General features: G+C 40.3%; 6 protein-coding genes across 6 annotated transcripts; 2 read left to right on the top strand and 4 right to left on the bottom strand.

Annotated features, from left to right (window-relative positions):
- Nucleotides 1–22,170: 22,170 nt before the first annotated feature.
- LOC110954320 (chymotrypsin-like elastase family member 2A) lies at nt 22,171–25,041 on the bottom strand. Its single transcript, XM_022198775.2, has 8 exons — nt 24,946–25,041; nt 24,743–24,831; nt 24,557–24,654; nt 23,782–23,904; nt 23,532–23,668; nt 22,976–23,121; nt 22,623–22,775; nt 22,171–22,255 (listed from the first exon to the last, which is right to left on the bottom strand). The coding sequence occupies exons 1-8, from the start codon at nt 24,980–24,982 to the stop codon at nt 22,238–22,240; spliced, it is 801 nt and encodes a 266-aa protein (XP_022054467.2). The 5' UTR covers nt 24,983–25,041; the 3' UTR covers nt 22,171–22,237.
- Nucleotides 25,042–28,963: 3,922 nt separating this feature from the next.
- Nucleotides 28,964–33,539, bottom strand: LOC110954351 (chymotrypsin-like elastase family member 2A). Its single transcript, XM_022198819.2, has 8 exons — nt 33,503–33,539; nt 32,620–32,708; nt 32,424–32,521; nt 31,297–31,416; nt 31,043–31,179; nt 30,623–30,768; nt 29,809–29,961; nt 28,964–29,050 (listed from the first exon to the last, which is right to left on the bottom strand). Exons 1-8 carry the CDS (start codon nt 33,537–33,539, stop codon nt 29,033–29,035), a joined length of 798 nt encoding a protein of 265 aa, XP_022054511.1. The 3' UTR covers nt 28,964–29,032.
- A 1,010-nt stretch (nt 33,540–34,549) lies between these two features.
- LOC110954350 (chymotrypsin-like elastase family member 2A) lies at nt 34,550–38,759 on the top strand. The gene is made up of 8 exons (XM_022198817.2): nt 34,550–34,654; nt 34,778–34,866; nt 35,383–35,480; nt 35,793–35,915; nt 36,008–36,144; nt 37,615–37,760; nt 38,383–38,535; nt 38,659–38,759. Exons 1-8 carry the CDS (start codon nt 34,585–34,587, stop codon nt 38,674–38,676), a joined length of 834 nt encoding a protein of 277 aa, XP_022054509.1. The 5' UTR covers nt 34,550–34,584; the 3' UTR covers nt 38,677–38,759.
- Nucleotides 38,760–38,867: 108 nt separating this feature from the next.
- Nucleotides 38,868–43,732, top strand: LOC110954327 (chymotrypsin-like elastase family member 2A). The gene is made up of 8 exons (XM_051949269.1): nt 38,868–39,158; nt 39,414–39,502; nt 39,732–39,829; nt 40,421–40,543; nt 40,704–40,840; nt 42,672–42,817; nt 43,297–43,449; nt 43,557–43,732. Exons 1-8 carry the CDS (start codon nt 39,119–39,121, stop codon nt 43,572–43,574), a joined length of 804 nt encoding a protein of 267 aa, XP_051805229.1. The 5' UTR covers nt 38,868–39,118; the 3' UTR covers nt 43,575–43,732.
- A 95-nt stretch (nt 43,733–43,827) lies between these two features.
- tmem51a (transmembrane protein 51a) lies at nt 43,828–52,644 on the bottom strand. Its single transcript, XM_022198815.2, has 3 exons — nt 52,253–52,644; nt 50,375–50,833; nt 43,828–48,534 (listed from the first exon to the last, which is right to left on the bottom strand). The coding sequence occupies exons 2-3, from the start codon at nt 50,782–50,784 to the stop codon at nt 48,090–48,092; spliced, it is 855 nt and encodes a 284-aa protein (XP_022054507.2). The 5' UTR covers nt 50,785–50,833; nt 52,253–52,644; the 3' UTR covers nt 43,828–48,089.
- Nucleotides 52,645–58,186: 5,542 nt separating this feature from the next.
- LOC110971001 (kazrin-A-like) lies at nt 58,187–67,284 on the bottom strand. The gene is made up of 7 exons (XM_022221325.2): nt 67,153–67,284; nt 66,959–67,077; nt 64,154–64,385; nt 62,820–62,921; nt 61,994–62,160; nt 60,764–60,905; nt 58,187–59,124 (listed from the first exon to the last, which is right to left on the bottom strand). The coding sequence occupies exons 1-7, from the start codon at nt 67,261–67,263 to the stop codon at nt 58,966–58,968; spliced, it is 1,032 nt and encodes a 343-aa protein (XP_022077017.2). The 5' UTR covers nt 67,264–67,284; the 3' UTR covers nt 58,187–58,965.
- Between the last annotated feature and the right edge of the window lie 3,216 nt (nt 67,285–70,500).

Here is a 70,500-nt window from a genome sequence, read left to right as displayed (position 1 = left end):
AAAAAATATATGCCCTTCTGCAAGGCACACTTTTTCACGTTTCCAAAACAATGACAAAATGTCTTGTTCTCCAGTGGAAGTAGTAAATATTGTCCGCGGTTGAGTCCCAGTCAAAAATGCAACAAATCTGTCCAGAACTTCAGAATGTTGGGGAATCGACATGCCTGGTTTAAAGCAGACCTGAGAGTGCCTATGGGTGCTTGGAGCTTCTCCAGGTGCTGCTCACCATCTAAATACCTCCAGCCTCTGACAAAAAAAAAAAAAAAACGCTGGAGGGAGTCTGATCCAAATGCTCCCTGCTTTTGGCGTAATCTTACTCCAGTTCCTGAGGAGACGTTTTTATGTAAAGCAACAACAAAAATTACTGGGCTTTCTCCCAGAGCTGTGTTGAAAAAGATTGCAGGAAACATATTTAAATTTGTGCAGCTGAAAGGTTTAAATTGTCTATAAAATCTGATTCTTCTCATTTTGAAATAACACACAGCAGTATCGTTTTCAGCCAGTGAGGTGCTGATGTGTCGTCCTACAGCAGACAGGGTTAGGTACAGCAAAGTAATGTAAGTTTTAAGTAACCTGACCAACTTGCCAAAAACGGTAATGATAAATGTGCGGTATTTATGCCAAAGAAACTCGCATGCTTTTTCATTTCTAATGTTATCAGTAATGAACTTATTACACTTTGGCAGGGTGCAATTACTTTATTAACATTAATTAACACCTGGATGACAGCAAGAAAGGAAAGAGTCCCACACCACTGTGCCATTCTTATAATTTTGCATATTTTTATCTTATTAATTTTCTTTCACAGGAGACAGTTCAGCTTGAGCGTATAGCTGTTTTGTGATTTGCCATTTCGACCATCATTTATTAAAAGAAAACTTCCAAAACACAAAGCGATTAGATCGATTCTAAAGTTTTCCAAAGTCAATATAGTTAGGAATAAAAGAAAGAAATGATAGTAATAGTTATACTAAAAGTGTGAACTTAGTGTGAATATTCATTATGTGTTGCAGAGATGAGCAGGTTAATCTTCAGACTTAATTAAAGTTAAAAAAAAATGTTGATAAAGTAGACATTTATTCACAGACTGATCATAAATCTGCTGGACATTTCAGTGAAGCTCGCAAAACAATGTGGTTCGATCCATCACGATGATTAAAATTCTGTCAGAACCAAAGTCGTAATAGATGAACATTTTTAAAATCAAACAACTAATGCATTCTGTATGACACTCAACATACAGGGCTAAGTTTAAATACTAGATCATGAGTCGGACACAAGACTTTGACCTCGGGAGCATTATTCTTAAATGTAGGTCTCCTTTTTCCTCGCTCTTCAAGTAGAGTTTGGCACTAAAACTGCCAAGTTCAGTCTAGGGCTGGCCCGAATAGTGGTTTCTGACCTCCGAATATTCGGGCCCTATTATTCAGATCCGTTCGTCTGGTCTCCCGATTCCAAATTTTGCCTTCGTTTTGTCTTCAGTTAAACTGAAGAATCTCCAAACAGCGGAGATCTTCCGCATCTTGTCTTGTGTTTATGCAACGAAGTGAAGCGTGACGTCAGAGTCGGCAGCAATCCGGTCATTCGGGTGGTGGTAAAAAACACGAATGGATGAGTTGAAGTGGGCCGAACGCGAAGGGAAGAGACGAGCTACGAATATTTTCGTCTGGGGGGAGGAGGGGGTGATCACATAGACATATGTGTATATGTTTATGTGATCACACGACGAGATGAGCCGATGTGGGGCGGAGGGAAGACAGTAACGCCGCATATTCTTTCCGTCCGGTAACGTCCGATCGGGGGTGGGAGAATATCCGGATACCAAAATTAACATCCGGATACCACCGTAGCAAACGAATATTCGGATATTCGGGTCCAGCCCTAGTTCAGTCTGTGAAAAATTTGGGATTAAATAAACCTTTCTACAACATAAACTACATGTTAAAAGCTTAACTAAGTTTAGGCATCACACTACCTGGTTAGGTTTAGGAAAATATCAAAAAAAATATCAAAATGTTTGAAACTTCTGTTGTATTTTCTGGGCTACCAGGATGACAAATCTGCACCATCTTATATATGTTTGGTGGGCTGAAAAGGAGTCAAAGATATGTTGATTAGAAACTTTTTTATACGTCACAAACAAATGGAATCCATGAGACCACACATTTCCCTCCAAACACAACTGCTAAAGCGATTTAGTTGTACAGGAGCAGAATTTTTAGTAGACAGGTCTCTACAGAAAAGCATGATTACAAATCTTTAAAATGAATCAAAAATTTTTTTTTAAAAAGGGGATTGTCTTAAAAATAACAGCATTGTAATCCATTGTTGTTTATAGCAAGCAAGAAGAAAAAATCCGTCTTTGCCTTTAAAAGTTCTCGTTCCAGCATCAACACCAAGTTGGTGAGGCTTGGCGTAGAACGGGTGGGGGCTGTTGGGGCTCCGCTCTTCTGTTTAAAAAACCCTGAGGTATTAGGGTAGACTAATCTTTAAAAGGTTAATTTATTCATAGAGATTTTGACAGAGATGTATGGCTGAACCAACATCTCAGGCACCTCTTCCCAGAGGGAGATGACTTGTGCAAAGAACAGAGAGGAAGAAAGGGAGAGGAGGGGGAGGAGGAGAGGGAGTCAGGCAGAAAGATGGAGTGCAGAAGAGAGACAGAGTGGGGAGTCAACGCGCTATAAACACAAACACATAATTACCTCATAGGGGCTGACAATGACTCTGGCCTTTAACCCGGTACACTCAGAGCTCAGTCTGTCCTTTGAGCTCAGGAAGGGAAATATAAACTCAGTGTAACTTACACTCCACATGTGATGTTTAAATGCTAAATACTAAAAACGTGTGTTTATATGGTGTGACAATTTGGTTCTTCACAGTCAGTGTTTTTCCTATTTTTGCTTTGGGCTGGTTAATATTTACAGAACAAAAATATAAGGGCACAGGGAGGTGGCTGGCACGTGTTGACTGAAGTTTTTTCTCCACATTACTGCCATTCTAAAAAGTCTGTTGTTGTGGCTAATCTGCTGATATTGTACAACAAACCTGCACAATTAATCTATTAATAATTGAAATCACAATTTGAAACAATACAATTCTCAGACTGAAAAGGCTACAATTCATGATATATATAAAAGGTGTGACTGTTAAATAATGAATAATTGTAGCAAATAGAAACTTTTATTGGTTGTTTATGTTTGCCTCGATGTACACCCCCTGTCAAAAGTTTTAGGACACTTTCTCATTCATTTGAATGGGAAAGCGTCCTAAAACTTTTGGCAGGGGGTGTATACTACAAGATTCAGGTGTGTGGCTTGACTGACATAAACCCAGTGTCATCATTAAACAGCCACACCTCATACATTCTGCAGCGTGTCTGACCAAAGGTTTGAACTGTCGGATCGATGCCCTCGTCTTTTTGTGACGGTCATGCTTCGGATGGTGTCTCATGGTAATACTCAGTCACGTGTTTTAGATCAGCGATACTGTGAATACTGAACTGAAGCTTGACTGTAAAAAATATATACATATTGCAAACCAAATCTCAATAGCAACACGTGCCAGAAAAACTGCAATTAGACATTTACTCCAACACAAAGAGGCGAGTCCATCTATTAGCAAGAAGACATCTTAAAGTAGAAATACAATAAGCCAATCAGATGAGGCCGCTGAAGCTGCACTGTCAAACTGCCACTGAGTAAAACAATGACTTATCCATTAGTTGTTAGTCAAAGTAACACACGTGGCTATTTTAAATGGGTAGCCCTTTAAGCTGCAGTCAATTCCAGCCATTTTCAGTACAAAAAAAAAAAAAAAAAAATCGCTAATATTTTATTTGTAAATAAAAATATGACGAGAAATACAGGGAATATTGGACGGGCATCGCGAGGTGCATTTCCTTGAAAATGACCGATTCGGGGATTTTATACCGACTTCAAGACATGTTTTGGACAAAATAGTTTACTGGCTTGTGTTGTCTGGATGTCCAAGGTTGGATTATGGCCGTTTTTTGCGGAATATTTTCATCTGTGTGTAATAATGAACCCGGAAATGTGAGTCGCGCTGTGTACGTTGAAGCCGTGTACAGAGAACGGATGGATGGATATTCGTTGTTTGTCGGACAAATGTGTTTTTCTCACCCGCTGTGGTAATCACATCTGAAAGTGGTTTATACCGGCGGATTCATGAGAATCTAAGCTTTCCATCGGCATATAATGTTTGTATAATCGCGTTTGCAGCTTCAGACATTTAAGGAAATGCTTATGCGGATCTCAAAGCGTCCCGGGGGCGGGACACTGAAGCTTAACGGACCAGGCTCGGGGACTTTGTCACATTATTCTGATTATACAGATGACGTTGGTAAAGAAACATAATTTAATAATTCAAACAGAAACACACAGTTCTATATTTAATAGCTAAAACCTCCAGGTGTCACCAACATCTTTTAAAGCAGTGATTCCAGCTATCTGAGCCTCTTAGTGTAGCAACACTTGGTCAAGCATAGTGAGAGTTTATGACCTTTGGAAAATTATATAGAAATGCCCAAAGGAGGCTGCTTTTAAATTAGACAGGAGGAATGAGACTGTATGCATATAAACCCCTCAGTCCCAGCTAAATGATGCTGAAAGCATAACATATAGATTCTGACCTGTCAGTCTTTTACGACGATGGGTTTTCTCTAAAACATTCAGACACTGTGAAAATAAACATCAGATTCTAAACAATCAGGGCTTTTCCATGGTTGGGCAAAAAAAAGGAGGGGCTGAAGTGGAATTTCATACAAAAACGCCAGAACTCTGGCAAGACATGGAAAAAAGTGATGCCTTGTAAGACTCCATTTACAACATATGTGGGGTTTTATACTCATTAACTAAATTTAGAGGACTTATATTATCTGATTTCAAATGCATTTATACTGTATGTATACTTTATGTATATGCATGCATTTGTTAACATTTTGTCATTTCATTAGCCAAGACTTCAGCAAAAGTTAAAGAAAAGCTAAATAAATCTCTCCCATCTCCCAGTATATACTTTTCCAAGTTGCTCACCAGTCATCGAGACGTAACTTAATTTGCACTGTGATGGATATTTTCTTCGAGGTGGCCACACATCATTCTACAGGCTCACATTTTTACTTTGCTTTCTGACCATCTTCAGTTGTGAACTGCTGAATTGTTCCAACTGCCTCAAGCATTTTGTTTTTAGTTCAGACACTAATCACATCTAATTTCTTTCACAATTTCCATGTACGACCTTTTTAATTCGACCTCCTCAGTTTGGTAATACGCTGTGAAAAACGTCAGTCAGCAGGGGCACTGAGCAAACCAGAGACAGACAAGGCATGTATGTTTGTAACATTCACAACACATCAGTACTGATGTATGGCAGCTATGATGTTAAAAAGGGCCAGCTCCAGGTCATTATGCAGACAATTTACGGCTGCAGAACACACTGAGGTTAAACCTTCGGTGTGTGCAGCGGGCAGCCAGCCCAGCGGTTGTCACACACGCAAGTGTCACGCCTTAAAAGTTGAAGTTGCCTGCAAGAGTTACATCTGTTCTGCTCCAGGTGTTCAAACTTGAAGCGACGTGATGAAACTGGCACTGAAAACCCGCCTCAGTGTGAGTGTGCCATCTCCGATTATCGCTGATGCCACCGTGACACCAGGCTTTGTATCCAGAATTCAAGCAAACACTGAAAGCTGCTCATTTGACGAGCCAGCTCCTCAAGCTTCACCCTACATTTGTGCTGCACATTGTGGGTTGCAATTCCTGTTTTGCAAAAAATAAAAAGTGAAAAGCATCAGGAACATTAGGGCAGGGGTGTGGAACATGCGGGCCGCGGGCCAAAACCAGACCTCCAGAGGGTCCAATCCGGCTCAGGGGACATTTCAGTGAAGAGCAAAAATGACAGAGAAGATATTAACTGCAGATTGTAAATTAGTGAAACTATAAATTTAAAATAATTTCTAAATCATGACAAGCTGTTTTGATCATAAAGTTAAATATTGTATTGCTCACTGTTCTTTTGTCATTTTGTATCTCATTTTTGTAATATTTTGTCTTGTTTTTGGTCTTATTTTGTCTGACTTTTGTCATTTGCCTCGTGTTTTTGTTGTTTTGTTTCTTGTTTTTGTTGTTTTGTGTTTACTTTTTGTCTTGCTTGTGTTGTTTGTCTATTTTTTGTCGCTTTGTTTCTTGTTTTCGTCATTTTTTTGTCCTGTTTTTGTCTTTTTGTCTCTTGCTTGTGTCGTTTGTCCGTTTGTTTCTCACTTTTGTTTTGTCTCATTTTGTAATATTTTGTCTTTTTTGTCGTTTTGATCATAATGTAAAATACAATATTGCTTGTTGTTTTTTTTTTGCCATTTCTGTGTCTCATTTTTGTAATATTTTTGTCCTGTTTTTTATTGTCTGACTTGTGTCGTTTTTATCATAAAGTAAAATACTGTATGGTTCAGTTCCAGATAGCTGTGACTAAATGTTGTGTTCCTTTGTAGACACTCTGATGTGGAAATGACAAATTGAGGCATAATATTGTTGAAATTGAATTGAATTTTCTTCAGCAATTTCTGGTTGTTCATAATGTTTTGTTTAAAAAAAACTATTCCTTTGATTTGAACATTTTCAGAGTGTTTTTTTTTTTTTTTTTTTTTTTGCACTAAAGCAAAGGGAAACATTTGGAGTGGTCGTTATTCACGGGTTACTATGCTCTGATTTCACTGGTCCGGCCCACTTGAGATCAAATTGGGCTGAATGTGGCCCCTGAACTAAGAAAAGCTTAACACTAGTGCATTATAGTAATTAAAATGTGCAATATTTTTGTGTGTATGTAATGAAACAAATGGATTTACTGACCAATATGACAAAAGTACACGTGTCAGCTGATGACTGCATTATGTGGTTTTAAGTGTACCTGTAGAAGGCGGCGTTTGGTTTAGCTAATATGAGGCCAGAATAGTCAGTAAACGCAATTATGAGAACGTACAGTTGAGGGCAGAGCATCACTGGAAAGGGAAAGCTACCTTATTCGACTTTCCCCTGATGAATGCCATGTAAAACAGGAAAATGAGGTTGGCAGTGATGCTGTCGTTCTGGTTCTTCTGCCCTGCGACACACAGACGTGACCCTTTGCAGCCCAGACTTTGGCAGTGACTTGCAGGAAGAGGAGGAAGTGGGAACACAACCCTAACTTCTCTTTCACCTTTCCTCCCTCCTTCACCCAGACGTTTTGGGCCACGCTGGTCTCTCACCCTCCCTGTCTCCTCGGTACCCTTGCTCTGGGCGCATCTAATTGAAAGCGATCTCGGGGCTAAGAGAGTTCCGTTTCTTCTCTAATCCCTCTACTGGGGGAGGCTCACATGGTCTCAATTACCCCCACCCCACCCCAGAACACTGGGTCCCCTCTCTCTGCTCTCCCTCTATCCGTCTCACTGGCCTGCTCCTCTGCCAATGCACCGGCCCGGGCCCTTTTTCAGCAGTTTATGTTATTAAGCACACACTGCTGAGTTCCTGTCCTTCACAGGGGCCTGGAGATGTTATCTCCCCCGCCGCCGTATACTGTTACCTCCAAAATATTCCATAAATTAGATTGGGATTGGCAATTCGGAATATAGAGGTGGAGGCTGAGGTGGTCAGGGATTGGCTGGGAACAGGAGGTTGTGGGGGGGGTAGATGTGGGGAGGGTCAGTAAAGCACAGTGTAAGTAATAGCATAGGAGAATCTCCACGTGTTTACACTGGATGGAGAACCGCTGGGAGGTATGTCACTGGCAACGTGAAGGTGAACAGAGAAGAAGTGAAGGGTGCTTAAGGGCTTTGGAGTAAGGAGGAGACGAGACCCAAATCCAGTTCCTATTTGGATAGAGATTCTTTTGGAGGTGGAGTTGAATATCTAGTCTGAAAGGAGTTAGACTGGGCATTTATGGGGCTTGAGGGGATTGTGTGCGATGATATGCATGCATCCCCCTGCTGTAATTAAACAAGGCTGTATTTGGACAAGTGACTTTTCAAGACCCGAACAGCTCTGTCAATCCCCAGAGCATGGAGAAAGGTCCTGAGCTGGGACATCCGTGGCCAATTAGATTAGTGGGAACCTGTGAGGTCTTCAAACAATGGGCTCTCAGAGGATCTGCAATAACACAAACATGGCCCCTGACACACAACGTCAGGACTTCAAAAGACCATTATGGGTCTTAGCTAAACGGTTAAAGACACAGATTACCAATCACAAACTAATCACACTGGACCCGGGCTGAGAAAGTTCATGGGCATTTTGACTGAAGAAATTATGTCGTCTACACATCTTGTCATACAGACCGAAATCACAATTAGTGACTTTTATTAGCCTACAAACTGCATGCATAGGTATAAAAGTAATCTTTCTCTTTCAATTAGTACTGTACCCTATTAACATCACCTCACACAAACCACACAATGACATAAAAATGCAAAAAACTACAGGTTTGAGAGAGACAAGAAGAGCAACACAAACAGAAAAAGACTAAATGAGACATCAAGTTCAGGTAAAAACGAGCCGACGTTCAGCTAAGCTACATAAAGTTTCAGCAAGCAATAGAAGGTAGAGGGAAGTTGGGGCACTGGGTCTGGGTCAAAGGTTCAGCCTTAACCTCGGGGGCTGACGGATCTAAGCGCTGTTACTGGCTTGACTCCACGCATGGCTAATGTGGTACACTGTCCCTTTAATTAGAGCTGACCTCCTAGGGAGCCGGCAGCAGTTTAAAGCATTTCAACATAGAGAGAACCACGATTTGCGAAGGTTAGCGGATCAAGTGAAAACTCCAGCCAATTTGCTAATTACCACAGCGTACATTCAGTAAGAGATCTGTGAGGGAACCGTAAAAGTTTGTTGGAAACACAACTCTGAACGGCAGTGAATCAGCAGCTCCCGCTTGCACATCAGTTTTATGAAGGAAAGCACCGCAACTGACAAATTTTCCAATAATTAGGGCAGCCACCATTAAGCTAACACTGTAGCTCTGTTAACACTCATCCGCTGGGGTTTTGGAGAGCAAAACAAAAGTTTAAACACGCACAGACGCTCTGGAAAAGTGTCACGGGAGTTTTGCGAGAATGTATTTGGTCACACTGGCTTTATGAAACTACTATTACCAACTTTAGTTTAGCTGAGGGGGAAATGTTCAGAAATTGCAAAAATGTCATCCAAACTCTACCTGCTCACTTGATCTGGTTCCAGATACGGTCAAGTGTTTTTGCCTACAAACTAGCAGAACCATTTTACCTAATAGGTGGATCAATAATGCCGTTCTTGATGCAGTATTTCCACGGCTAAGCGGCAATTTATGTTTGACATATTCTTAAAGTGTCTGCAAGCCACTGGCTGCTGGCAGGGAGACATTTTAAATCTACACGTGTCTACATGTTATACTGTAGGATAATCAAACCAGGAAAGGTGCACATTTTCTTAAACAGCTGCTGAATAAAGGAATACATCTTTAATTCAAAAAGTAAAACCTTTTCAGCAGCAAATGACATGTTCGCTTGTACTTAAAACGTGTCAAACCAAACCTAAGCCTTTGTTCTCCTCACTCACACATCCATCTGTTGCAGCATTTTTGTCAGGGGCAATCTGTTCTTGATTTTAGTTTCCTGATACATATAAAATGCACAATGTTGAACGAGAGTGTTGCACTGGAGTCAAAACGGAGCCCCTGAGCCCCTGATGATAGGGCACCAACTCCTGATGTGGAGCTGCAGAGGCTGCCTGTGTTTGTCTGTCGTACACTCTGGAACATGTGGTTTTAGTTACAGAATGTTTTACTGCTCGACAATGTTTCTGCCTTGGAGCTCGGCACACTGCATAAAGACTACTTTGTCCCCTGATGCCCACACGGGAAGAGCCTGCCTCATTGCACACACACACACACACACACACACACATACACACACATGCATGCTGGTGATGACATCAGCAAGCACCGCACACCTTCGATAAAGGTGCTATTTTCCCCCCAAAGACAGATAAACATGCACTAGCATACTGCACCCCGTCTCAAAAAGCACAACAAAAAGTGTAAATTCATATTTTCACTACTGTCTATTTCCACTGTGCTGTTATCTAGGTTTGATTTTCCTGCACGTCTGCTACTTACTGCTGCACAGTTTTTCCTAAAACAGCACGTGAAACTACAAAACTCCACTTCTATAATGGATCAGTGGATAAAAGCAAAACCAGACGTGCCACGGTGCCACGTGCACAGCGCTAGCCAATAAAGATTAAGCACACGGTGTAGCACATTTAATAAAAATAACAATGAAACAAGTGGAATCGCACATGTCCACATATGAACGCAAATAAAACCGCAATATTGAACTGTAAATTACTGAAATGTAACAATGAGATCTCCTCAGCCTATAATCCCGTTTGGAAAAAGTCGAGGGGGCGACAAGTGAACACGTTTAATGTCACGAACACGACTTCACACCTGCAGCTCTTTTCATTCGCAGTGGTCTTTTACAACAAGAAAATGTGATTGTGATCTCATGGCCCTATTTGAAGGAGGTGATTAGCACACCCAGGAGTGCAAAGTGAAAGGCTATGGGCAAGTTGGAGGATGTCTGGCATGAAGTCACTGTGGCTGTCACTTGGCACACCTAAATCATGTTCTTCAGAACCAAAGTGGTGCTAAACGCTGCTCATATGCATTGTCAGACCCGGTGCTGAGGGGCCACTTAACAGCTTCTACCCTGTGCTATGTTTAAACTCCATTTCCCAGCAGCAGAACCTGCCCCGGCCAGCAAAGCATTGACTAATACCAGGGTGGCATACAGCAACACTTAATAAATATCACCGTATTTCTTTCATTTTTTTTAACATTAGCCTGTCTGCTGAGCTAAGCCGTCAGCCGTCACTTTATTTAGAAACTGTTACTATACCGGGATTTGAAAGATTAATTCAAACATACAAGCAATTTTGCAAATACAGTTGTACAGAAAGCAGCCAGCGCGAGATGAAACGACTGCATCAGATCCACTGCGTATAAAGTCGGTTCAACTGTGCCTGAACTTGAAAGGTGCACGCGTTGGCCAAATGTCTACCCTCACAGTTCATCTCGGCATCTATCTCAAAATACTTTGCCCACACCCCGAGGCCAACAACATGTGCAGCATTCAGTAGCCTTCTAACCCCAGAGATGGTAACAGATGGTTGAGGGTCAGAGCTGAATCCGAGAGAGCCATCGAGGAATTCTACAGAGTGCCAAAAACATCTCATCGCAGCACAAAAGGGGCTGAAAGGTTACATTTGTTCAACATTACTGTTTGTTGGGTTCAGCGCATGGCCTGAAAACCTGACACATGCTGGGGTCTGAGGATCAGACAGACACTGGCTGCGACACACACTGTTTTTTTCCAAAGAGAATCTGTTGAATGACAGATTTTTGTTTGACTTGTTTCAGCATTGACATTATCACCCAGTCTGTACTGTATCTTAAATGCGTCTATATGTCGTGAAAAAGGAGCCCTCAACTTTGCTGGCACAAGCTTTTAATCCAACAATGTAACAATTGTTACAATTGTTACAATGTTATCCAATGTAACAAATGTGCCAAGAATTAACTTCAGAGGTTTATCATTTTGATAAATCTGGCTGTCCATTATATCACAGATAAATGATTGATACATGCTAATAAATAGATATAAAAATCAGCGGCAGCTACACTGTAGTCCAGTCTCTGCTTAGTCCAAGTTCACCTGTGTGATGTACTTCTCATTTTGTTACTACAATGGCAAAGCTGTTTTTTTTCTCTTTTTTAAAGGCTAAAAAGCAGTAATATGTCGCCATCTTGTGGCAAAAGAAAACACAAACCACCATTTAACTGTAAGTGCTCGATGTCATTTTTGATTTTCATAATTTAATGAAAAAATATATGAATATTTACTAAGGGGTATCCAAAATATCAACAAGAAGCCCGGTTTTACCTGTCTTGTAAAACTCCGCTGGCGTCTCCTCAGAACAGTCTCCTTCATGAAATTCCACATAGTGTAATCTGGACAGAAATAAAACAAAATTAGAGCCTTAAAGCTGTTGCTTGCATTATTTTTCACCTTTTAGAGACAAAATGCTTCATTGAACTCTCAACTAAAATCTGTAGTTTAATTACCTTTATGTTAAGATCCATTACATTGGGTTTATAATCCGTTTTGTAACAAGAGAAGCATGCTGTTCATTTTGTGTTTTTATTGTGATTTTTTTTTCTTTTTGTTTTTAGTGATAACTGGCAGCTAATCTATGAGAAATGACATGCAGCTATGGCTAGGCCATATATATCATGATTGTCAGTATTGTCACTATTTTATGTTACTGTAAAAGCTAAATAAAGATATTGTGGGAGAAAAAAAAATTGTAGTTTAATTCTCAGCAAGTACACCTGAACACCATTCAGGATAACAACATGAAACATTCCAAAAAGTACTGGAATTTAAAAAAAAATAAAAATTAACAAAATGGTAAAAAAAAAAAAAAAAGACATCATAACAGATTGCTTGTCAAGTTAATTCCCTGTATGCAGCTCAGGCTTGCATGCTTTGAAAACCTTCACATATCAATGTTCTGATTTCAAATTATTTATTACTGGACACAAAAATTAATCAAATACGACCCACCTTTGTTCAAGTGCCCACTTCTGAATAATAATAAACACAATGATAATAATTAGAATAACAATTTTCAAACATGACAAAAGAGCTATGATGACTTGTTTTCTTGCGTTAATGACAATTAATATGCAAATTAGCCCCTAGAGCAAAAATACAGGCCCTGTGGTTCTCTCTCAGTAATTACTGTGGAGCATCACGGTTACAAATGAGGTCACTCCTGGTGGAAGACAAGACAGTAATTGGGGTGCTGACTACAGAGTCTGTAAAGGAGAAAAATAGTATTGCAAAGCGGGAATAATAGCAGTTTCTGTTTGTTTTTACATGGCAATTCTCAGAGGAGGAGGGTTCATAATGGTTAAAGACAATTATACATGATACATTTGGTCTAGAGTAGCACCCTTTTACCCATCTCTGTATGCATTTATTTGCTGGAGTATTCATTGTGGCTTACAAACTGCTAAAAGGTCTAGTGGGATGTTTTCTTTTTGCTAAAATTCTTCAACCAATGCTTTACATTGTGGCCTTAATCTATATTTCTATGTATCTGTTCATTTTGCAAAATAATATCGGATTCAAAAACATATTTGAGTTCTTCTTCTTCTTCATGTTCCGTCCTTTGCAGGGTAGGACATGGTAGTTCTCCACATACTTCTATCACCGGCTGTTCTTACTGCCTCACTGTACTGCATTTCTGTCCACGCCTTTATATTGTCTGTCCACATTGCTCTTGGTCGTCCTCTTTGCCTTCTTCCATCTACTTGCCCCTCTAATAATATTCTTGATATGTTATTTTTTCTTGTGAGATGACCAAAGTACCCGAGTTTTCTGAGTCTTAATATGTGCTCTAATTGTGTGCTCTCATTTTTTATGTCGTTTAAGACTTCTTCATTTGTGATTTCATCTGTCCAGGATATTTTCAGCATTCTTCTATATGTCCGCATCTCAAATGCAATAATTCTTTTCATGATGTTATTTGTAATGGTCCAGGTTTCACATCCATACAACATGGTTGACCATACATAGCACTTCAAAATACTCCTTCTGGTTGTTAGTCCTAGACTTTTATTTGTCAGACTGCTTCTCGTTTTGTTAAACACACCCCTTGCTATTGAGATCCTCCTTATAATTTCATGATCATTCTTTCCATCTTCGGTTATCTGTTGTCCTCGGTATATGAATGTAATATTTGAGTTACAGGAGTGAAATTAAACAAACAAAAAAATGAGGCTTGGTGCCAAGCATAACTTCGACATAAACTGAGCTAACCTACATCGTCACAGATTAGGTTTAATTTCTGCATTTAAAATAACGTAGCAGCAATGGATTTTGTCCCAAGAAAAGACTTACTTCAGAAAAGCTCTGGAATCCTAAACCACACTGCATCTTTCTATCTCCACTATGTCTAGAAATCCTTTGCTCATTGGTAATGGGTGATGGTTAAAAAATAGCCACAAAAAAAAAAGTTACACATTAAGTCTGAATAGAAGATCAACAAATTCTGGTATTATGAGCAGAAGTCACAATGACAGAACAGAAATTCAGACACTTATTCAAAACTCCTAAAAGAACAGTACAGAATTCTAGAGGCTATTTTCTAAAGTCCGTTCTACTTACAGAATAACTGAAGCTTCGGTAGTTCGCACTTCATCTCGGCTGGACGCTGCAGCAGAAGCACGCCGGATCGACAATCCAAAGGTAAGTGGGATTAAAAACTGCCATCAGACCTATTGAGAAGAGTTGAAAAAACAGTTTCTAATTTCACACACAATCATCTACTTATCCAAACACACTTCTAACAGCATTAACTGAGCCTCAGTGCATCCGACTGTACCGCTGGTAGGGCAAAAGTTGCCTTTTAGACAAACTTAAATATAAACACTTCAACACTACGTCAACGAGTGTTTCAAGGAAGTTGTAATTAAGTCCTGTCAAGCAGGTGAAAAGCCGCGGAGCAGCAAGTGTTTTTTAGCAGGCTTACAGCTGAGATGCCACTTAGACGGTGGCTTGTTTACTTCCACCTTTGCTGAAGAGTATGGAGCAGGTAGCATGTTAGGGGAAAAAACACGTAAAATACAACAAAATGATGCATATCAACCAATTTCAGGCAACGAGATAGCAAGGTTCATTTAATGAATTTTGTCCTTCATTGACAGTGAGGTCGTCTTAAATTTTGTGCCATGAAAACCTTTTACCACATTTTTAGACAATGCATTTATTGATTAATTTACTGTAAATTATTATGCAATAACATCAACATTTAATGAGGCACACCTGAACACAAGACTTTTTTTTTCTTTTACCACTGCACACATTTCTTGGACATGTGAAACTATAGCGCATGACAAATTGTGTGTGATAACTGTGATAAAGCACGCTTTAAGGGCTGCTGTATGCTTTGTCAGCCACTAGATGTCATCCTTTACGCTGCATTTCAAGCCCCAACTTCTGTCCTCTAGTAAAATAAATGACATCGATCACCTTTATGGTCATTTTCATCTTTGATTCTAACACACTCTGATGCCTCCAGCACCAAAACAGGACACATGTGAGACAAAACTAAAAAAAAAAAAAAAAAAAAACAGACTGCACCACATCTGTAACTGAACAGAAAAAACTATTTTTGCCTCTTCGGGCAAGAGGAAAACAGTTTGTACTGAAAAGCGACTAAGATGACTCACTGCTTGATAAAGCTACAACCATTGTTGATGCTAAAAGAGAGTATTTTGCTTTTCAGGGGGCAGGCAAACTAAACACCAGTCAAATAAATCTGCATTTCTCTCACCCTGGACACAAACTTTTTGAACCCCTCCCCTCAGTCCGTCAGGACTAAAACCTCTCGCCACAAGAACAGCTTCTTCCCCTCTGCTGCATCGCTGTTGAACACTGCCCGTGACCCACCCCCACACTCTACCTGACACCAACTCCCACTGTAAACCCACTGCAAATCAGCTCTGTTGATCACATTAATTACTGCTGTGTAGTAACTGTGCATACCTTTGTCTATTTCTCTATTTTATTCTATTTTTATTCTACATTTTTCATGGCACCTTGACTTTTATTTTATTATTATTATTATTATCTCTATCTTTTTACTTACTATTCTATTTGTACCAAGAGCACCAGAGAAAATTCCTTGTAAGTGTAAAAACCTACTTGGCAATAAAACTGATTCTGATTTCGATGAGTGCGGCAACTGTTGCACAACCACTAAGATCTGTGCCATTTCCCCAGAAGTAGACGGTTGTTACGGCCCCAGGGCCTTGTTCTTCTACTGCTCTGCTTACAGGTCTCCAGCTGGGCAGCGCTACAATCATCTAACCAGCTACACCTGGGAAATGCACCAGGCTAGTTTAGCCAGCTGGCTGAGCCAGAGTGTGCTGCCGCTCTGCTGCACCCCTGCCTCTCCTTGCTGCACCACTCCACACCCCCAGCCAGCCATGCGGTCCTTGGTAGAATTTGGTTTGTTTTACACCAACAACACACACCCTCACAAACCACTGATTCTAACTAGCACACCCCATTATTATGTTTCTTTGTCAAATAAATAATCTTGTGATTCACGACAAACCCTCTGTGCATTTCCTCCTTTGTTGCGGCATCCAGAGCCAGTCGTACCAATGGTTAATAAGTTTTTTGTTTTTTTTAAAAAACAGCTACTAGATATGTGCATTACAGAGAAAGTTTAAGGTTCCACACCAGCAGTGAATCCAGTAGTTGTAGACCCAAAGTCACTAGAAGATCAATGGATAGAGGAAGGAAGTATCTGTAAATGAGCTGAACAAACAAAACTGTCATCCAAGGATTACAATGGCATGAATGAAACAGCCACATTGAGCGAATTAGATCTAAAGGGGGGCTACCACCAATACCACCAGACACAGCAATAAAAAAGTGGTGTTTGCATGATCAACAGCCAGTGGTCAATACCAAAATTAGAAAACAACTACTCTGTGTAGAAGATTCATGAACAAGCTGCACTAAATATATGATGCAATGTGGACTGTCTGTGAGGAAAAAACTGCAAAAATATGGACAAATTTGCATACATGGGATATCAGTCCAACAGCTAAATGTGGAGGCCGATGAGCCAAGAAAACACCTTAAAGGCACATAACTTAGCAAACTACCAACACTAGGTTGATACACCTGTTTACCACACTCTAATGTGCTGTATTTCTGAGTGCCACGTAATCAAAAAACAATCAATTTCCATTTGATTCTGAGCACAGAAAGCCAAGTCGGGCTGTTTTGTTAGAATTTTCTGACAAAAATGCTCCCACTTAGAGACCTTGGAGACAATTTTAGTTATCATGGACTCCACAGCTTATGTCCACCGAGCTAGAAAGGCTCTGCCAAGACAACAACATACCACACAGGTACTCGAAGAGGCGGCAGGACAAAACACCTCTAAGGACGGGCTTTACATTGCGCAGTCAGTAGGACAAGAAAACTATGGAAGTATGTCACCATCTGCAGCTCAATCACAGCACTGCAGGGTAGAACCTTTCTCTACTGTTCACCAGCAAAATAAGGGAGAAATAACTGGACATCATAACATCACACATGGATTAGCAAAGATAGCAAGACAGTTTGATGTACCTGCAGCAAACGGCTAAAACAGGACGGTAGCGAGCATTTAAAATCACCAACAGGAACCCCGTACTCCAGAAAGACAGCATGTATTAAGAAATGCCACAAATGGATGTAGAAACACCCTGACCAGGCAAAAACAATACAAGACAAATATTTTAAAAATTAGACAACTCAGTTTAACAAGCTAGGGTGTAACACTACTAGTTGACTGTATCGGTCACTGTGAATGTAAACAAATGTATAGTGAAAAAAGTGACAGCACAATATACCCATGCTGAGAAAATTGACGCTAGTACACACTGAAATAAACAATAAATTCTATTCAACATACTCAGATCTATACTAGGCAAATGTTAGGTCGTGAATTAAGTTGATTTGTATGATTAAAAACTGTAGCAACTGCATTGTTGGTGACGAGATACGTAAATATAATGATAGTTCAATAAAGTTAAACTTTTTTTTGAAAAAATCATAGTGAAAATGTGATAATTATGGCATCTAGCTTCAGACACAACCACCTCCTGTTAAACAACAAGTGCATCCTTAAGCCACGATCATTTTGAAAACTAAAGCATAGCTGATAATGTCAGTAAAACGGGAGGTTACTGTATCTAACTTTATAAAACTGCTCTGGAACGCTACATGTCCAGTCTTCTCGTGTTGTAAAATGTGCGATCATTTATTCAGCAAGACGTTTAGCCTTCAGGCTAGCCGAGCGCTAGCATGGGTTAGCTTCAGAGATGCTAGTGTGACTTAGTATATGGAACATCCTTCTTGGAATTAGTCAGCGTTGAATTTTCTTTAAATATGCCATCAGGCTAGCTTAATGAGATCAATTCATTTATTTTACAAGCGGAGAAGTTGTTGTAGCATGTAATACAGTAGCATTAGCTTAGTGAAATCCATACAAAAAGTCTGCCAACAGAAAATCTCATTGAAGATGAGAAATGCGTCATTTTCCTTGTGACTCGTTAATTTGCTTTCCAATATGAATAAAACAGTTTAAGGTACCTCAACGGTTTAGCTCCAGCTACCTTACTAAAGTATTCACAAATGGATGTTTATTGATACTTAAATGACAAACAGTAAACAAACAAACCTGCCGCACGTCAACTTGGCGAACTTGGCGAAAAAAGATGGCGGCGTTTCTTCTTTGCCTTTTGTCCTTTTCGTCTGTTTCTGGAGAACAGCGACAGCAGCTCAGTGGTAAATAGGGCGCAGTGGACACTCCTGAAATTACAAGTAGTTTAATTCCTCGAACATTATTTAATGATGAAGTCTTTGCGATGATTCTGATCAATGGTGAGTCACTAATGTTTTTTTTCTCAGGACGAGAGGAAGACGACTATGAAGCATAAACTGTTTATTAAAGGAGGGACACGTTGCGCTCTTTAATGGTGCATTCAGGTGCATCTCGTAAATCTGAGACATCTACACAAGAATGGAAGTTTTTTTGAAAGCCAGATTATCTATTTTTTTCTTTATTTTCCTTTGACAAAATACATGTATATTTGTCATTAAATTTGTGATCTTTCACTGCAGAATTTGCCTTTATGAAGATTTTCAAGTGATTTTATAGCCTCATTTTAAAATGATCATGATAAATGTATTTTTAAAAGTCATGCATCGCTATGAATGCATATTTTTCTTTTTAAACTCAGCAAACTCATCTATGTACTTGTCCAGTATTTCCTCAGGTACTGCTGTGATGATTTCCAACCTGTTTGACATTTTGGAATTCATTTAATACTAAAGTCCTGCCAAATAGGCATACATTGCTCCAGGGCAGATCCAGATTAATTTTAGTGGGGGGGCACACAGGGGTACAACAGATATTTTTTTTGGGGGGGGCACCAAAAAGTTGTAAGAAAAAATGAAAGCTGCTACCGACCTCTCGCATTTGCAAAGTATTTTTCATGTTTTTTTGTTTGTTTGTTTGTTTGGCTCTATACAGATCACAATAAACCTGAGAACAACAATAAACAGCAGCAATACTCCATGTTCTTAAGTCATTTAATAGTGCACAGCTCAGCAAACATCATAGTGTTCTGCATAGAAATCACTAAAAGCTGCTCTCAGTAATCTTTCACAGTGAGCAGATGTTCTTGTGCTGCAGGTCCATGGTCCAGATGTGGACATTGAACAGGCAGGGGGGGTCTGGCACCGTGGACTTCCTAGAGCACCTCCTCTTTTTGCATTCTTCATATGGGATGGAAATAAAGTAACGCTGGTTTAGCACGTCCATCAAAGGCCTGTAGGTGTGGAGCAGGAAGCCCTCCACAGTGAGGATGTGAGTCTCCTCCTCCTCCTCCTTGTGGTCGGACTTCGGGACCATCTCTGTGTCCAGGGTGTTATTAACGCCATGAGACTTCTCAAACTTCACCGGGTTCTCCAGTCACGCGTAGATCCTACTCATCATGGCGTCCATGTCCAGAGCAGTGATGACATCGTACCGCTTAAAGCCATCTTCACCAACTTCAATCTGATCTTGGGGCATCTACAAAAACCGGGTCGGGAGTGATCGGATGTGGAAGAAAGCTGAAAAAGAAAAGGCTGCAGCAGGAAGCATCAACTACTGGAGTCCTCCATGGCACTTGAGTTTAATGGGCACAGGGTGGCCAATCAGATCACCGGGGGGGGCACTATTATGGAAGATCCACCACTTGCTATACATGCAGCTTTTTGAACTCAAAAGTCAAATCAAATTGAGATTAAACACACCTAGACATACCCATGTAGCATTTTGCAAACTATTTAATACTAAAGTCCTACTCAATATGCATGCAGATTTTTAAAACTCAACAATAGATCAAATTGCTATCCCAGACTCCACCATATTTTTATTAAACATGTCCCAGGTACCTCTTTGATTATTTCCAACTTTTTTGACTGTAGCATTTAAAAAAGATAATTTAGCATTAAAGTCATACCCAGTAGGCATTCATGGCTATGTAGTCAAACTTTAAAAACAGTATGAAAAGTCAGATCAAATTGTTATCAGCAAACTCCACCATATGCTTGTTCAGTTTGTCATAAGGTACCTCTAAGACTATCCCCATGTTATTACTAATAACAATAATACTTAAATAGCACTTTTCAACACGCTTTGACTGTTCCACATTTTGTAAATAACTGAATACTGAAGTCATACCCAATATGCATGCACTACTATACGTGCAGATTTTTAAAACAGATTTTTGTAGCCTCTAATTTTAACCAAAACATCTGGAAGACCACACAGGGAAGTGTAATGTTGGTACCATCTAAGTTGGCATTTAATCAAAAGTCACCTTTCTCTCAGGCACAGCAACTTGAGGATTTTATTTAGCTATTGTGCACTGTTATCTATATCAAACTTTCTCTGTATGCATTTCAGGGTTGCACTGGCAGGGTAAACTGAGCGGAGCCAGGAAGAGGAACTGTAGCCACTGTTTCACCCATTCTATCCGCTTTGTTTGAGTTGTTATCAGTTATGCACAGGTGAGAAAAACGTATTGTATTCATGTTTACGTAGACACAGCTGCTGTTGCCAGATTTTAAAAGCTTAATGGCTTGTTAAGTTCAGCTCAGTTATAGAAGAGCCTGCCGCAAGGTGGCAAAAAATAATAGCTTCTTCTTCTGCCACATTTGGTTGTGAAATATCTGCTGAAATTATTTTTCTTGTCTGAGATGAATTGAGCTTTAAGGTCATCTGCTTTTGGTTTGCATGAAGGCCAAACATGGATTCATCATCAGATTGACTTCTCTATTTGGAGTGTTGTTTTTTTCCACTTCAGAGATCATCAGAGTTGAAGCCTGCTGCAGCATTTCAAGTCCAAGTCTGTGGATTGTCTCTGTTTTATTAACTCCCCTGAAATCTTGACAGAAACCTCAGACTCGATTTCACAAGCTGAAAGCCGGTTACATCTCGAACATCAAAACGCTAAGAAGCACCTCACTGGAGACTTACCATCCAGTGCGGTCTGCTTCTTATCAGATTGATTTGGAAGCTGTGGCTCCAGTGAGATTATGGCATCAAAGTCAGGATTTATTCGAAAGCCTGAACGAGGTGGGGTGGTTCCTGCTGATAGGAACTTTCTTGTAAGGGATGAGCGGAAAAGCCTTGGAGGGACATTAGAAATCCCAAGTTTGACAAAACTCCGGCTCTTCTCTGTTGTCAGGAATCTGATTTCCAGGTGGATCTCCCAGATGACGGTGAAAGAGTGTGTGCAGGTCTCACCAATACTTTAGAAATAAAGTGTGTCTGCTGATCAGTGTTGGGAGGAACACTGTGGTTAAAGAATCATCTCAGGAAAGACGAACTTAGTGTCTATTTTCAATCGCAAATATTTAGTTTTCTTCTCTTTACTCTAAGGTCTCAATACCGGGTACTTTTCAATGTATTCATAACTGTGAGGGTGTATTTGGTGGTTGTCACAATAGCAATCACAATAAACATGGATATAACTGAAAATGAGCCATGGAAAGGCCAGCATGTAACATCAATATGTAAGCAAAAATGTACATTGTAGGCTGGTCTTTTGCGACAGTGGTCTCACAAAGAGATTAAAGCTCAGCCGGTATTCTTTGGCACAATTACACAAAAAATCTACACCAACCTTCAAGTTTGTTGTCATTTAAGCAGTATCAGAGCAAACTAGACTTCTGCACTTCCTCCTGGTTTTTGAAAATCTATCCCATGACAGGAGATTTTATCCAAACACTGGGTTTTTCACTGACCAGATGAGGCTATGCAGTGAGTTAGATGGTGTCTGAATCCTGCAGGAAGTCATCAGTGAATGCTGATTTGGAGTGTTTGTGACTGAAGAGACGAGAATATGAAGGGGAGCTGGAAGAGCTGCAGGAGGAGGGCTGCATCTCTTTAACTTCTGTTTTTTTTTATTCCCTATAAATCTTTAATATCATTTTGATGACTGAGAAAGAAAACACAGAAGACGTTGTATTGCCCTTTTTTTATTTCATGGTGCAACTAACAACTACGTACGCTGAAGACCAATCTGCATCTTAGTGGATGGTCATCACCTGGAAAAAGAAAAGCATTAGGAGAATATTTTAAACTGCTGCGGTACAAGGCAAGAGAGCATCTGTGTCCAGATCCTGCTCACAAAATAAGGACAGGTAGATTATAGTATTTCAAAATATTGTAGGATTCTATTTAGAACTTTCTGTACAATCATTTAACTTTAACAAAGTTAGAAATGGAATTCTTTAATTTAATAGAATAGAAATATTTTATTGATCCCCTTGGGGAAATTATGCTGAGGTATTTTTTGTTCTGTGCTTTGTCTGTAAATCTGTTCATTCTCCATAGAAGGAAGAACTTTATTGCAGTCAGCTTGAGCCAAAAATAAGCAAAAATGCAACCTGTGTATCACGCATTTCCACTTACATTGTTGATCCAGGAAATGTAGGCGCTGACTCTGGTGAAGACAGAGGGCTTCTTGTAGTAGTTGCAGCCCAGGCTGGAACCGAAGCTCACCACTCCGTGGACATCCCAGGAACCATCGGTGTTACGGCAGTTCAGGGGACCGCCAGAGTCTCCCTAAGGACAAAGGAGACAAATGTGATTTTAGGTAAAACTGAACAGAAAAATGCAAGCATCTTTATAAAAAGAAGTTTGTAGAACAGCATTGCAATGACACAACATTGAGATATGTTTAAGCTCAAGGCCGGGTTTTGTTTTGTTGGAAATGAACTGAAAAGTGGCATAGGTTTGGTAAATAAAGTCTGAATGTGACTCACGTTGCAGCTAGCCAGCTCTCCATCTCCTCCAGCACAGATCATGCTGTTGGTGACCAGATTGCCCCACCAGTCGGACCTGGTGCAGGTAGAGTGGCCGATAACGGGCAGAAGGGCCTGCTGCAGGACGTCAGCAATGGGACCTCCGGCTTTGTAAGAGAACACAAAACACTCAGATTCAGCGCTGAAGTCAAGGTCGTCATATTAACAGCTGAGTTAGTTCATAAAGTAGGTCCACAGGACACTACTTCAATTCAGACACAGGTAAAAACAGAAATAAAAATGGCTGTAAAGGATCAACATATCTTTTTGGCAGAGTTTCATCTGTTTAACACGTAGTCAACTTGGATAATTGCTGAGAAATACTACACCTGTGTTAGCACCACAAGAACACTGATTAAACATAAAAATGGGACAAGGAGGTTATTCTAGCAGCCTTTACAGGTACTTGAAATCATTTTAACGGGTCTTTCTTGAGAATGAGACCTCGTCTCTCAATGACATTACCTGTATCAATAAAGGTTAAATTAAAAAAGTGTATTTAGCTAAAAGAGCTTACTATAGAGACGTCCCCAGCCGGTAACGTAGCAGGGGGCACCATCAGGCAGGATTTCACCAGAATTGGGCAGACAGGCAGCCGCGATGGAGTCAGAGAATTGGACAGGAGTTGACAGCTTGATCAGGGCAATGTCGTTACTGGAGTTTGAATAGAAATGGCACAGCAGAAAACAGAGTGAGCAACATGCTTATAATAGTGACAGCAGCAAATTCAGGCCACTACATATAGCGGGTTACATGTTCTGGCCCACCGGATTCTGTAGGAGTCCCAGTTCTCGTGGACAATGATCTTCTCAGGGGTGTAGGCGATGGAACCAGACTCATTGTCGGTTTCCAGACTGTGCTTTCCCAGGTAGACCCTGTAGGTGCGATTGCTGCTTGGCCACAAAAAAGCAAAGAAGCAAACATCTAAGTCACTAATAAGAAGTTACACTTAACTCTATTTGAACACAGCAGTACCAAAACAATTACCTCTGCTACCATTACATTAGTAGAGGACGACTGCTGCAAACATAAAGTGTTCATTTAACTGTGAATTTGTTTACCAATTATTAATATTCTGATATCTATTCAGGGCTGCACAGTGCATCAGTGATTAGCACCATCACCTTGCAGCTAGTTTTGCATCCCGGCCTGAGCCTGGGAGCGTACTGGGTGGAGTTTGCATGTTCTTCCTGTGCATGTTTTCTGCATGTAGTCCGGCTTCCTTCATAGTCCAAAAACATACTGATAATTCTAAAATTGCCCGTAGGTGTGAATGTGAGTGTCATTGTTTGCCTCTCTTGACTGATTAAAAGTAAGAATTGTAACCATAACCACAGCTCATTTAAGTCAGCTTTTACAGACTGATTTACATTGTCGTTCCAATTCTGTGTATTGCACTTAATAGGCTTATAACTCCATTATTTTTCCCACCATACTGCCTCTATAAGCCCACTTGAAGTAGTACCCAGTCTACCATATGTCTAGTATGTCTTTGTCCTCTGTGTATTCACACCTGATTTCTGCATAAATGTTAAGTCATACCCGATGCAGTGAGCGGCAGTCAGGACCCACTGACTGGAGATGACGGTGGCACCGCATGTGTGGTAGAAGTTGGAGCCACTCTTGTACTGCAGAGAGGCCTGAAGAGAACACACAATGACACCACATCAATGTTTTACCATCTGAGGAAGACGCTGAAGTTTAAAGAAAATTCTGAAGGAAGCATACCTGCCAGGGCCAGCTGCTGCGACGGACGTCTTCTCCACCGACCACTCTGCTGACGATGGGGGGGTAGGTGGGGAGGCCGCACCCGTAGGCTGGGAGACAACAGCAGAAAACATTGTCAAATAATGTTTAAGAAAATTAAATTCTCAGGTTTGTCTCATAATTTTGCAGTAACATTTCTAGACAGAGAAGTGTCATTAGCTTACCGCCAGCAACAAACAAAGCCAAGATCACGAACTTCATGGTGACTGTCTTCTGCAGAAGCTCAATGACTTGCTCCTCCTTATATAGTGCTTTATCAGGTGCATTTACAACAGCAATACTCAGCACTTCAACAGAGCAAGGTAAAGTTGGACGGAAAAATAAATCAACCTTGGAGATAAGTAAACACATGCATCCCAAAATATACTTTATCTCCACACCTCTACCCCTGTGTGAACCACACAGATGCCTCCTGAGCTGGTCGAGTGTTATCACCTTATAGCGAGATAAGATGAGAAGTTAAGAGAAGAAATAGGAGTATTTTCCTATTTTATATGTGCAACCATACAATACTCTCTTTAACCCAAACTACATTTTTGGTTTGGTACATAATAAAGTCTGCACATCAATCATTTTTTAAAAATTCTTCTAAATATGTTACGCCCTATAGAGTCAAGAAATGCATTTTAGCTGCAAATTGTGATACATGTTAGTTTTATTGGCATGATTATCATAAGTAAGGTGAATGGAAACTGTAGCATACAAAAATGTAAGTCAACATTTGGACAGTCAGCTTTCTCTTTCAGAGGCTCTAAACTCCAACCGATATCAAATTAATCACAGATTTAAAACCCTTCTCTACGAAGGTCAAGTGCTGGCTAAAAGCAAATCAGAGCTGTAATCATTCTTAGTTTGCCATGGTTTTTTTATTTTATTTTTTTAAACTTATTTTGAACTGGTTTGTGTAATTATTTGTTTTTATGTGAACATGTATTTTATTGTTCTTTTGTAAACTTTTCTGTTATTTTATGATGTTATATATTCTGACTTTTATATTTAAAGGCCCATCTAGGGACAAGAGTTGGAAATTAGCATTTGCTATAGACTCTCTGTGCAGCACATCAGATTCATGCTCAGTGATGGAACTATGTTAAACTGCATCGTCCCTATCAAATAAATAAATTCAATTCAATTCAATTCTATAAGAGAAACTTAGTATGTTTGTGTTCTTTATATTTTTGCAAGGTTGGGAATAGATAGAAATAAATCACTGAGTTTTTATGGCTTCCATAAGGTCATAACACAGGTACTGTATTGGCAGTACAGTAGCATCTCTTGGTGGTTAAACAGCAATGGAAAGCATTCATTTTTTACATTGTTCTTTAAAATCAAAGCCAAAAATGGACATTTATGGAAAATGAACATTTCCACTGTGAATCCAATTGTGATTGCATTATTTTTGATGTAACGAGAAAATAACAGTGGATAGATGCAAATGATTTGCACTTCATATACAGCCCCTGTCAAAAGTTTTGAGACACTTTCTCATTCAAATAAACTAGAACCCGTCTTAAAACTTTTGACAGGGGGTGTATGAAACAAACACCCCCAGCACATTTTGCAAACTTCCTGAGCTGATCTATGTTTGTGTGGCATGACAAAGTGCATGGAGTTTTCTGTATTCTACTAATAACTGAGTGCTGGTTAACTGCATTGAACAAACAGTACAGTCAGCTGTGCCATTCTGTGCTGAAATAGAAACCCTTATTTGCTGAAGAAGGCAATAAAAGGTAATCAGTGTTGGGATTGTTACATTTGATATGGAATATATTAATTTGTTTGAACTTTTGATATTCTCTAAAAGTGAATAAAAGTTCAAACATGTCAGAAAACTGTGGAGATACAGACAAGATGACGTTTGTGATTCTCTGTGTGTCTGTTGCTGGTGGTAAGGATCTTTTTCTTGCTAAAAACATCACACACAACACTGCTACAGCCACATGTCTTTGTTAAGTTGGTATTTCAGCTTTATTACAAAGTGCTACAGATACACCTGCATAATGCAATCTGTGGCTTTGAAAGAATCTTTTACTTTGGTCCTCTCAGCCATGTGGTTGGAGGAGCAGATGTCCAACCTCCCAGCTGGTCCTGGCAGGTAAAAAAAAAACATGCAGCGCACGTGTGTGACAAAAAAAACGTACACACTTTGATAGTATGAAAGCAAATGAAGCTCATTCCAAGTGCTTTACAAAAAGCAAGTCACTGTATTAGAACTTTCACAATAAGAATGAAAATAAGTCAGTAAGATAAGAGAATACAAATGAAGGACAAATCTCAACCTACAAGCCCATTTATTTTAATGCTTCAGACAAACTTTCAGGCCTTAACAGTGGATTAAAATGCTTGTTGCTCTGCATAAAATGTACCATGATTGGTTGATGATTGTGTTTTAAAGATAGCTGCAGTTTTTTCAATCCACGGCAAAGCACAACCTGAAAGAGACAGAGGAGTGTGCTGTGTTCACGGGCAACGCTGACATGACATCATGGTGCATTATTACCTCTTTTAAATCAACCTCAGGCTGCCAAGGTGAGCACTAAGTCAAACATTGCCACAAGTTACTCTATGAAATACACTGGTTAGCTAAAAAAAAAAAAAGGTCACACAATCCAATAATTTGCTGGACTGCCTTTAGCTTTGACACTTATTCGCTGTGGTATCGTTTCGAAAAGCGACCACATCGAAGATGATGGTTCTCCGCTGTCCTTACAGGTTTTAATAATTCATTAGATGGTTCTTAACCTGATTTTAGTAGTTTCAGAAATGTCCTTACTTGTTTTGTTTGCTTGCAGGTCAGTAATTTCACTCTTCTGAGACTGAATAACATCCTTTCCATGACCATAGGAAATGTCTTCCAACACGGTTGTTCAGGAAATGAGAAGTCCTCACTGCATCAGCCAGGGTTTAAGAAGTTGTTGCAGGTGAAACACATTCATCACTGCAGTAATTATCCAATGGAAGGCTCTTACCTATTTGCTCAATTAAATCCAGGTCCTCACACTCTTCTACATTGGTTATAATCACATGGTAGTTTAAGTCGGACACTTCATTCCCACCTTTTAGCTGCATTACTGTGATGACTGACATGTCTGCCAATTACATATTTCTGTCTGGCAGTGTGCATGCAGATCATGTACACTCCTGCTACCATAACTGATGAATTTTGTATGCACAGTACATCCGGCACATCATTTATTTACTTTAAAAAGTCAAAAGTGGGAATGTGTGCTTCACTGTCTCCACCTTAACTCTGACTTTAGCCTGAGTATCCACCACCTAGCTACACCTAGTGCACCCGCAAACGGCAGGATGACTAAATTAATTTTAATAACGTCAGAAAGCTGCTCTTTAACCTGCATGTCCGCTCTTTTTGTGTTGTAAAATGTGCGGCACCTATCCAGGAGGTGATGTTTTGCCTTCAGACTAGCCGACAGCTAGCATACTGGCTAATAAATCTCTCTCCGATGCATTGAAGACTCAAATTCTTAAACACGATGAGGAGAAACGACCAAATTGAAGCATAAACAGTGTCTTAAAGAAGACGCGCCATGGTGCATTCAAGTGCATCTTGTAAAAGAGAGGAAGTTATTTTTTGCCCCCTAAAAATAAAATAAAATGTAAAACGTTAATCTAAAAAAATCTAATCAGTATCTACTAATCAGTAGACTTAAATACTTCCCTGAGTACCTGCGTGATATTTCCAACCTGTTAAACTGTTTGACGTTTTGTAATTAATACACTAATAAAGCCATGCCCGATTTGCATGCATTTGTATACATGCAGATTTTTAAAAGCTGTATCAATAGTTTTCAGTTAATTCCTTCATATACTTGGTAAATATCTCCCCATGTAACTCTGTGTTCATTTCCAACCTGTTTGACTATTAGACATTATAATTTGCATTGCTTTATATACGCATCATTTTAGAACTCTATAAAACATCTAGTTGTTATCAGCAAGTCCACAGCAAGAAGAGGATGGGGTGGTTCAATGAGTTAGACGTTGAACTTTGGCTTTGGAAGCTGGTGTCTGAATCCTGCATGAAACCATAAAGTGTGTGTGGTGGAAAAGACTGGAGCATGGAGGGGAGAGGAGGGCTGCATCTTTTTAGATATTGTTTGTTTTATTCTTAAATCTCTAATATCACTTTGATGTCTGATTTAGAAAGCTCAGGAGACGCCGTATTAACCACTCCATTCTTTATTTCATGGTGCAACCCTCCACAATGTTCTCCAAAGATGAATCCACATCTTAGTTCTTGGTCATCACCTGGAAAAAAAGAAAACATTAAGAGGACAGTTTAAACTGGTTAATTGAAGTACAGCATCTATCTGCAGCTCCAGATCACATTTCCACTCTCATTATTTCCGAGCTACTGAGCTGCTGAAGTTAAAAAAAAAAAAAAATTAGGGCAGGTAGACTACAGCGTTTCATAAGTTTTAGAATTCTATTTAGTAATTTCTGTACGATCATTGATTTTGCCAAACTTAATGTAATTCCTCCCTTTAAATGCAACCATTTCTGTGATTAGTGACAAGATGTTCTTTGCTTTGTCTGTAAATCTGGTGACCAGTGGAACTTTTATTGCAGTGTATCCTGTGTATCATGCAATCTTTCTGACAAACATTTTAGAATTAAATGTTTTTCCACTAAGGCTGCACAGTGGGCTAGTGGTTAGCACTTTCTCCTTGCAGCAAGACGATCCCCGGTTCAAATCCCGGCCTGGGCCTATGATCTTTCTGCATGGAGTTTGCATGTTCTCCCTGTGCATGCGTGGGTTTTCTCCGGGTACTCCGGCTTCCTCCCACAGTCCAAAAATATGCTGAGGTTAATTGGTTACTCTAAATTGTCCGTAGGTGTGAATGTGAGTGTGATTGTGTGTCTGTATATGTAGCCCTGTGACAGACTGGTGACCTGTCCAGGGTGTCCCCTGCCTTCGCCCGAGTCAGCTGGGATAGACTCCAGCGACCCTAGTGAGGATAAAGTGGTGTATAGAGGATGGATGGGATGGATGATTTTCCACTAACATTGTTGATCCAGGACATGTAGGCGCTGACTCTGGTGAAGACGGAGGGCAACTGCTCGTAGTTGCAGCTCAAACTTGAACCAAAGCTCACCACTCCATGGACACCCCAGGAGCCATCAGCGTTCTGACAGTTCAGGGGACCGCCAGAGTCTCCCTAAGGACAAAGGAAACGAATGTGACATTAGATAAAAAGTGGATCAGAAGATGGCCTTTATGACGTAAATGTCCGTAGCACAAAAATGCAATGTTTACGTGCCAGGCTGGGTTTGTTTTGTTGGAACTGGATTGGAAAGTGGAGCGTACTGAGGACCACGACAGCAGTTTATTGCCAGACACATTCCAAAGCAACTCACAGATATAAATTTGGTGGGAGACCATTTAAGAAGACAGCTGATCTAAAACTTTTACCCAAATGGAACGCATAAGTTGTATGTTTACGTCAAAATGACCACTCACTGCTCTTTTAGACACAACAGGAGGGAATCCTGAAGATAACCAAACCTCTGGAGAAGTGGTGAAGGCATTCTTTACTGTGACCTCCTGACCTTTCTTTCTCCTTAACACCCAGAACTTTCTATACAGGAATGATCTCAACAGTTTTAAATCCTTAAGTTTTCATTTATTCACTGTGTATCGCTTATTATGTCATTGTCTTATTGTTTGTTTGTGTTATGAAGCGGTCGTAAATAAAGGTTTTATCATCAGTTCGACTGCATATTTCTTTGTTTGGGACTGGTAACGAGTGAGCCAGTAGGTGCAGTTACGCTACATCTACAAGTGGCATAACGTTGATATATTCAGTTAATGTGGCTCACATTGCAGCTCGCCACCAGTCCATCTCCTCCAGCACAGAGCATGTCGGTGGTGACCACACTGCCCCACCAGTCGGACCTGGAGCAGGTGGAGTGGTCGACCACAGGGAGGAGGGCCTGCTGCAGGGTGTTGGAAAGAGGACCTCCAGCTGTAAAAGAAAACATAAGGCACACAATTAGAATCAATAAAGTGCACGGTGTACTTTTGAAATTGCTAAATAAAGGTAAATAAAGACAAGTTAAAGTAAAAAAAACAAAAAAAACAAGACAAATGTATAGAGATCTTGATTGCAGATTCAACCGCTTGATTCTTTTTGAAATTAATTTCACAATAAAGTTGATCACACATTAAAGACATGACGTCAGATCACTTTGGCAGCCCTCATAAGTAGTGGATCACTTTATTTAGCTAAAAGAACTTACTCCACATCCGTCCCCAGCCGGTGACGTAGCAGGGGGCACCATGAGGCAGGATTTCACCAGAACTGGGAAGACAGGCTGGCATGATTGTGTTGGAAAATTTGACGGGAGTTGAAAGCTTGATCAGGGCGATGTCATTACTGGAGTTTGAATAGAAGCGGCACATGAAGAAACAGAGTGCCGGTGAGCATTATTAACATGAGTAAAGTGTACAGCAGCTTCTCATTGTATATTGTGGGTTACATATTATGGCCCACCGGATCTTTTTGGAGTCGTAGTTTTCGTGGATAATGATTTTCTCAGGGCTGATGGCGATGGAACCGTCCTCATTCAACTTTATGTTGTGTTTTCCCAAGTGGACCCTATAGGTGCGACTGCTGCTTGGCACAAAAAGTAGAGAAACAAACATCCAAGTCACGTAGAACAAATAACGTGTTACACTTAACTCTGTTAGAAAACTAGTATACAAACAATTGCCACTGCTACCATTACATGAGTAGGGGACGACTGCTGTAACCATAAAGTGTTCATTTAACACCGAAAGTTACTAAATATTCTAATACACCCCCTGTCAAAAGTTTTAGGACACTCTCTCATTCAAATAAAGTAGAACCTGTACTACAACTTTTGACAGGGGGTGTATCTACCAAATTTCATCAATCTGAACAAAAAAGTCAGTGACAGCCACATTCCAAACCCAACAGGAAGTGAGCGATTTTGCGTTGAATGTCAGATTTTGCCCATTTTTCACTTTTTTCTAGAGTGAACTCCTCCTAGGGGGAAACTCCAATTCACCTCAAATTGGGCCAGTACATACAGGAGGCCTTAATGATCCAAAGTTATTAAAATCTTTTTCCAAAGTCAAAGGGCGTGTCCGTGGCGGCCTCTGGAATTTTGATCCTTCGCCATGAAATTTCAAATGCTGTATAAATGCCCTGAACATGCTCCAATCTGCCTGAAACTTTACATGTATGATCAGAGTCCTGCCCTGATCACATCCATGTGATGAAATACACCCCCTGTCAAAAGTTGTAGGACAGGTTCTACTTTATTTGAATGAGACAGTGTCCTAAAACTTTTGACAGAGGGTGTATATGCTCAATAGCTTTTAAAAATGTGTCCTAACAGTGTCCACAGCTCATTTAAGTCGACTTCATTTTACAAACTGATTTACATTGTTGTTCCAATTTTGTGGATTGTACTTATTCGTCCATTAAAAATGAAGTTTTAGCATGTATACCAACTGCTACTCCATTAATTTTCCCACCATATTGCCTCTGCAAGGCTGCTTGAAGTAGTATCCAGTCTACCATATGTCTACTCTGTGTGTGTCTTCAGCAAGTATTATTACAACTTTCTGATGTCTTTAAATTTGAAGTCATACCCGATGCAGTGAGCAGCAGTCAGGACCCACTGATCAGAGATCAGAGTTCCACCGCATGAGTGGTAGAAGTAGCTGCCGCTCTGGTACTGCAGAGAGGCCTGAGGAGAACGAACAGCGACAGCGCACCACAGTTCTATGATCTGAGAAAGACGCTTAAAGACGCTGAATTGTAAAGAAAAGTTTGAAAGAAGTAGACCTGCCAGGGCCAGCTGTGCCAGCGGGCTTGATCTCCACCAACCACTCTGCTGAGGATGGGGGGGAAGGTGGGGAGGCCACACCCGTAGGCTGGGAGACGACAACAGGAGTCAGAAAATGTCACAAGAAATTTATATTGCCAGTTAATATGTTTTCCTATAACTACACATAAGGTACAGTTTATGTCAGAGTCCCTGGTAAACCTTTAACTTTTCAGAACTTTAATTTTGATAGTGTAGTTGATGCATCCTGTTAACTTTATTTTTCAGCTAACTAGGGGCTTTAGCTTTGAAAAGCCCACAAACTTCCTTCCCCTAGCCTTCCTTTTAAACAAAGAGCTCCACTACACCCAGAAACCACCGTTACCTCGGAGAGACTCTTTACAATCTAGACGTTAAACCCAACAAATACGAAGCCACTAAAGACTCTGGAACAGCTGGCCGTAATTAGACAAATAACACCCAAAGCCTCGTGACTCGTTTAAACTTGGAATAACATTTCTATCGTAAAATATGGTACAGCTACAGGGTTCCAAAGATGGCGGGGTTTGCAGTTGTCCGGTTGACTTCACATTTGTTCCAATGGGGATTTTTAGCACAGTTTTGATTTTCGGATAAAACGTTTAATGAATCACTACCGAAGGACGTACCACAACATTTCCATTTTAACATATAATTTCTGTAGGTTTTCCCAAAGCTGAGACGAGTTAGCCACCAAAATTCTAGCCGGAAGAATCAATAAGAAGAACAGAAATATGTGTGCTTCAGTGCTTATAATAAATATGATGATTTATACTGGGATCCTCACACTAGCTGTAACATAAAATGCCCAGGTTTTGCAGAAGCATATGTAATTTTCTAGACAGAGAAGTGTCATTAGCTTACCGCCAGCAACAAACAAAGCCAAGACCACGAACTTCATGGTGACTGTCTTCTGCAGAAACTCAGAGGGATTTTCTTCTCTTTATATGGCGCTTTATCGTATGTATATGTTCAACAAATGTGCTGATCAGCATTTACTTCAACAGGACATGGTAAAGATGATAGGAAACATATAAATCAACCTTGGAGATAAGTAACCACAGACTTCCCCGAACAGGCCTTATCTCCCCGCTGTGTGAACCACACAGATGCCTCCTGAGCCGCTCGGGTCTTTTAACTTTATAGTAAGAGTTGATGTTTTATGCCTTTGCATTCATTAAAATATAATCAGTCCATCTGTATTAATAAAACAGGAGCATTTTCCCATTTTATATGTGAAACTACACAATATTCACTCAGATAAAAAGGCTTGGTATGTTCTAAAGTGTGCACATTTATACATTTATGTAGATTCTTGTAAACATGTAAAACAAATAAATATCTTCATTTCATATTGGGCTTTACATCACATGCATAAAAATACTTAAATGGCAAATGAGAAGGAAATCAAAGTGGGGGAGTGGTATATTTGATAAGGAATGAGGTTATTTATCTGAACACTATGGAGTCACAGGAGTGCCACATTAAAATATAAATAAATAAATAAATAAATAAATAAATGTGGAAATATAAAAAGAAATAAATAAAAAATAAAAAAATAAAAGGAAAAAACAGAAAAGGTAAAAGCAAAGACAAAATTTTCCTTTTTATTTATTTCTCTTTATATTTCCACATTTATTTATTTATTTCTCTTTATATTTCCACATTTATTTATTTATTTATTTATATTTTGATGTGGCACTCCTGTGACTCCACAGACACCAGGTCCTGGTTATATTAAAATAAAAACCTTTAATTCCTCTGATGTGTTCAGCAAACAAGTTTAAAAGTAATAAAGTAAGTCTGGCCTTGGCCTTATATTCCTGCCACTCCTGATGCTCACTAAGCTCCACCCCACCAGCTTAATTTGTAAAAGGGCAAATTCCCAACTATTTGAAGCAGTTTTTCTAGGTTACATAAGGCTGTGAATGGTATAAATATGGCAGATGTTGACTGCAAACCGTGACGATACAGACAAGATGAAGCTGGTGGTTCTCGCTCTGTTTGTTGCCGGCGGTAAGGATCTTTTTCTTGCTAAAAAAAAGTTGCTATTTTAGCTTTCTTAAAAACTGCATGCAGATTAACAGCTGTGTGAACCCAGCTGTGGTTTTGAAGAGTCTTTATTATGTGTCTCATCAGCCTGTGGGTGCGGTGTGCCCACCTTCCAACCTTTGGTGAGCCGTGTGGTTGGAGGAGTGGATGCCAGACCTCACAGCTGGCCCTGGCAGGTAAAGAACACGCTGGGACGTCTGATGTGTGAGGAGGGCACTGTGTGATAAATAAACCAGCGACTAAAGCGCTCAGAATTTTAAGCAACGTGGAAGGACAGAAAATGTTCAAAAATGGGAATTTTGAAAGCGTTAAGGGAAGGCAAGCTCATTTAAATAGCACCTTTTATACACAGTAGCATTTCAAAGTGCTTTACAAATATTAGACAAATAGGTAAAAACTGAATAAAATGATGCAAATAAAATGAGATTATTTGAATGGAAAAAGGCCCAAAAAAATACAGGTTAGTTTGATTCTAATGCAGTAACAATCTGCCTCAAATTCAGTAAATGGAATAAAAAAATGCTGCAAAGGATTTTAAAATTTGGACAGATGGCTAAAGCTGAGGTGCATTTAGAAAACAGCATCCCATCAGAGCAGCACTCTGCAAACAGCCTGAACAGCAACACCACTCCATAAACAAAACAAAAACCAGATTTTGACATTATTCACTGTATTTTCCGTGCATGTTTTAGATTTCTCTGCAGTACAACAATGCGGGCGAGTGGAGACACACCTGTGGAGGTACTCTGATCTCCAACCAGTGGGTCCTCACTGCCGCTCACTGCATCAGGTATGAAACAGTGAGTGCACCACTGACACAAATCTCTATATTAGTAAGCATAAATTGCCTCTAATACATTTTGGTTTGATTCAGTAAAGCTTCAGTGAGGTGACAGAGGAATAGCTGGTGGGTGAATCTCAACCCACTTACACATTTGTTTGCTTGTCTTAAGATAAACTTTTAGGCTGGATTAAAAAGCTCGCTGATCTACATAAAATCATGCGTAATTGGTTAATGATTGTGGTTTAAGGATAGCTAGAGATTTTCAGATGGATCTTTGAGCTGATACTGAACTGCTTGATGTTCTGCTCTGTCCTGCAGCTCCAGCAGGGAGTACAGAGTGGCCTTGGGAAAGCAGAACCTGAGGGAGACAGAGGATGGCGAAGCATTGCTGGGCACCGCCAACATCATTGTGCATGAGAAGTGGAACGCCCTGTTCATTCGGTAAGGTATCGCCTCTCACTGCCTATCTAACGATGAACCGTGACACTGAGACAGTTTACCCCAGCATTACACCTGATGTGCTTCTTCTCCAGGAATGACATTGCCCTGATCAAACTGCAGTCCCCCGTTGCCTTCTCTGACACTGTTACGGCTTCTTGTCTTCCCACCGACGGCGCCATCCTCCCCCACAACGAAGCCTGCTACGTCACTGGGTGGGGTCGCGTCTCCAGTGAGTGTCCAGTTTGTTTAATTGATTTGAGACAAACTCAGTTTAATTTAACTGGATTGAATTATTAAAAAAATCTTCAGATAAAAGTTCCAATGCTGATTGTGTGTTACAACCTGATTTGTATTCTCTCAAAAGATGTGGAATTAAGGTTGAATTTTTCAGTTTGGTTTGATTTTATTGTCATTACACAGACTGCAAGCACGAGAACAACAAAATGCCGTTTAGCATCTAACCAGAAGTAAAAACAGAGCAGTAAAATGCACTAAAAACAATAATAATAACTAACAAAAATAAATGTTTAATAATGAACTAAAATTACTAATTATTATTATTATAAAATTATTATAAATTAAATAATTAGATAATAATTATTCAATAATATCAAAATAATTATTGCAAATTAATTAAAAATGATGAAACTATTGTACTTATTATTGTTTTTACATAAATTTATGACAATAATAGTAATAATAATAATAATCACAATTATAATAATGATGATCATTATTATATAAAAAGTCTAATAACAATAACAATATATTATTATTTCTTTTTTATTTTATTCATAATAATGACAACAATATATTATTATTATTGCTATTATTATTGCTATTATTATTATTATTATTATTAGAGCATCTTTTTATTATTTAGAGTATTAACTATTATTGTCATATTTTTATCTATACTTTGCAATTTTAAAGACATACTACATATTTTACATTATAATATTCATCATCATAACTATTTTTATGATGATGATGATTATTATATAAAAAGCCTAATAATAGCAATAACGACAATAATATATTATTATTTTATTTATAATAATATTAATAATGATACATTATTATTATTATTATTATTATTACTACTACTACTAATACATCTTACTATTTAGGGTATTAAATATTATTGTCATTTTTTTATTTATACATTGCAGTTATAAAGGCATACTGTATGTATTGCAAAAGTAAATCTATTCAGTGCATTTTATATTGCTCACTGGGCTCTTATTCTGAATTAAAACACTATTTTTTAGTCGGGATTTGAATAGCACCTTAACAACACGATTAATTTATTATGTTGCTGCTTGTTTTTTTTTTAAACTATGTGTATTACAGGTTATTTAATTATTTACCATAGGTCTATTTTAGCCATTATTCTGCATTATGTTATTTATTTGTACACTGCTGGACCTGGGCAACACATTGAGGTCCTTCCTGTTTTCAGCACGTTTGAATGACAATAATCTGACCAGAACTGAATGACACGAGAGACACAGTGTCTGACGGAAATGTGGCGATTCATGTTAGGCATCTGAACATCTGGGGCAGCTGGGTGGATGGACAGAGTTTGTTATGCCTCATTTAACACACAGAGTTCTACTTAGTGCTGTACGTTACTGGGTTTCACACCAGTCCTTACCTGAGCTGAACTTGAGGTTTCACACGTCTCTCCTCCACACAGCTGGAGGTCCCATTGCAGACATCCTGCAGCAGGCTCTGCTGCCCGTGGTGGACTTCGCTACCTGCTCCAGATATGACTGGTGGGGCTCTCAGGTGACGGAGAGCATGGTCTGCGCCGGTGGAGATGGAGTCGTGTCTGGTTGCAACGTGAGTCTAGAATAAAGAATGACACCAAGATATTAGCGTAAAACTCCACCACACTGTTGCACCAGTTCTTCCTTGCAGTAGCAGACTGGATCCTTTGTGCTTCCTCAATCATTGCATTAATTTTCAATACAGAGTACGAGGTTTACTTGTTTGTTTTGGGAAGCTTTTCTTCTGTGCTTACTGAGGAGAAAAGACCACAGATACTTTCTATGATAGCAGCTAGAAACTATTTTAATGAATAATTCATTTTTTAAGCAAACTGCAGTGTCTGGTGGGTTCTGCTTCTCAAATGTGGACACTGGCCCTTTATTTCCTGATCTTAACATTAAACTAAAAGTCTGTTTTGGAAAGTTGGCGACACAGAGCAATCAGTTTGAACAATAAAAATAACAGTCATCACTCTGTCCGATTGCATTTTAACCCTTTAACTGAGCTTTGCTGTCTAAAATTGCGATGAGTTTTCTCCAAAAATGTGACAGCTACCTCCCTTGTCTGTAAGGTATCATGAGTAATATCAGATGTGAGCACTGGGCAGACTCACTGTGCATCTTTCCAGGTAAACAAGTTACTGTTTCATGTAGAATTTGCACACTCATCATGTGTTTCCTCTCACCTGACTCAGGGAGACTCTGGCGGTCCTCTGAACTGTCAGAGCAGTAGCGGTGCCTGGGAGGTTCATGGTATCGTCAGCTTTGGCTCCGGCCTCAGCTGCAACTTCCCCAGGAAGCCCACCGTGTTCACCAGAGTCAGCGCCTACGGAGACTGGATCAGCGCTGTAAGCTCCTCAACCTGAAACTCAACCAACGCTAGGAAAACTGCAACTTCTTTTTATGTGTGTAAAGCATGTGGAACAAAATACGCTGCCGTAACTCACGTGTCCGTTTCTTCTCTTTTACAGACCATGGTTGCCTCCTAAGAGAAGAGCCTTTTGGGACCAAAGCAGCTGTGTGCGCATATAAAACAATGAAACTTTGAAAAATAAATGTGTAAAATGGTAAAGACTGTGTGTTAGTTTGTTTCAATTATAGGGTTTTTCCAAAAATATGAAAAACAATGAAGTATAAGTGCATCTTAAGCCTGGGGACTCTGTGTGAATATCATCAATGAGTGAATATTATCAATGACACTTAAATAGGAAAAAGGGGCCAGTTTCCGCCAGTGGAAACGCTCATGGGAACTTCCTATCACCAGCCACCCGCTGTGTCCTCAGGCCGCCACATTTGTTTGACTTTCTGTCCGTGTTGACCGGGGTTCCCAGGACAGTCTGTGTGTTGGACAGAAGTGCCTCACATGCAGTATAAATACAAGATGGGTTTCAGTTCAAGCTTAAGCATACAATTACAGATTCCTCATCGGTCATGAGGAGGCTGCTGGTTCTTGCTTTCGTGGTAGCTAGAGGTAAGAAGGTTTAAATCTTCTCACATAAATAAAACTCAGTAGCTGCAGCATGAGCCAGACAGTTAGTTATGAATCACATAGAGATTTAATGAATATTGTGCGGGTGTTGAAGCATTTCTTCGGTTTTATTCTTAATCTGCATTCTGGTTTGAAATTCACGCCATGCGTCTTATAAACTCTGATTATTCTGTACTGCATTGAATTGTATACCTCAAGCAATAGAAGAGTTTTCTGACATTACTGCCCTTGTCCCAGTCTATGGGTGTGGTCGTCCCACCTTCCCTCCGGTGCTGAACAGGGTGGTGGCCGGAGAGGACGTCAGGCCTCACAGCTGGCCCTGGCAGGTAACATCTGGCTCAAATAAGTTCCATCTGACAACCATAGAATTCTCCATTTTCAATTTACAACTCCAGATAGAAAAAGTGACGCCTATTTTTAAACATCTCTGAAGCTTACTGTGTTAATTTTTATTATTAAAATGTTGAAATTGTCTTTTCTAGCAGATATAAGAAGATGGAAGGGATCTATTTCTAGGATGAAGCTTCAGTGCCATTCACTGTTTATTTTTCTCAGGTCTCCCTCCAGTCAGACAGCAGTGGGCGCTGGAGTCACGTCTGTGGGGGAACCCTCATCTCCTCTGAGTGGGTTCTCTCTGCTGCACACTGCATCAAGTAAGCTTAGCTCAACACCAGAGGGAATGTTGTGAGAATAACTCAAATTACAAACGAGGGGTGCTTTTCTTGAAAAGGTAGCAAATCTAAGGAGGGTAATTTCAAGTTTTTGGTTACAAATGAGCATATTAGTGGCTCTTTTGAATTGACAATCCATGGCTGCTTTATGCAACTAAGAAATATAGTGTTCGGAATTGATTAACACTCAGTAGTGATGAAATAATCTACATTTAGAGCCAAAATTGCACTGCCCAACTGAATAAGCTGCTTATTGCTTTTTCTGTTTTTGCAAGAGCAGCTTAACACATTAACAGTTCTTCTAGCATCAGCAGTAATGTCTGCCAAGAAAAAAGTTCTATGCAGAGAAGTTCATACTGCATAGTGAAGTTATACAGTCAAAAAAAGGCTCACGATAAGCACGTGATGTCACAGTCAGTTCAGGTCATCTGGCCACCCAAACAACCGTATATTACCTCCACACAGCTGCAGTCCACCTTAAGCTTAATCACAGTTTTGTACACACAAGGAGAACAATCAACAGCGCTATCTAAAAGCCCCTAGCTAACGCCACGTCACCTGCCAATCCCTTAGTGACCGCTACAACTACAGAGTGGAGCTGGGCAAACACAGCCTGAAGGTGACTGAGGAGGACTCGATAGCTTCGGAGGCGGCTACAGTCATCAGTCATGAGGACTACAATGTTCTCCTGAGCAGGTAACAGCAACTCGCAGAGCTCAGAATGATCTCATGAGTCCAAGAAAGGATGCAACCGATGGGTCCATCATGTGTGAGAAGAGTTTAGTGATGTATGAAATATTAACGTATGCATCAGATTTTGTATACCTTGACTTCTGAATTGTTTTGTCTTTTGCAGAAACGACATCGCCCTGATTAAGCTGTCTTCCTCCGTCACCTTTTCCAACACAATCATGGCCGCCTGCCTTCCAGAGCAGGACGTCATCCTGCCCCACGGTGCCCAGTGCTACGTCACCGGCTGGGGTCGACTCTCCAGTGAGTGAATGCATCTCCTATCACTCCACAATTACAAATATTCTGCTTATCGTTCAAGCATCCTTCACAGCTTGTGCTTTTTTAGTCGGTTTCTGTGGACACCAGTCAATATACACTATATTGCCAAAAGCATTGGGACGTCTGTCTTCACACGCACATGAACTTTACTGACATCCCATCCTTAATCTGTAGAGTTTAATATGGAGTTGGTGCACCACTTACAGCTATAACGGCCTCAGCTCTTCTGGGAAGGCTGTCCACTAGGTTCAGGAGTGTGTTTATGGGAAGTTTTGACCATTCTTACAGAAGCGCATTTGTGAGGTCAGGCTCTCAGTCTCCTCGAATTCATCCCAAAGGTGTTCTATGGGGTTGGGGTCAAGACAGTCAAATTCTTCCACAGCAAACTCAGTCATCCATGTCTTTATGGACCTTTCCTTGTGCACTGGTGCACAGTCATGTTGGAAGAGGAAGGGGCCAGCTCCAAACTGTTCCCACAAAGTTGGGAGCATGGAATTGTCCAAAATGTCTTGGCATCCCTTGGTATCCATTAAGAGTTCCTTTCACTGGAACTAAGGGGCCAAGCCCAGCTCCTGAAAAGCAAGCCCACACCATAATCCCCCCTCCACCAAACCTTACACTTGGCACAATGCAGTCAGGCAAGTACTGTTCTCCTCGTAATCACCAAACCCAGACTTGTCCTTGGAATTGCCAGACAGACAAGTGTGATTTTTCACACTTGTGCTTTCCACCACTGCATCCAGCGCTTTGCATTGTCCTTGGTGATGGAAACTCATTCCATGACGCTCTCTACATACTGTTCCTGAGCTAATCTGAAGGCCACATGAAGTTTGGTGGTCTGTAGCTGTTGACTCTGCAGAAAACGGGTGGCCAACCACTTCAGGGCTGAGTTGCTGTTGTTTCCAGTTGCTTGTATTTTGTTGTGATACAACCAACAGCTGACCATGGAATATTTAGTACTGAGGAAATTTCATGAATGGACTTAATGTGCAGGTGGTAACCTATTACATACCATGTTTGAATTCACTGAGCTCCTGAGCGATCCATTCTTTCACAAATGTTTGTGGAAGCAGTCTGCATGCCTAGGTGCTTGGTTTTATACACCCGATTGGAACACCTAAATCCTATATTTGGAAATGCGTCCCAATACTTTTGTCAATGTCGTGTAAGTCAGTTTAGCGAGGTGAGCATTTCTCAACCAATAGATGGTCAAAAAATGAGAAATATTCATTAAACTGCTCTCTCTCTATATATATATATATAAAAGTTGTATAAAAAAGGTAGTTCTGTAGATAAAGTGCTTTCACAGTTCAACAAAGAATCTAACAATAATATTCTACAATATAGATCATCTCCTGTCAGTCCACAGCTGCCTTTATATGCACACATTTAACAATCAGGATGCTTTTAAAGAAATGACCCTGATCCTTTTCAACAAATGCTTAAGCCTTGCAGAATGTGCTCCACTGCTGCACACGTTCAAATGACTGAATAGAAGCACCATGAGGTCATAGTTGTTGCTTTAGTAACCAGTGTGAATCTCGCTCACGACAACAGGAAACTCACAGTTTACTCAGATGTGTATCCTGTCGACAGCAAACAAAGCACAAACCGCATTTCATTATTAGATAGAACAGTTTAATTTAACTCGCTTTGGCTCTGCTTTCTGCCTCTGGCACAGAAGTATAAAAATCTTTTGGATGTGTGAGTGGAAATTCTCATATCAGTCAAACATACGGACACGGCGATCCTCCCCTGAGGGTAAAGTCTTATTTGTATCTCACCTCAGTTAACCATGTTTGTTCCCCCCCAGCAAGTGGTGCTCCGGCTGACATCCTGCAGCAGGCTCTCCTGCCTGTAGTCGGACACGATATCTGCTCGCAGTCCGACTGGTGGAGCGTCCTGGCGACAGAAAAGATGGTGTGTGCTGGAGGGGATGGCATCACTGCTGGCTGTAATGTAAGTTTATACAAGGAAAGGTCAGCTGAAGGAGCAGTGATCTGACGGTCGGTTTCAGCAAACAGTTACGGAGTCCGTTAAACCATCCATCCATCATCAACACACCACGTAATCCTCATGAGGGTTGTGTCAGGGCTGGAGTCTATCCCAGCTGACTTAGGGTGAAGGCAGAGGTCGCCAGTCTATCACAAGTCTATAGAGACAATCACACCTACAGACAATTTAGGATCACCAATTAACCTCAGCATGTTTTTGGACAAGCTGGAGAACCTGGAGAAAACCCACACTTGCACAGGGAGAACATGCAAACTCCATGCAGAGTTTACACCAGGGATCTTCTAGCCCCAAGGCATCAGTTGAACTACCATTGCCAAAATAAAATATGGAGATTCATGGAAAGAATACTCTGAATGAAGGCAAAATTCTGCATAGTCCTACCTTTGAAGCTGCCAACCAGCAGTCCGTGTGTTGGCCCACAGGGAGACTCCGGTGGCCCGCTGAACTGCCAGAACCCTGATGGCTCCTGGGACGTCCATGGCGTGGTGAGTTTTGGCTCTGGTCAGGGCTGCAATGTGTTCCAGAAGCCCACCGTCTTCACAAAAGTCAGCTCCTACATCAACTGGATCAACTGGGTGAGCAGCAGTTTCATTTTGTTATCACAAAGTCACCTGAAGCTAACAAAGGCCTTAAGAAAAGAGGAACTTTAATGTAATTATCGTCTCTGTTATTCACTCTACAGGTCATGACCAACAACTGAAACGGCTATTCAAGTGACTTTATCAGCAATTAGAAAAACTGTGCTTTAAAAGTAAACATGTCTATCAGTTGTCAACATAAAAGCATCCAGCAGTTTCTCTTACCTTCAAATTTCAAAAAACATGAGTGACTTTTTGACCAAGAACTGGTAACAAAGTTAGAAAACAGCAGCAGATTATGGCAGTGAAGTCAAACCAGAATTACACTCAGAACAAGTCAGCAACCACAACAGAATGCACTTTTAAAATGCTGCATTATTTAACAAATACTTCCTTTTATTTCTCATAAAATATTCATGAGACAAAAACTTATTTTCCAACACAAACATTAGAATCATAGAAACGCATATATTCACAGTACAGAGATTTAAGTGATAAAAAATGCAACAATAAATGAAACCGACAACAAACAGCATCGGTTTGGGAACTCATCTGCATAAAAATGACTGAATCCAAACATCATCATTCATCAATGTAAAACAGTTTGACAACACAGCTAAAAAAAAAATCATGTAGTTAACTGGTCCTTTGCAAATGAGGTACAATGCCGATGTGTGCAGTACGGAGCATGATGAACAACAAAGAACATCGTGCGACAAGCTTCGATAACAAGTTAAAGAAATGTGTTGAACTCCAAAGAGAACACTGAAGAGACACTATGACTCTGCTCCTCTGTGCTGAGGCTAACTTTAAATCAACGGAGAGAAACTTGGCAATAACATAATCTGTTGACGATGATAAAGTAGCTTTAATGGATTTAATTCTACTCCAGCAGAAGGTAGGAGTGAAGACATGAATGAAAGGTGCCATTTATCTCACAAAACAAAAGAGGAGAAGCTGTGCAACTTTAAAACATTAGTAACAATGAAAGGAGTGACTCATAAGTCATTCATCTGGCTTCAGCTGTTCATTTCTAAATGAGCAAAGAGGAAAAAAAGGCGCGCTGACAGGTATTGATAGAATAGTGTCTACTGATGCAACTCAAAGCGTTTCACTGAAAAAAAAAAGCCTGGAGCGGCTTCTATTCTCTTTCTGCTCATTCTCTGCATAGTTTCATCTAAAAACATGGCTACACGTCAAGCTGTGGTGGAAGGAGTGAGCAACAGTTGCTGTAATTATCACACAGCTGCACAGTCAAAGAGTCTTTCTGTTGGTCGCATCAAATAAGAACAAAAAGAAGCCCAGAGAGGCAGAAACAGCCCTCACAACTCCACAGTGTTTTCCACAAATGCAGGGCAAAGGCTTTCAGCTACTCACCAGTTCCTCCTTCCTTCTGTCAGAGGAGCAACAGTGGACTTAACACAGCTTCAGTCGTACAGTGTCTTTTGAAATGTTTTAGGAAGTGTTGCTCTGAGCACAAAGGCACTTTAGTGTGTAAAACAGGAGAACAAACTTATTACGGCTGCATAACGACTCCAGAAAATGGGGCCTTGAACACCCTGTAAAGTAATTTCTTCCTAGAAAGTGGTTTCTCAGGAAGAGTTACTGAATCCTGGCTTTAATGGTGGAAATGCAGAAATGTTTGTCACTTGCTAAGTTGCTTACCCCGGCAAAGTGACCAACTGATGGCACATCGGGTTTGATTTGGCAACTTTGGTCCCTCTGCTGGTCAAAACTGGTTACTACAGCTTCACGCATCTCATACAGTGAAAATCTTTATATGTATTTTTTCATTTTTATTGCATTTTGTGGTTGTTATGAAGCTACAGGTGCAACATAAAAGCTGCTCAGATGTGAAAACATTTACTTGGGATGATCCTGAAATCTTTTTACAACTAGATAACCTCCCAGCTTTGACAGCCAGCAGGCATTTTACTGACATTCCAACTGACCAATGGTTACGTAGCTTTGAATAATTTGTGTATAAAAAAATAAACTTTAGGATGAGTTATTCCAAAAGAGCATCTGTCTTAAATTGTGCTAGGTTTCTTTACTCTGCATAGCTATTTCTGCTAACTCTAAAATGTCTAAACTGTGAGAAAAACACAATATACGTTGACTGAAAGAGTGAATAATCTTCATGCATCTGAGGTGCTGAAGGCCCAGTTAATCACTTATTAATAAAGGTCATGTCACCACAACGATAGAAAAATCCTTAGTGCTAGCATATTGTGCGGCTAATGTAAATAACACCATTTGCTCTGTATATCCACAAGTTAGAACTCTGTAGACATTCAGAGATCGTGCTAACTTCAAGGACTAAGCGGATTACTCAGTTCAGCCACTGTTAAAATCTGTTTGCTTCTCTCCTGCTCTCTGTGCTCACAACATACAGTATTTTAATACAGCCTAAGTCTCCATAAATCTGCTCTTATTTGCATTATTTTTCTGTTTCTGTAGTCAGATAATGGATCAAGTAGAGTACGTGTTGATGGGGCGGTCACTTTAGAACCACGTCCGAGCTGCTGACTGTCTCACAAACTAACCCTAAAAAATGAGTTAAAAACAATATCTGTGCTAGAAACTCAACGTAAAATGATCACTCAGAGAGAAAGTTAGAAGTGCTAGAAAGGCCTTGCCTCACACACTCATTAATAAATGAAGACGTGTTCTGGGGAAGTGTGAGACTTTCAACAGCACAGTATGAGACCTTTAAAGAAGCAATGATAACAGTTCATGCCACACTCAATTAAACTACTGACACTAAATGCAGCAATCAGGGAGAGTTGTTTTTTTTTGCATAGGCAGCCTCAGGCACCACCAACGAAGAGGAATAAATATTTAGTAATTGCATCTGATCTACTTTTAAAAGTCTGTCATTGACATTTAATAAAACTCTTATTGTGCTAACATAACAAACACTGATACTGATGAGAAACTACACACAGAGTTTAGCAGGAAATCGAGTTTTCCAAGCCTGTAATTCATTCAGTCACACCACTGTGAAACAAAGAGCTAAAACTAAACATGCTATTTATGCTCCAAATTGGGGGATATTCTAATATGATCCTGTCTATCCTGAATATAACAAAAAGCAGGATAAGACAGAACAGGGCCCAGTGTGCAGTCAAATATAACTGAAACATGATTTTTATAACACAATGCAGAAGTTAACTAAGTTTGAAATACTAATTATAAAATTAGAATAATTTTCAGAACATATTCCATGAATAAAAAAAGCAGTCCTCTAATGGGCAGCGGGGAAAGCATCGCTTCCCTGCCAGCAACTTACTCATTTTGGATTATTTCTGACACAGTGAAGCGTCTGAAATAAAACAAAACCCACAAGTTTTACATCTTTTTTTAGCCTCGGTTCGATCACGCCTGTAGAGAGTTTCTTTCCAAAGAGAAACATAAACCAGGGTTGTCAAAAATACTGCTGCTTTGGATGGGAACACAAGTGGTTTGATACGAAACCCAAACACAACAGGGGATATTTTGTTAGCCCTGACTCAAATAACATTCACTTTAGGCTAGAGTAGTGTTCCACAGACCGCCTATGGCTGAGAGTCACAGGAGGCTGGGCTGATAAATGATAACAAAGCTTCGTTTTATACGAGTTACAGAGAGAAGAGTCTCAAAATAGCGCTGATAAGTGGGACGCTGGTGTGTAAAGAAAACCAGATGTTCCAGGTTTGCAGGCAGGGAGACAAAGAAAACTCAAAATCAAAGTCCAGTGAAACCAAAGCTGCTATTAAGGGACCAGCGAGTAGCATTTAGTGGCATCTAAACAGGGAGGCTGCAGATTACAGCTGACCTGTCCAAGCATGTAGGAGAACTACACCTTCTGTACGTCCCTCTGTGGAGCCAGCGTTTGCTCCATCTATTCTGGGCACTTGTAGGAACATAGTGGGCTCTGTGGAGGAGAACTCACTTCCTACACAGGTGTAAAAAAAAAAAAAAACTCAGCCACAATGATTCAGAACTACACACAAATAGACACTAAGGAAAACATAATTATGAAAAGTACATTCTACTTCAGCTGACCGATGCCCCAACATCCAACAGACTGGCCCGTGTGCACAACGTTTTAAACAAATCCAATTTGTCTCTCGTTCTCTGGTGAGGTCAAGAGGACATGCAGAGAGAGAACTGTGGACGGTGAGGAAGAGTTTCTGTGCAGCGTGACACCGAGTACTTACAGCACTCACTATGGAGCCCACATTAAACCGCTGAACAGCCTTCCACTGTTAAACACTGCTCTTATCTATTTAAATAATAATTCTTACTGTAACCTCTCGCTGATGTGTTGTGATTTTTGTCACAATCAGTGCACGGTGGAGGTCGTGTACTAACAGGAGCCCACTATCACAGAATGCAGTAAATCCAGTACGTTTGACAAATTCTGCCACAGTAAGGATCCGGCGATTATCTGTATCCGATTCCCATGTCCAGTGAGATCCAAAATAAAATAAAGCTTTCTTCTGTTCTGGCTTTAGAGTTCTGTGGCGCAAGGATGTATTTTACAACAAAGTGCCACCGAGTGTGTTCTGCAAGGCGCCATAGTCAAGTCTTGGCGAAACAAAGCAGATCCAAATCCAGACCAAGCGATCATGAGGGATTCCAGGAGCTTGATTTTAGATGGGAGGTACTTTATCGTCATACTGCGGCGGTGGGGTGAGCGGTTCGATGCTGATTCCAGCGGCTGGCTGAGCGTTATCAACGTTTTTCATGTGCAGCTTCTCTGATTTAATCCTGCGGATCTTGATAGGGAGGAGCTTGCGGTTGTTTTTCGCAGGTCTACGATTCGACGCAGAAGCAGCAGCAGCAGCAGGAGGAGGGGGAGCATTGGGAGCGTTGGGAGCGTTGGGAGCGTCAGACGATGGAGCAGGCTGTGGTCCAGCAGTCGTGACCTCTGATCCCTCGTTCTCATACTGTACGCCATCCACTTGGACCAGGTCGTCGTAGGAAGGGAGCTGGGAGGCGCTTGGGCGAAGGTTGCTCTGACGGACGGGATACTGACCGCTGCCTACTGCCTCTTCATAGGTGGGTACGGCATAACGCTGGGCTTGCTCCTCAGCACTGCAGAGATATATGGAAATATACAGATATGAATGACACATGAATCACTCATAGCACAGCAGAGGAACTTTCCTAGGGCAAGTCAGTGTTGTGCAATATTATCCTCAAATGTTTTATGTAGGACTGGGACTTTAATGCGTTAAGTTCAATTAATTGATTACAGAAAAAATAACGCATTTAATTGCACTTTTCTCAGTAATGAATGGCACAATGAACACTCCAGCCCAGTAGGCGGCGCAAATGAACCTAAAGGCTGTTTGCCAGCTGTGAAGAAGATGCACAGGATGCACTGTAGTGGGCCACTAGCTCAGCTCAACTCTCAAACTTTCTCTTCTATTCCACAAACACTTTAAGCAAAAAGTATTTCTGAAAGCATTCAAGGAAAGAAAAAAGCTGCTGAATCGGTCCTTGTTTTGGTTCAACGATGGCTAGTTTAAATGTTTAAAGAATATTTTGCGATGCCTCAGACCTGTGCTGCCCACACTGAATTTGCATAAAGTAGAAGTCAAGTCTACTTTATGCAAATGAGCTCCAGGGAGACGAAGCGGAGCGCAGCTGGAAACGTGGCGCAATGTGGTGCGTTTCACAAAGACGATGAATGGGATGCAAGAAACTGACAATCCTGTGGACACATCAGCTACAACAGTCCTAGCAGCCGCCAACGGTGTAGCCATCCCATAATAAACCACCTTTCAAGACATTGAAAGTGTTTAAGTTCACAAAAAGTCTTAAAATGTTAAATATAATCGCTATAATTGCACTTTGAGTCCACAGTAATCTGTGAATGTAGTGGACAGATCAAAAATGCAGATAAACAGAAGTGAAACAAACATTTTTGTTAAGTTCACGTTTATATCGGTTCATCCATTCAAAATGTTATTAATTAATTACAAAGCTTTTTTTTAATTGCGTCCCACCATTAGTTTTATGTAATAGGTAGCATATTGCATGTTTTAGCCCGTTTTCCATAAATCAGTTTCTCTTATTACTGTCAAATATGAGCTCCGTAGCAGTAAACTGGCACTTTTACAGCTTTTTACATACTGTGCTGCCACTGGACTGACCTGCTCCGGCACTTTGATATACTACACTACTAAACGAACTTTTCATAGCACCTTAACATATTGTGCACAGGCTCATGTTACATTACTGCGTTTGCATGTTTTCATGTTATTTGTCATCTCGCAAGCTCTACTTATTATATATGTTTTTAATCACTTTTCTGTCCTACTCTTGATTGTTGTCTTTGCTGTAGTACTGATGCAGGTGATATTTTTTGTGTACAGATTCACAGAAAAATGACAAATAAAGAAACCTTGGAGTCTGTCGCCCAACAGCAGCCGCTTGCTATGATGCTAGTAAATCAAAATCTGGACAGTTATGGAATAATCTGAATTTGTTTGCTTCTTGAAAATGAAAACTCTCTGATAACTGACCTTTAAAGAGCTTTTAAAATTCGTCTGTGCTTTCAAGAATCATCAGAGCAATTATGAGCTCTGTTTTTCACCGTCATGGGATTTTACATTTAATCAGTGATTTCCACAAAGCTCTATAAAGCAATTTTGTCTCAGCAATGACAGAAAAAAACAATACTCTGTCAAGACAATTCTCGAGCAGACAATCTAATCCATCAGCAAATCTTTCTCGCGTGTTTTTAGGGAAACAAGCTTTCTGGAATCTACAGTACGTTCAACACAATCCCATGTCTAACATTCATAGTTGACAGAAAAATTCAGGCTTCTGTTCACAGACGTAGCCACAAAAAGAAGTCACGGAAAAGCAGCGGTATTCTTCCTAACATTCACATGCTGTTTAGCTAGAAAATCACGTCTGAACTCACCTTTCTATCGCCTCCTGCACCCTTTCCGCCTCGGCTCTGCTGCTCTGGGCCTCGTGGAACCTCATCTCCCGCTGTTTGTTCCTCATTCCCAGACACAGGGAAAGCAGCAGCATGACCACCCCGGAGCCCGCCAGCACGAAGGCCACAGAAGACGCTTTATTCCTCCTGTCACCGGGGCTGGGGCCTCCTCCTGGCAGGCTGCTGTTACCGGCGACGTCTGCAGGTACGACGCTCCACACGATCATCACCACACCGAGGGCGATAAGTCCAACCCCCAGAGCACACAGCGCGTACTGGGAGCCTGAATTCCCAGTGTGTTCTCTCTCGCTGCTGCCACTGTTGTTGTTGTTGTTGCTTTGAGTCCCTTCACTGACAACTGAGCTCTGTGCTCCGATCACAGTGGAACGCATCTTGTCAGTCCGTAAACTTCGGTCAGAGCAGCTGCAGTGAGGTCAACAACTGTGGAGAGAGAGAGGAGAAAGCAAAATAAGTATGATCACAAACGGAGAAACCTCACACCGACACACCACAGAATGCAAGAGAAAGCAAACATTCACTGTCTGGAATGCTCAACATGCTAATTTCAGATCTTTCTGTAAGATAACGGCATCGCCCTTACTGTCCTGAGCAGTATCTGAAGTGATTTGTCTCTTAGCAGTCAGAGAAATCACCTATAAAGCTCTTCCCAGAACGCGTTACTGCTGTCCAAGGATCTGCTCTTTCACAAGTCCAAGCCCATTTTTGGTAAGATAAAAAACCACCCAGACTTCGACAAGTAGGTGTGTAGCGTGGTAAAATTTTTACAGCAGACCCGCCTTTCAAAGTCACACTAGTGTCATAGCAATTGGCACAAATGTCAGCACGTTACAAGGGCAGATAAGGCCCGTTATGGGAACTGTGAACTAAAAGGACCGGGAAAATATTACATAAAGGTGTACATAAAACACACAGCTTTACTGTATTGCTTGCCGAGGGTCTCGTGTAGTGTTTAAACGTGCATCCTGAGGCAAAAACTGCAGGAAATGAAGCCAATCTGCAGGACAAATTTGCAAGTTGACAGAGCAGAGGAGGAATCCGAGAAATTAAGCACATATGCACAGCCTCTGTGACCATTCAGGAATGTCATCCTGAAAGACTCACAGCAGGGATTTATCCTCGGCTACACTCACACAGTTTGTTCGTCAGGTCTGGAAACGTGCCCGGGCCTGCTGGAAAAGAAGGGAGGGGCAGCTTAAAGTAGGTGAACCCAGCTCCAGTTTAGGGATACCCGGCTCACTGAAAGAATGTATGGCATGAGACTGAATTAAGCTAGTCATGACAGCCGGATATGTAAAAAGAAAAAAAAGCCCTTAGACATACATACTAGCAGTGCTCTGCAGACTCTGACTCACATGCATGTGATGCAACTAGACGGACTTTATGTGGGGATGTACCATAAATATGTTCTGGAGCTGCTTGTTACACTACAGCCAGCAAAGTTACATTTCACCCCAGTGTAGTAAGACATTGACAGGCCTGCAAACAGAAAAACACGAAGCCCCTGTGGCTTAAAACATGTAATTATGGCGTTTGTGATGGGAAACAGTCTGAAAATGTGCCTGCTAGCTACAAAAAGCTTCTAGAAAGACTCAAATGTTGCATTAAACAGACTTGAAACGATGCTTTTCGTGAGCCGTTTGCATAGTTTAGACATTTTTGGAGGTTTTTACGCCAGCAAATAAGTTTAACTAAAGCTCAGGGTGGGTTTGGACGTGTCAAACTTTCCAGATGTGAAACTTTTTTGAAAAAAAAGAGAGGAAAAAAACAGCTGTCGTGTAACTTCTAGCAACATTTTCGGCACAAGCTGATACTTTGTCGAACTACGTTGTTTCCACTCACCTCTGCATCACAAAGCGACTTTTCTTCTTCTTCTTTTGCTTCTTCTTAACACACAGACTTGTTCTTGCGTTTATTATCCAACTCTGGAGACACCGACGGGACTTTCTGCTGGTTAGAATTTGGCGACGAGTAACGTTTTGTGAATCAGGAACTTTGCTTTGAGTCGGATGGGAGGGAGGGTCCTCCAGACACTTCCAGTTTCATTAACCCCTTCATGTCGGCTCCTTCACAGCGAGGAAGTGGGCCGATATCTGGTGTTATCTTTTTTAATCTCATTTTTTATCTCGCTGTTCCTTTATCTGAGCTGCTGAGCCACTTGTCGGGGAAATCCACTCTAACGGTCACGGTTTAATGACAGGATAAAACTAAAATACCCGGAAAGATTTGGCCTACGCACAGCGCTGTGTTATTAAATTAGCACACAGCACAGCAGGCTAATTTAGCATTAATTAGTTTTAATTAAGTGCTGCTTAGCCATGTGAGCTTTGTAGCAGTTGTGTGGTTATTGCTGAAAATATGAATGTTGATATATGCTTTTCCAATTGACATAAAAAACCTAAATCAATCAATAAATTTGAAATAAAAATTTAAATTAGATTCAGCTTTATTGTCACTGCAGAGAGCACAAGTTTTAAGCAGATGTGCAAAAGTAAAAGTGCAATGATACAGCTATGAGGGCAATATGAATGTGATCAAATGTATACAATATGAGTATTGTTAACAGTACAACAAGGGCATGCAAGTATGCAATATGTAGGAATATCGAAGTTTTTCAAATAAAATGCAATTTCACAGTGTAAAACTAAATTAAGCAGCAATGTTGTCAGTGCATTCATAAATTAGACAGCAGTTTTTGTTAAAATACAGTAAGAAATGTGCAAATATAAAAAATAAAAATATAGTAAGAGAGCATAGTAATAGTTTAGCACTGTAAAATGGATAGATAGATAGATAGATAGATAGATAGATAGATAGATAGATAGATAGATAGTATTCCAACTGTTACTATGCTGTCTTACTATACTTTTACATTTTATATTTGCACATTTCTTAGTAGGGCGATATCTATCTATAGAAAAATAGTTTGCACAAGTGTAACCAATGAAAACAGTGATATGGCTCATTGCTATTATGGTGTATTAAGATTAGTATAAAAACAGCGGTGTAACAGCAGTGTAACAATGTAAAATATCTAAGTGGTGTAACTGTAAGGGAGTTTAAAAATCTATGTAAGAAATCTATGAAATCTATATCCAATATGAGAAATATTAACTGTGTTCGCAGTGTATGTAATTATGCAAGCTGTGTGAATGTCTAGGATGTATAAGTTTTTAATCAACAGTGTACAACAAATTTGAGCAGTTGTTCTATAAGCCAGGGGTGTCAAACTCATTTCAGTTCAGGGTACGGTAAATTACAGCAAAATAACCTTCAAACAACCACAACCCCAAATTTTCTATTGTTTTAGTGCAAAAAAAATTTTCTATCTTTTTACATAATGTCACGAACAACTTGAAATTTCTTAAGAAAAATAAATTCAGCTTCAACAACATTTTGCCTCAGTTTATCATTTTAACATTTCAAATTCCAGATAAAAAAAAAAAAAGCACAAAAGATCCAGTCTCAGGTATCTGGAATTAATTTATGGTAAAAATCTGACAACAACCAACAAAAATAAGACAAAACATGACCAAAACAAGACACAAAGCAACAAAAACAAAGAACAAACAACACCAGCCAGACAAAAAGGACACACAAACGACAAATATGAGACAAGAAACACAAGCGAGACAAAATGGAAACACAAACCGACAAAAAGATGAGACAAACGACAAGTCAGACAAAAAACAACAACAAAAACAAGACAAAATATTACAAAAACGAGACCCAAAACAACAAAAGAGCAATCTAGTATTTTACTTTATGATCAAAACAACTTGTCATGCTCTAGAAATTATTTAAAATTTGCAGTTCTTCTCTCTAATTTTTAAACTTTTAGGGTCGGATTGGACCCTCTGGAGGGCCGGTTTAGACTCGTGGGCCGCATGTTGGACACCCCTGCCATAAGCGCATTCACAAAGTCAGACAACATAAAATTAAAGTAGAATCACAAGTGTAGCCTGTGCAAACAATGATGTGGCTTTATTGTTGCAAGGAGAGCTAATCTGGTTTATTAAGACCACTATAGAAACAGTAGTGGAACTGAACATATGCACAGGCTCAGTTTTGGGTCATTTCGTCTCATATGAACAGGATCCTTCTATCATACTGTCGATATTTAAAATGGTTTTCTGTGAAATTGTGCATCGACATGTCAAGTACTTTCTCGACAGTTTTTTTGAGTGTTGACATTTAAACGGTCACTTTGCAGATTTTTTTTGAGGTGTGAACGCGATAACCGCTAAAAACACTTTCAGTAATGTATTGTACACACTTCACGCTGTGGTTCTGGCACCCGTGCTAGAAGATAACAGTCTGACTTTCATGCTGACACATGATGAAGTCATCGAGTAGCTGAAATGAGTGGAAAATCCCAGCGTGGAATATTTTTGTCATAGACTTCATGTTTAAGGAAGTAAACCTAAACTTCAGTGTGCAAAACTGTTTTTTTTTTGTGTGTGCATAATAGAAAGATTAATCATTAGATTTATTGCCACATTCCTTTGTAAGTGGCTTTGAAGCATAAAGCGCTAAAAAGAAAAAGATGTGCATCAGTGATTGTCAAAGTAGGTGCTGGGCAGGGGGAGGCCACTTGAAAAGACTGAAAGAAGTGGAGGAAGTGCACGTTTAGCAGGAGAATGGATAATGAGAATGCATAAATCTCCTCCGAGGCCAACCCAGCCACACATGGACAACGAAACGCCCACTAAAGTGTGTTTGACTCTTTGGTTTAAACAGCAAATATCAACTGACCAATGATGCTTCCTCAAATACTTTTCCATGGTGTTTTCTATCAGTCACACTTACTTTTAACTTCCTCTTTGTGAATCTACCACCTACTTACTGCTACGTCTCCACTGCCCTTTTGACATGAGCTGCCTGCAGTCGAATGACGCAGATGGTCTTTCGTCATATATTTTCATCATCATTTCATACGTATGCCATCCACGTTTTTGCAGAGAGTTACCTAAAACAGCTAAACCGGGCCTTCCCTCGGCTCCACTTCCTCGTCCCGGTGTCCTCTTTTGCATCGGCCTGCTAGAACGAGGACTCTATTATTTCGCAATAATGACAAAACCAGTCCCTGCCCGAGCCGCTCACTGCATTGTTCCTTTTAAGTGAGGCAAACTTGTTGCTCGGGGCTCTGGGGACGCTTTCTTCCTCCTGAGCTTTTGTCTGGTTCCACACAAACACGCACTGACACACATAACCGCCGTGAACAAGCCCTGATTACGTCTCTGAGAGTGGATTGATTCCTCATCACTGCCAGTCAGTAATCAGATTTGTTGGCAGCTACAAAGGAAAAGCGTTAAAACTTGATTTATGTGTGGCCTCGTGGCCTTGAGTGAAGCAAATGAAGTTAGGCTGTAAACATGTTATGTGGGAGTGGATCCTTCCAATCAATATTACAAATGAAACCTTATGCAAGTCGAATGAAATAACCAGTATCTTGACTCAGGTACATCCGCTTCTGTGTAATCTTTCATCTGAGTTTATGGCTGCTTCCTTGAAATGTAATTAAATGATTCCCAGCAGGTAGCTTAATTGATCACCCTGATGGAACTTTGCCCTTCCTTTGTCATACCTCTGATATCTTAAGGTGCAAAGGGGCATCTGTTAACTTGTGGGTGGTTTACCAGAAAGGTTTTCAGGTGACATAATGTAGGGCGGCTTATCGGTGGGTGGGCTGCTTTCACATTTGGTGCTGCGTAATCTATTGCTCAGCACAAAACCTGAGTCACCGTGACTAAGAAGAAGAAGAAGAAGTTGCACCACGCTGGAATTGCGCAGAGGTCTCGACCTGAGGCAACGTGCTGAGCAGGGAGTAGACAAGGGGCTGATTGCTGGGGCGATTTGCCAAATTACTGTCAAGGAATCAGCCAAGTGTACAGATTCAGTATTAGCATGCGAAGGTAACGAAGGAGTCCAGCGTGAATCTGCATTTGCATCACACAGGAGGCGACGAGCCGCACACATTTTCCAATGCAAATGAATGCATTAAGGAAGACTGTTTCTGCCACATGAATACTTTTATTTTGCTAATGATACAACACCCACACCTTATTGTCCTCTTTCATCCATAAATGTCCAGTGTTTCTGGCATTTCCCTTTTGCTCTCATTAACACATTTTTAAGTGTAACCAAGTTTTCTTTAAAGCTGCACTATGCAGAACTGAACATCCTGCAGAGAGAGTTGATGCTTGATGAATCTTCCCTCTGCTTTGGCTTCGGTCAGCTCCGTAAAACTTCTTCCACTGCTTTCTCTGTGACTAAACAATTGGATGATAATTCTCTGCAACATTTCTCACAAGACATATCATCAGTTTCTTCATCACAGCTTTTCCTATTGTTGTGTTTTTCAGTATAAAAACACAGTTCTCTTTTTTTTAAGCTTGTCCTTCAACATTAACCTTAGATGTTTGAATCTCAGGTAAAAGTTAGTCTGAATTTATTCAGGGGTGTCAAACGTGGGGCCCACGGCCCAAAACCGGCCCTCCAGAGGGTCCAATCAAAGTGTAAAAACTACAGAGAAGACAAACTGCAGATTGTAAATCAGTAAAACTATGAATTTAAAATCATTTCTGGACCATAACAAGTTGTTTTGATCATAAAGTAAAATACTGGATTGTTCATTGTTCTTTTGTCGTTTAGTGTTTCATTTTGCAGTATTTTGTGTGTCATTTCTCTAACATGAGCTGCACAGTGGTATGGTCGTTAGCATTTTTGCCTTGTAGCAAGAAGATCCCCGGTTCAAATCCCAGTCTGGTCCTGGGATCTTTCTGCATGGAGTTTGCATGTTCTCCCTGTGCATGTGTGGGTTTTCTCCGGGTACTCCGGCTTCCTCCCACAGTCCAAAAACATGCTGAGGTTAATTGGTTACTCTAAATTGTCCGTAGGTGTGAATGTGAGTGTGATTGTGTGTCTGTATATGTAGCCCTGTGACAGACTGGTGACCTGTCCAGGGTGTCCCCTGCCTTCACCAGAGTCAGCTGGGATAGACTCCAGCACCCCCCATGACCCTAGTGAGGATAAAGCGGTGTAAAGAGAATGGATGGATGGATTTCTCTAACATTTTGGGGTTTTTTGTTGTTTTTTTTTTGTCTTTTTTTGTCATTTGTCTCATGCTTTGTTTTGTTTCTCACATTGGTTGTTTTATGTTTCCTTTTTTGCCTCGTTTATGTTTTTTGTCCTTTTTCTGTCATCTTGTGTTTTGATTTAGTCGCTGTTTTGTCCTTTTTTGCCTCAATTGTGTCGTTAATCCAATTTTTCTGCTGCTTTGTAACTTTGTGTAATTTTTTTGTCTCTTTGTTTTGTTTCATGCCATTTTTCTCATTGTGTGTCTCACTTTGCCATTTCGTGTCTAATTTTTGTAATATTTTTTCTTGTTTTTGTTGTTTTTTCTCTCTTTTTTTAAAAGTAAAATATATCATTCAGTTCCAGACACCTGAGATTAAATGTTATGTTTCTTGTAATGTGGAAATGATCAACTGAGGCTGAATGTTGCTGAAATTTACTTTTCTTTGGAAGTTTCAGGTTGTTCATAATGAATTGTAAAAAGATAATTCATTAATTGTGAACATTTTCAGAATGTATTTGTTGCACTAAAACAAAGTAAACATTAGGAGTTGTGGTTATTTCTAGGTTGTTATGCTGTGGTTTTACTGGTCCGGTCCACTGGAGATCAAACTGGGCTGAATGTGGAACCTGAACTAAAATGAGTTTGACTCTCCTGTTCTAAGAATTCTTCTTCTGAAAACGGCTGCAACTGGGTGATTGTATTTGAAATGTCATCTTTATTTCATCATAATGAATACTCTTTCATTTCCACAACATTGCCTTCTTCCCCCCCACAGTCATACAGCTCTGCAGTCATCTTTTGTTGGCATTTTTCAAATATTTTTTTTCCTTTACTGCACAGTATAAAACATCAGAAGAGGTGCTACATTTGTTTAGACACAACAGTGTAAATGTGCGAGATGAAAAATGACTATCAAACATATATTCTAGGATTTAAAATTCAGTTCAAGTCTTTTTTGCTTTGTTTTGTTTTTTTAGTCCTCAGCCACACTGACAAGGCATCACAAACAGCAGGATCGAACGAAACAAAAGCAATTTACACTGATACCAAAGTGTTTTTTTTTCAATTTGTCATCAAGTACCCTGTATAATACAAACAGTCATTTTAAAATCTCATTTCCTTCAGAGAAAGAGACTGTCTGTTCACAGCAACTAGTCAACAGAATCAAATGGACAAGTCACATCCTGGTTTACACACAAAGAATAGAAAAATACTTCACTGGAGTCCTTCATTTGTTATTCTGGTGTTGGGGGAGAGAGTTACTGCCCCCTAAACACCTCATTCATGTCCACAGTGTTCTAAAACCAGGAAACTTGTAAAAAGAATCCCGTCTCTTTTACAAAGTGCAATCTGTCCTGTAAAGGCTCATCTTTAGAAGAAAAATAACCGTCCCATGTGAGGCTCACAGATGTCCATGTTGGAGTCTTTAGCTGCGATGGTGCCAATGACCGGCGTTTGTCTCGGTCTGATGACATCACACGTTGGTGACCTCGATGCTGGTGTAGCCTCGGATCGGGCTTCCCTCGCCTCTGGGTGGAGTGTGGTCTCGAACCTCCCGAGGCAGGGAGCCGTAGCTGCCGTGGCAACTCAAGTCCCGTCCGCTGCGAGCTTTAGGGCTGAACCCTGATGGAGGCTGGAGCAGAAACACAAGTTTACAGGTAACCACCGGCTCAGAAAACACGCAAACAAATAGAAAACGAACAATTACCAATCAACAATTACAACTATTATTAATAACAAACCCACTTTCACAGACTTGCTTTTATGTGAGGTTTACTTTCAGCCTTACTTAGTTTTAGTGTTCTATTTTGTATTGTTTTCTGTTTATTTTAGATGTTCTCTTTTGTTTTATTTGGCTTTAAGCTGCCTGGTTCTTTGGTGTGATGTCGTCCATCTAATTCTGTAATTCTCTGACTTTTTGATTTTTAATTTCTTTTACTATTTATTTTAAGTTCTGACTTGTCTCCTTATGTCTTGTTTATCACTGTCAAAGCACTTTGTAAATGCTGTTCTTAAGTTTGCTCTACAAATAAAGTTATTATTAAATGGACACAACTCTGTCAAGGTTAAAATCTACATTTAAACCCAATATTCTCTCACATCATATGGATGCAAGTGACTTGAAATTTCCACCAGTTGACTAGTTTGGGTGAATATGTAAATATGTTGTGTATCATTTCACTTGTGTTTAGAAACCAAAGTGCAACATTACTCCTTTACACGACATAATACGTGTGATACCTACTCAGGGAATGTTATTATTTTATTCTTTTTATGTCTATTTGGATATATCTTCGCTTTTGCTGCTCATCTTACTTTTATTTATTTATTTGTTTTTATAAATCTGACTTTGAGAAACATGCAAAGAATTCCAATGTAATTGTATTATTTTTTGATAACAGAGTACAAAAGAATACAAAAAAATGTAATTTTACGGTCAAATGAAGAAAGAATAACCATTTCCAAAAAATAAAAAAAAATACAGATTTTAGACGGCGACATTGTTTTTTTTTTTTCTGTTTTGTTTGTATAATTCTATTCTAATTTAATGATATTAAATTAAGCCTGGCTGATATATCGGTTGGTTTTTCACACATATTGGTATTAGAATATGTTTTGTTTTTTTTATACAGAACATAAAGCATGTAAAGAGGGATAATTAGGTTAAAGTCATACAGTTTGTCCAGCGGTGTTAACACTATTTACAACACTGTTTAGAAGCACTGTCTGTAGCACATGTAGCAGAGGACGATGGTGCGGAGCCAAATGGTGTCATCACTGTAAGCTGTGAAGCAGCTTGTGAAATACGATGATTTCAAGTAAAGAAGTATTACCCCCATCCATTTTCATCTTCAATATTACTCTACTATATCTATATCCATGTATACACTCTACATATGTAAATATTTACGCATGTGAAAAATATCATCATCATTTATTCATATCACAACATCACAGAGCTCGGTATCGGCATCAGCCCTCCAGTATCAGTCAGGTCCTCAGTTTGACGGTTTATTTAATGAAATACTTTCTGTAATAAAAGCACCTTGTTCTGTTTATCATCCTCATTAAAATTTTGCTCTGTAACTTGTCATTCAGTGTCTAATTCGCGCTGCAGCTCTGTTGTGTCTGTGTCAAATCTGCGTCGTGCAACACGTCGGCACTGCTCTGTCCTGTTTGCAGAGAAAGTGACCGTGCATGATTCTTGTTTCCAAACACAAGCTGAAATTGTGGACAACAGTTCTGGTTGCAGAGCAGCAATGTTTTCGCACTTTGACAGCCCTCCTCCTCAGCGAGCCCTCTTCATCAGTGTGTCGGCTGGTGGAGCTGGGCGGTCTGCCCAGGGAGTTCTGGCGAAGCAGGGTTGGTGGCGTTCCCAGGCCTAAATGCTCGTAGTCCTGTTTGGCGTCGGCTCTGCGGGGAGACGGCGGCAGCAGCAGACGGTGTTAACATTTACAAACACTGACAGCATATATGATCAGAGACGGGTTCTTTTAGGTCAGGGGCGTCAAACTCAACTTAGTTCAGATGCCACATACATCCCAGTTTGATCTCAAGTAAAATCACACTAAATAACTTATAAATAATGACAATTGCAATTATTTACTGCAAAAAAGCACATTCTGAAAATATTCACATTTAACTTTTTACAAAACATTATGAACAACCTGAAATTTGTTGAGAATAACAAATTCAATTTCAGCAACATTCAGCCTCAGTTTATCATTTCCACATTACAACTTCCAGATCACAGAGTGTCTACAAAGAAACACATTTAGTCACAGCTATCTGGAACTGAACGATATAGTTTGCTATTTTACTTTTAAAATGACAAAAAAAAGCAACAAAAAACAGACAAATATTGCAAAAATGTGACACAAAATGACAAAAGCAAGAAACAAAATGACAAAAAAATGAGACAAACGACAAAAAACAATTAACAAGAGACAAAAAATTTGACAAAAAAGTTACAAAGCGACACAAACAACACAAAAAATTACAAAACCGTGAAACAAAATGACCAAAACACAAATACACAAACAAATAAAGCAAACCACAAATTGACAAAAATCAAACAAAAAACACAAGCAAGACAAAAAACAAACACAAAACGACAAAAACAAGAAACAAAACAACAAAAACGTGAGACAAGTGACAAGTCAGACAATAAAAGACAAACACTGACAAAAACAAGACAAAATACTACAAAAAAGAGGCACAAAATGACAGAAGAACAGTGAGCAATCTAGTATTTTATTTTAAGATCAAAACAACCCATCATGGTCTGGGAATTATTCTAAATTTATAGCTTTACTAATTTACAATTTGCAGTTAATGTCTTCTCTGGAATTTTTATTTTTCTCAAAGTCGTCCTGCGGGCCGGACCGGACCCTCTGGAGGGGCGGTTTTGGCCCACGTGCCGCATGTTTGACACCCCTGTTTTAGGTTAAGGAATCTTTTCACATATGTGTCTCGATGTCTCTGTGAACATCTCCTCTCACCTGGCCGGGCCTATCAGCGTTTTCATCTCCTCAACAAGGTGTCGGCGAACCATGTGCTTGTTGCCGGGGATTCCCAGCGCTGTTGCCATGGCGTCCGTGTTGAAAGTGGGATCTAGCACCATGACAGCTCCGTGGACTCCACTGTTCAAGAGACCCTCAGCAAATTCCTGGATCAGCAGATGAGAAGAAACCCAAATAATCACCCCTTTCAATCATTTATTACGTATTCATTCGTATCTATAGTTCTTGCTATAAACCTGTGGCTGAAGGGAAAAGACATCATCAGCCTCTCAAAATGATGTTTGAAATTGATTTGAAAGCACAAAGCCTATTGATTCATTTGTTGATATCCGTACAACTCAGACTTCCTGAGGATATTAACAGGATGTCGGTCCAGACGCCCTTATCTGTGCACACTCTGAATGTGGGCGCTATCGACAGGGAATATTAATATTGGAGCATGAACACAAAGGCTGTAATCCGACAGGTGCTGTGATCAGTCAGGGCCAGGATTGATGTAAAATTACAAAGACTTGCTATCACTGTGTGGAGCGAGTAAACAAAGGAGCTTCTACTTCCCACGTGATGGTGTTTTTACAGTATTCAGCACGTGCATGATGGGGATGCATCTCTTCATTACCTTCATTTTTGGCTAAAAATGTGTTAGCTTTAGCATATCCATTTGTTATTTCAGCGGAGAAAACAAATAAACATGCAGGGTGAAATGATGCTCTCTGGATTAGTTTGTATGTCAGCTTGTGACTTCATATAGTTGACATGTTCCTAATATTTTCAGTACTTCTGGTGCACTTTGTCTCAGTCCCACCTTGAGGTCGATATCTCGGATCCATTTCATGACCCGATGAGACGTCCACACCAGCGGATCCACATTCTGGTGCTCACACTGTATCCGGCGAGCCTGCAGGGCCTGAAAACCATTTAAACAAGCTCTCTTTACGCAGCCGATAGGGGATACACACTCACCAGCCACTTTATTAGGTACACCTGTTCAGTTGCTTCTTAACACAAATAGCTAATCAGCCAATCACATGGAAGCAACTCAACACTTTTAGGCATGCAGACGTGATCAAGACAGCTTGCTGAAGTTGAAATCAAGCATTAGAATTGGGGAAAAAAGGGATTTAAGTGACTTTGAACGTGGCATGGCTGTTGGTCTGAGTATTTGAGAAGCTGCTGATCTACCGAGACATTCACACACCACCGACTCTAGGGTTTACAGACAACGGTCAGAAAAAGTGAAGACATCGAGTGAGTGTCAGTTGTGTGGATGAAAATGTCTTATTGATGTGAGAATCGGCAGACTGGTGGGAGATGATAGAAAGGCAACCCAGAAAACCACTCGCTGCACCCAAGGAATGTAGAATACCATCTCTGAACGCACAGCAGCTATGAAGAAGATGGGTTACAGCAGCAGAAGACCACAGCAGATGCCACTCTTGTCATCTAAGGACAGGAAACTAAGGCTAGAAGTGGCACAGGCTCACCAAAATCGGACAATAAAGATTGGGAAAAACGTTGCCTGGTTTGATGGGTCTCGATTTCAGCTGCGACATTCAGATGGCCAGAATTTGGGGTAAACAGTACAAAGCATGGATCCATCCTGCCTTGTATCAACAGTTCAGACTGCTGCTGCTGCTGGTGTAATGGTGTGGGGGATATTTTCTTGGCACACTTTGGGCCCCTTAGTACCAATCGAGCATCATTTAAACGCCTTAGACTACCTGAGTATTGTTGCTAACACAGTGGATCATCTTCTGATGCTACTTCCAGCAGGATAATGCTCCATGCCACAAAGCTCAAATCGTCTTAAGCTGGTTTCTTGAACATAACAACGGCCTCCACAGTCACCAGATCTCAATCCAATAGAGCGACTTTGGGATGTGGTGGAACGGGAGATTTGCATCGTGGATGTGCAGCCGACAAATCTGCAGTGATGTCATCATGTCAATACAGACCAAAATCTCTGAGGAATGTTTCCAACACTTTGTTAATAGGATGCCACGAAGAAGTCAGTTCTGAAGGCAAAGGGGGTCCAGCATTTTACTAGCAAGGTGTCCCTAATAAAGTGGCCAGTGAGTGTGTAGGGGTGTATTCAAGGATCAGTAAGAATTGAACCTGTTTCAACTGTTTCTCGCTTACCTCTTTGTCGAAACTGAGCAAATGCAGCAGTTCGATCCCCAGCAGCAAGCTGACCTGATGGAACTTCTTGGTGATGTTCAGGTGACGCTCCAAGTCCCGACGTGTCAGAGAGTTCAACATACGTCCGTCTACCAGGTGAGTGTGAAAGGCCTGAGAGTACTGAGGCAAGCCTACGTCGCTCAGCCAGGCTTTGGCCACCCAGTGATGGTCCATATCTGCAGCCTTGGAGAGCCTGATGACAGACAGTGGATCAAGGATTTAAAGTGTTTGTCGCATAGAAAAATGACATTTTTGTTGTTTCTGGGAAGATAGTTTTAAACCAACCAAGTGTATGGCTTTGCTTGTCCCATTTATTTGGTCCAGATGTATCTCGCTAGTCGTTGCATGGCCTATCATTAAATATCTAACAGGCATTCATGGTCCTCAGATGTTGAAAGCTATTGACTTATTTCCAGGATCACCATAAAGTTTACCTAAAATGTCCTGACAACTAGTAGATGGACTGTCATTCAGTTCATATTTCCCACAAAATTAATGATAATGACTTAAATGATGGCATGATTTCCTCCTGGTGCCATTACCTGACACTATTTGCTTATAATTTGCTATTGTTAGTATGCTAGTACACTCTATCTAAGGTTAAAAATGTGGCAAATACTACGTTAGCATTTAGCTCAAAGAACTGAGCTCAGTCTTCTGGTTCCATCTGCCTCCATGGCTGCTAAAATATCAGTACAATAAGGAGCTATGGTACATTTGTAACTGCTCAAAGAATGAAAAAAAGACAAAGAGCTGAGATGCCATGTTGATTAATTAACCAGCAAAGAGCCAGAACAGTTTTGTTAATCTAAGTTTGTCCCTTAAAAGTGTCTCCAAAAAACATAAGTTTCAAAATTAATGCTTTTTCTTAGTTTTCTATTATAGAAAAGAGTAAAATGAGACTATTCTATTTGGACTGTCATGAAGAAAAACACAAGCTGTTGGAATATTTCAACCTGGGCTGATGAAAGTCATACTGGAATTTTTCACCATTTTACAATTAATTGACAAATCAAGGAGCTAATCACTACATTAATGTATAATAAAAACAATCATCACTTGCATCGTCCAAACAAACATTTGAAAAATGCGCGTCCCCCTGCAGGAAGCGTCCCTATTCCCTATTTCACAGTAAAAGTCCACTGAACTCACAGCTGACAGTTTTCAAAGGGACTACTTCTTTGATATGAAGTAGTCCCGAGGAGAACTCTCCACTTCAAGGTCTGTGGATAATCCAGAGTAAGAGAGACACAGATTCTGGAGAAGCACACGGCTTTTCAATTTTTCAGATGTCACTTTTTCAGTGCTTTGAGGTTGGCGGACTGAATATTTCAAAACCCAGGGAACATTAAAGTCTAACCAGCTGCATAGTTAAATACCACAAGGGGTCAGTGAGAAGATAATTTTTTTTTCTTGTGATTTGGGCGAGTTGAACTTTTGATCTTTTGAATATTGTTGCTATGGCTGGAAAACACTCTGGACAGATCACTGGGTTATTATTGGATGGACATATATGGTGAAGCTTCCATTGTAATTGATCAAGTGTTAAAATAGTGTTGATTTTATTAAAATTAATGTCTAATGATTCCTTTTTAAAATTTATCAGAATGACTTAGAACAGGGGTGTCCAACATTCAGACCACGGGCTGAAGCTGGCCCACCAGAGGGTCCAATCCGGTTCTCAGAGTGTAAAATTACAGAAAAGACATTAACTGCACATTTTAAATTAGTAAAACGATAAATTTAGAATAATTCCCAGACCATAACAAGTTGTTTTGATCATAAAGTAAAAATACTAGATTGCTTATTGTTCTTTTGTCATTTTGTGTCTTGTTTGTCCATTTTTTTGTCGCTTTGTATCTCATTTATCAAATTTTTGTCTCTTTTTGTTTTGTTTCATGGTGTTTGTCTCATTTTTTATCGCTTTTGTCATTTTGTGTCTTGTTTTTGTAATATTCTAGTCTTGTTTATATTGGGTTTTTTCCTTTTTTGTCTGACTTGTCATTTGTCTCACATTTTTGTTGTTTCATTTCTTGTTTTTGTTGCTTCGTGTTTCCTTTTTGTCTTGCTTATGTTTTTTGTCTTATGTTTGCCATTTTGTGTTGATTCATTGTTTTGTGTATCATTTTGTTTCCCGTTTTGTCATTTTTTGTCGTTTAATTTTTTTGTCGCTTTGTATCTTATTTATCAAATTTTTTGTCTCTTTTTTGTTTTGTTTCATGTCGTTTGTCTCCTTTTTTTAACCGCTTTTGTCATTTTGTGTCTCATTTTTGCAACATTTGTCTTTCTTTTGTCGTTTTCTGCCTTTTTAAAAGTAAAACACTAAATCACTCAGTTCCAGATAGCTGTGATGAAATGTTTTGTGTCTTTGTAGACACTCTGTGATCTGGAAGCTTTAATGTGTAAATGATAAACTGAGGAATAATGTTGCTGAAACTGAATTTGTTTTTGTTAACAAATTTCAGTTTGTTCATAATTTTTAGTAAAAAATAGTTCCTTAAATGTGAATATTTTCAGAATGTACTTTTTGCATTAAATAATTGGAATTGTTGTTATTTATAGGCTATTATGCTGTGATTTTACTGGGCTACTTGATATCAAGTTGGGATGCATGTGGCTGTTGAGTTTGACACTCCTGCCTCAGATGTTCTCCCACACATCATCATGTAGGCTGAATGTTTTTCCTATAAATCACCAACAGATGGCCCTCTTACACTACCATGTCCTATACAGTTTCTATGGGAGTCCTCTGCATCTCTTCCTCACCCTCTACCGTTCTCAGCATCTCTGTAATCTTCGATGGCCAGACGGAGTTTGCGGCGATGCATTAAACTGCTGACACCCAAACCCAGCTCCAGGTCTTCATCAGTGAGTCCCAGTAAAACCTGCAAGACGCCACAACGGGCCAGTTAGACTTCACTGCAAGTACAATCTTTTCTGCATCATGTGAGGGCTTTTACCTTGCCGCTCTTGACGTTTTCTGAGCAGGAGCGGATGTACATGGGCATCGCCATGACGACCTCCAGCCAGGCCTGCACCGTCCCCGCCCTCCACTGGGACATGGGCGTCATCCTGGCCAGCTCCACCTGCTGGAGGCGGTCCAGCTGGTCCTCCGAGCCGTCCGACAGGCTGAGGCTGTGGCGGGTGGGGCTGGAGAGGCTGTCCGAGTCTGGGTGGGGTGAGGCGAGGCGGGTGAGGGGATGGGGGTTAAGACATGTGGGTGATGCAGGTTGAGGTCGTGAGTGAAGGCAGAGGTGGCATAGTGAGCAACGAGAAAACACAACGTCAGTGTGCTGCAGGAAATATTAAAAAAAACATTCATATAAAATCCCACCCGGTGGGGGGGTAGAAGGGAAGGAACAAGCTTTTAACGACATCCTAAGCTTTTGGCTGCGCGACAACAAGCTAAGTGTTTGCCAGTGATGCTGTAAACAAAGTTGCAGCTTTTTATAAACAAGCTCCTCACTTAAGAAGTCCATTAAACTGGCAGCTGTTTGAGCTGCAGAATTAACATGACTCATCTGTCTAGATTAGCCTGCAGCAAAAAGCTCTCTGAAGATGGGGGGGGGGGCACACGTGCAATTAGGGAAAGCATGTTCCATTTTGATGCATTATGATCACACTGAATTCATAAACTGGAATGCTCACTCCCTAAATGATTCTCCGTAGTTTTGTACTGCTTACCTGATACATCACTAAGTCGATCCAAATATTTCCTGTTTACATTTTTTCTCATTATGTCTGGAGGAGTAATCAGGCCAAAAAAAAGTGCTGGCCAAGGATGTGATTCATTTTGTTATGCTCTGGAATTGTGTGTGCAATTTTACATTCTAAACCAGCAGGTGGCAACATGAGACTAACCGTGGATTCAGCAGCTGGTTTAGCATCATATACTTCCTTCATTGTCATTCTGCTTGACGTATCCTCACCCCTGGCTGTTCCCTTTCCTCCGATAACAAAAGTGACGTACCTCAAAGCCACCTGTCTCGTTTAATACATTCGGAAAGCCTCTACATTAACGCCAGCCCTCAGAATACAGCGGCACTCTTTGGCTTCCCCTTTGGCTGCACACGAGCTTTAGCCATCAAGGCTGCAACTGTAAGGACTCCTAGGAAGCTAATGAGCCTCGGATAAAAGCATCCACCTGAGAGCTCGCTCTTAATGGACAGTGCAGAATCTTTGTCCTTCCCGTTGGTCGCTACACTCTCCACATCCATTTGTTATTTCAGTGGAGGGGAAAAAAAAGCAAAAATGTGGGATGAAATGATGCTCTCTTTCTGAATCATTCACTTTGAAATGTTGCCTGGGGCCTTCAAGTTTAAAAGAGAACAAAAAAATAAACCAACATGTTTTTTTTGTAGTCGTTTCCTCCGTGTTTCTGTCTCCTGTTTCATTTCCAGTAAACAGCCGATGGAAACGCTACTTCTTTGGCAGCCTCTACCGGACCACTGTGTGTTTACTCAAAAGGAGATTCACGAGTGGATGAATGCGAGGTCCAAATAAACAGGTTTTGATTAAACCTGCCTGCAGTAATTCATCTCGAGCTTGTTGGTTTTTACGTGCCCTCCTAAGAGCAATGTATAAACTGGCGGTGCACATCTAAGTGCCCTTCTGAGAGCAATTCATTTTAAGCTGAATAAATCTGCTCCTTGGCCAGAAACGCACTCTTGTCCATATACAGTCTGTTTTCCACTCCTAGTAAGTCCTAACAGAGAAACCCCAGCGGAAGCCGAGAGGTCAGAAGTACATCCCACAGCTATTGAGCTGCATTACTACGGAATAGTTTGGTGTGTTTGAGCTCCTGAATGTTGATGTCCTCTGTGAACACCATGGTGGATTGTTCTGTTGTGTAAATTACCTAACCTTGCCAGCAAGTTGATTTCTCGCGATATTTGTGAGTTCACAAATCTCTCAAGAAACCATCTTGCTCCGCTCCCGCCTTCACTTTTCGTACAGCACCAAGTTGGTTCGGGCCAATCACGCAGCAGTATTCGTGTGTGGGGCGGGATATCCGGGTGTGAAGACGACACCAAGCGGCAGTAGATCAAAACAAACACGGCAACGGAGGACAACGATCGTGTAGATGCTGCTATTAAGTCAGTTTTAGCTGAATCTCGTATCGCTTCTTTGAAGGAAGAACGACGAGAGGCACTTTGCGCATTTCTGGATGGTAAAGATGTTTGTGCTTTTTTACCTACGGGTTTTGGTAAGAGTTTAATCTACCAATTGGCACCGCTCGTTGTGAAGATCCCGCGATTGGCTAAAAACAAACCTGTCAGAGGCGGGACATACTGTTGCATTGTCCAATCCGTGCCTCTTTCCTCCGAACGGATTTACATTGTGGAGTACTATCAAGTACTACACAATTATTAATCTGGCTATTACCAGGTTATAAATTACACTTTACTCAAGACAGAAGACGCTGCTTAGTTAAAACTATCAATAACTCTGAAAGTTATTGATGCAACACAGCAGCATTTCTGATGTGATGACTGCCAAAAAATGAAAAATAGATGAATAGAAAACAAAATGATTATTTTAGGGTTTTTTTTTTGGGAGATTGAGGTCTTTCTGAATGTTGGATGAGGACATGGCCACTGTATTTATAAATATATGATATATATGAAGGTACATCCAGTATGTTTCCAGTCTTTGCGCTAGTTAATTAAGTAGCTAAAACTTGAAATTTACTCAACAAACTGGTTAAAGGTGTCAATCTTCTCATCTGAGTGTCAGTAAGAAGGCAAATAAGCAAATATCCCTAAATGTAAAATTACTCTTTCAGTTTTGAGTTAACGAAGCTGTAGTCAGTCTTATGCTATGCTATGCTAAGCTAATCGCTCCTGGCTGCAGCTTTTTTTTTTTATATATATATACAGTATTTAGCATTAATTTCAAGTCAAATCAGCTCTTGAAAGCAAAGCAAATAGGCATGTTTTCCCAGAATGCTGCAGTCATTGTTGCTGATATCTGCTAAATGTGAGAAACGGTGAAGTCAACGCTGACGTCTGATCGAAGCAGAATCGAAAGTTCAAGGAAGAGACTTGAGTTCAGACGGATGTTATTTGAGTACAGAAGAAAAAAAAAACACCTGCAGTTGCCCTCGAATTCTTGCTTTATGTAGAGGCACTTAATTGTTTTCAGATGGCTCATTAGAACTTGAAGAAGTGCTCGACTCCAAGGTTGTTTTGTGATGCTGTCAGAGTTAGAAGGCATCTGCACACACAGTTTGCAACCCAGCGTTTTCTGTTTTTCTTTTGTTTTTTAAAGCAACTGGAACCGCTGTACCTTGGTCCTACTGGGTCTGA

The sequence above is a fragment of the Acanthochromis polyacanthus genome, chromosome 6, assembly GCF_021347895.1.
Source record: "Acanthochromis polyacanthus isolate Apoly-LR-REF ecotype Palm Island chromosome 6, KAUST_Apoly_ChrSc, whole genome shotgun sequence".
NCBI lineage: Eukaryota > Metazoa > Chordata > Actinopteri > Pomacentridae > Acanthochromis > Acanthochromis polyacanthus.
The sequence above is the reverse complement of the archived record's forward strand: the minus strand, read 5'-3'. Positions and strand labels throughout refer to the sequence as shown.

Bases quoted from the DNA above. Each gene is read 5' to 3' on its own strand.
- LOC110954320 (XM_022198775.2), bottom strand. From the start codon at position 24,982: ATGAAGTTCGTGATCTTGGCTTTGTTTGTTGCTGGCG. The intron at 24,655-24,742 runs GTATGCTTCCTT...TGTTCTCTTCAG, and splicing joins GCAGCAGCTGGCCCTGGCAG to GCCTCTCTGCAGTACAAGAG. The intron at 23,122-23,531 runs GTAAGCTCTTTT...TCTCTTACAAAG, and splicing joins CGGCTGGGGACGTCTCTATA to CCGGAGGTCCCATTGCTGAC.
- LOC110954351 (XM_022198819.2), bottom strand. From the start codon at position 33,539: ATGAAGTTCGTGGTCTTGGCTTTGTTTGTTGCTGGCG. The intron at 32,522-32,619 runs GTCTACTTCTTT...CGTTCTCCTCAG, and splicing joins GGCACAGCTGGCCCTGGCAG to GCCTCTCTGCAGTACCAGAG. The intron at 31,417-32,423 runs GTATGACTTCAA...TGTGCCAAGCAG, and splicing joins ACTGCTGCTCACTGCATCGG to CAGTCGCACCTATAGGGTCC.
- LOC110954350 (XM_022198817.2), top strand. From the start codon at position 34,585: ATGTTGACTGCAAACCGTGACGATACAGACAAGATGAAGCTGGTGGTT. The intron at 35,916-36,007 runs GTAAGGTATCGC...CTTCTTCTCCAG, and splicing joins TGGAACGCCCTGTTCATTCG to GAATGACATTGCCCTGATCA. The intron at 36,145-37,614 runs GTGAGTGTCCAG...TCCTCCACACAG, and splicing joins TGGGTGGGGTCGCGTCTCCA to CTGGAGGTCCCATTGCAGAC.
- LOC110954327 (XM_051949269.1), top strand. From the start codon at position 39,119: ATGAGGAGGCTGCTGGTTCTTGCTTTCGTGGTAGCTAGAG. The intron at 39,159-39,413 runs GTAAGAAGGTTT...CCCTTGTCCCAG, and splicing joins TGCTTTCGTGGTAGCTAGAG to TCTATGGGTGTGGTCGTCCC. The intron at 39,503-39,731 runs GTAACATCTGGC...TATTTTTCTCAG, and splicing joins CTCACAGCTGGCCCTGGCAG to GTCTCCCTCCAGTCAGACAG.
- tmem51a (XM_022198815.2), bottom strand. From the start codon at position 50,784: ATGCGTTCCACTGTGATCGGAGCACAGAGCTCAGTTGTCAGTGAAGGG. The intron at 48,535-50,374 runs GTGAGTTCAGAC...ATATCTCTGCAG, and splicing joins GTGCAGGAGGCGATAGAAAG to TGCTGAGGAGCAAGCCCAGC.
- LOC110971001 (XM_022221325.2), bottom strand. From the start codon at position 67,263: ATGACGCCCATGTCCCAGTGGAGGGCGGGGACGGTGCAGGCCTGGCTG. The intron at 64,386-66,958 runs GTGAGGAAGAGA...GTCTGTCATCAG, and splicing joins GATGCTGAGAACGGTAGAGG to GCTCTCCAAGGCTGCAGATA. The intron at 59,125-60,763 runs GTGCGAAAACAT...TTTCTGCTCCAG, and splicing joins TGAGGAGGAGGGCTGTCAAA to CCTCCATCAGGGTTCAGCCC.